At 36.9% G+C, this 60,948-nt stretch overlaps 4 protein-coding genes, 1 long non-coding RNA gene and 1 pseudogene across 7 annotated transcripts; 3 read left to right on the top strand and 3 right to left on the bottom strand.

The window, feature by feature from the left end:
• Positions 1-9,084: 9,084 nt before the first annotated feature.
• LOC143546394 (auxin-responsive protein IAA27-like) lies at positions 9,085-11,436 on the top strand. The gene is made up of 5 exons (XM_077038075.1): positions 9,085-9,649; positions 10,419-10,651; positions 10,725-10,854; positions 10,931-10,992; positions 11,190-11,436. The coding sequence occupies exons 1-5, from the start codon at positions 9,282-9,284 to the stop codon at positions 11,225-11,227; spliced, it is 831 nt and encodes a 276-aa protein (XP_076894190.1). The 5' UTR covers positions 9,085-9,281; the 3' UTR covers positions 11,228-11,436.
• A 750-nt stretch (positions 11,437-12,186) lies between these two features.
• On the bottom strand, positions 12,187-13,382 carry LOC143546364 (uncharacterized). The gene is made up of 3 exons (XM_077038044.1): positions 12,872-13,382; positions 12,604-12,789; positions 12,187-12,515 (listed from the first exon to the last, which is right to left on the bottom strand). Exons 1-3 carry the CDS (start codon positions 13,238-13,240, stop codon positions 12,318-12,320), a joined length of 753 nt encoding a protein of 250 aa, XP_076894159.1. The 5' UTR covers positions 13,241-13,382; the 3' UTR covers positions 12,187-12,317.
• Positions 13,383-17,511: 4,129 nt separating this feature from the next.
• On the bottom strand, positions 17,512-21,182 carry LOC143546393 (uncharacterized). Of its 2 annotated transcripts, XM_077038073.1 has the most exons (5): positions 21,117-21,182; positions 20,885-21,025; positions 18,395-19,305; positions 18,124-18,309; positions 17,512-17,992 (listed from the first exon to the last, which is right to left on the bottom strand). In XM_077038073.1, the coding sequence occupies exons 3-5, from the start codon at positions 19,256-19,258 to the stop codon at positions 17,780-17,782; spliced, it is 1,263 nt and encodes a 420-aa protein (XP_076894188.1). In that variant the 5' UTR covers positions 19,259-19,305; positions 20,885-21,025; positions 21,117-21,182; the 3' UTR covers positions 17,512-17,779. The 2 variants fall into 2 exon arrangements, with proteins under 2 accessions (XP_076894188.1, XP_076894189.1); XM_077038074.1 differs by lacking the exons at positions 20,885-21,025; positions 21,117-21,182 and having other exon boundaries at positions 18,395-19,376.
• Positions 21,183-23,031: 1,849 nt separating this feature from the next.
• Positions 23,032-24,691, top strand: LOC143546362 (uncharacterized). Its single transcript, XR_013137579.1, has 3 exons — positions 23,032-23,103; positions 23,143-23,497; positions 24,161-24,691. It is a non-coding gene; the product is annotated as an uncharacterized LOC143546362 (long non-coding RNA).
• A 19,247-nt stretch (positions 24,692-43,938) lies between these two features.
• On the top strand, positions 43,939-53,695 carry LOC143546392 (tRNase Z TRZ3, mitochondrial-like). 2 transcript variants are annotated; one of them, XM_077038070.1, is made up of 12 exons: positions 43,939-44,337; positions 44,425-44,514; positions 44,882-44,926; positions 45,019-45,073; positions 45,161-45,204; positions 45,289-45,690; positions 48,917-49,176; positions 49,259-49,385; positions 49,475-49,525; positions 50,337-50,740; positions 51,543-52,158; positions 53,068-53,693. In XM_077038070.1, exons 1-12 carry the CDS (start codon positions 43,984-43,986, stop codon positions 53,383-53,385), a joined length of 2,766 nt encoding a protein of 921 aa, XP_076894185.1. In that variant the 5' UTR covers positions 43,939-43,983; the 3' UTR covers positions 53,386-53,693. The 2 variants fall into 2 exon arrangements, with proteins under 2 accessions (XP_076894185.1, XP_076894186.1); XM_077038071.1 differs by lacking the exons at positions 48,917-49,176; positions 49,259-49,385 and having other exon boundaries at positions 53,068-53,695.
• Positions 53,696-55,491: 1,796 nt separating this feature from the next.
• Positions 55,492-56,183, bottom strand: LOC143546361 (dehydration-responsive element-binding protein 3 pseudogene; annotated as a pseudogene).
• Between the last annotated feature and the right edge of the window lie 4,765 nt (positions 56,184-60,948).

The following is a 60,948-nucleotide window of genomic DNA, read 5'->3' as shown; positions in this document are numbered from 1 at the left end:
TCTAGTTTATAATGTGTTATTTGACTTTGTTATTCCTAAGCCACGTTGGGCCGAGGCAGGCGTAGTCTCGAGGGGTAATAAAGTAAAAGAAGTTATTTTGCGTCAGCGTGTTCACCAGCATTCGTTGCTGACGTATTTTCTTACATTTTGCAGGTGAACAAGTTTAGCACTTGGAATGACGAAGTGCTTATATATCCGATAGCCCGGATTTTATTTTGTATAAATGGTGGTTTGTAAACATAAACAATAAATCTTTTGTTAACTTAAACGGGTATTTTATAATCCCGTCTTTATGTATATAAGTTATATTTTCGATCCTTAAAGTTTTATTAGTCTTCCGCAAATAAACGTAACTCTGATTTATTTACAATATTGGTACCAACAATTGGGTCACGCTTCTATGCCCTAGACGGGGGTGTGACAGTTAGGATGGCAAATCCCTCTAACTTCCGTTGGACTTAGACTTGGCATGTAATGGCGTAGTTAAGGACTGTGGGCCTTATACGTGTCATAGATGATAGATGAGAACGTAGTTAAGGAATGTGGACCTTATACGTACTTTAGATAGGAGCCAGCATATGAAAGGACTGCGGACCTTATACGTGTTGTAATTGTATTGTGGTGGTATAGGGGAGGACTTCGAACCTCGTACTTGCTATGAACTAGATTGCAACATAGGGAATGACGGTGGACCTTGTACGTGTTGTTGATGTAGGGTGGTATAGGGAAGAACGGCGAACCTTGCACGTACCATAAATGGTGAGCATATGTATGGACTGCGGACCTTTTACGTGTTCACGATCTTGAGTATAGATATAAACGGCGGACTATGAACATACTCTCAGTGGACTGAGGTAAGTGTAGTATGTATGAATGTATGCATGATAGAAAGGAGCTGGTTAAGTATGGAAATGTATCTTCGGATATGTATGTATGTGTGATATGTGTATGTATTGTATGTTGTCTGATTAACTAGAACTCACTCGGTGTAGCTGACTTTTAGTATGCACGCAGTTGAGCAGATTGAGGCAACTAGCTTGAGTGGGCACATGGTGGGCGAATAAGAGACTGGCATATGAAGACTCAAGATGTTTTAATGTTAATTAACGTTTATTTTGAAGGACCAGAACGTTTATTTAAGACAAGTTATGAATTATTATGTATGTTTTATGAAAGTTTAATATTCCGCGAAAGTTTTATTTAACTCTGATGTTTAGAACTGCGTTTATGAGTAAATCCAACGACCAAATGTAAGGCACCGGGAACGGGGCCCTACAGTTGGGTAGATGGGTCAATTACCATGTTTTGTTCTTTGTACGAAAAGAGTGATTCCTTAGCAATGTGATTTTACACTAAAAACCTGACCGTGTGTTGACTTCTAAAGTTCTAAGCATAGCATAAACCTAGCATAACTAGTGATTTTAACATAACCTTGTAGTTAACGCACGTCATTGTCTCAATGTATGGGTGCGATCTCATTATTTGTGTAGTTCGTATGGCCTTGAACACAATGTTATGCGGTAATTTTATGTATATCAAATATATATATATATATTTCATTAAAATGTAGTGTTTACGTAAACGGACAATGTCACAATAAGATATAAATGGACAATGTCACAATAAGCTGTGTCGTTGACCCTTTTGAATAACAAAACTAAGTCATTTAAAAATAAAATTCATATATCGTAGGGTCATAACACGACTATTCCTGACCCGCTTAGCACGATAACTATGTTTACGTGCATGATAATGGAAAAAATAAGTTCACTTGATAGAAAAGGTTATTTTAGTGATTTTCCTACATTATAAATGAAATCATTAAAAATAAACTATTAGCAAGTCAAACATTTGAATAACCTGTAGAACCATTTAAATGGCAGGAGTGCAGACTGCAGCACTTAAGGCTTTTTTTGTTTCTTGTTGAGTTTTCCATTGAAGGAGGCTGGAGGTACATAAATTTCATGTCATTGGTTTAAAGATTTCTGAAATTGAATGAATTCTCATTTACCAGTGTTTCAAATTAAAAGTTCTTTTGACTTTTAAGTTTTACCAACCAAATTTATGAAGAGATTCCAAATCACTGGATTTCGTAACCCAAAACACCTCTAAATTTGAAGGAAATACATATGATTTTCTTCTCTTTCTAGTTTTCGTTCATTCTAATGAGTGGTGGCTTCAACCGTGTCCATGTGTTTCTGGTTAAATTAATAAATATAAACACAACTTATATATTTATTCATGTCAAATAATCAACCTTGATCATACACACCTAAAATCATATAACCCAAACATAACATGTGTAATATATTTATCTAAATGGGTCAACTAAGTGGCTTGTTGTAAATGAGTTGTTATCAAATTGTAAACGAGGTAATAAGTCATGAACGGGTTGACGAGGGTGTTAAAAGGTCGTAAACATCATGTTAATTAATAATGACATATCTTATAGTATTCACAGTTCATCATCCATCTTCACTTATATAATTGCAATAAAAATCACTACATTTTCTATCTTATTTTCAATTAAAAAAAATTTTCTCTATACATGTATCATTATTTTTACGCATTATTTACTTACAGCCACATAAGAAAATATTAAAAAAATTAATGATGGATAATAGTGTCTTATCAACTTATTAATAATAAAATATTATTTCTCACTCATTCACTCACAATCAATCCATGTTATAAGATAATCCACTCACGTAGACATGGAAGATATATGAACTATGAATGCTCTTGCTTAAACCCGAGGGAAACGCCCCACTACACATGGTGGGACCAAGGAGGAACAAGTCGCGTCGCTTTGTGGGAAGTGCCCCCCCCTAGCGCTCAAAGCGCTCCATGGGGGGTGTTCCCAACGCATGGAAGTTCCAACGATGAGTCTTCAAGCGGGTGCTTCGTATGACATTTGGGTTTGGTCGACCTACTTTGGTAGCCCCGATCTAACAACAACATAATTGTTTTGGAGGAATCGCTCGTTGTAGAGGATTGCATCTCCGCTACCGCACCGATGTTTTGGCCTAACGATAACTACTACCCACACGGATACTATTTGGAAGATGGGATATATCTGGAATATTATATTATTATTAAAACGTTTAGAGACCTGATGGATAGAAATAAAGACTGGTTTAAGAAAGTACAAAAGTCTTCACGAAAGGACATCAAGAGGTGTTTTAGAGTTCTTCGCCAACGTTGACATTACGTGAAAAATTCGTGTCGTGCATGGGCATTGGAAAAACTGAGAGATGTTATGTATACGAATACGATGAGTGGGCAATATGTCAACATTATATATCAGGGAATGTCCAACAAGAAACTTAAGCAATTATGGAGGAGAGCAGAGTCGGCCCTTGGGGTGGCAGGGTGGTCGACGGCCACAGACCCAACACCCCACTAGGCCCAACTTTTTTTCTTTTTTAAATTATGTGTCTTTTTATTAAATATAATATGTATATTTAATATTTAAATCAATTACATAACTACTAAATTGGTCTAGTGACAAAGGGGTATTACTCACAACCGAAAGGTTATGAGTTATTGTCTCATTTTAAACGTGTTTAATCTTATTTTTATGCAAAAATTTTTAGACAACCCAATTATAACAAAGTAAACGTATATAAAAACTAAATTGTTTAAACCCAACAAAATACTCCTTTTACTTAAGGCCTAAAAATAGTTTCGCCTTCGCCCAAAACTTTTTTTGCTTTCTTGGAGCGGGCCCTAGAGGAGAGGGTGCAAAATGCGTATCAAGTGTTCAAGTGAGATGCATAATTCATTTACGGCGAACCGGGTCCAACGTGATTGGTCGGTTCGGTCAATTCGAGACGAATGTGAAAAATGAGATGACGAAGAAGGAGACGAGTTCAACGGAGATGAAGCCAGCAAAGATGTGTTCGAAGAAGGTGAAAACGAAGACGAGTAATTTCTATTAATGTTTTAATTTTAATGTAAAATCTAATTACTTAATAAATTAGGTAATGATTGGATTGAGCTTCATCCACAACACTCATTTTAACCAAAAAAAATCTCTATAATGACCTGACGTCACGTGATACAATACGCTCATATTCTTATAATTTGCGAACATAATATTTAGAAAAATTGGATATTAATAATCTCAACTATCAACTATTGACCAATAATAATCCTAACTAATAATGTGACCGGTAATAATCCCAACTATCAGTTTTATTACCAATAACAATCTCAGTTAAATAAAACAGTTAACTTCGTTAATTATTGATGACATGGCGCATGACGTGGCATGTGACTGTTAAACTGGGTGGTTGTTGTTCAAACTAGGTTGAGCCTGAAACTTCTGGACGGGATGAAAAATATAAATACATATTACTGGGTTAATTTTCTTTGAGAGGATTGAAAGATACAGAACGATTAGAAGAGCCGGTTGTAGAAACGAACTAGGTTAAGTTTCTTTGAGAGGATATCAGAATTTGATCTAGATATTTAATATTTAAAATAAAATGAAAAAGTACACCTCACCCACCAAGTAATCACTATGTCATGCGCCATGTCATCAATAATTAACGAAGTTAAGTGTATTATTTAACTGGGATTGTTACCGGTAATAAAACTGATAGTTGGGATTATTATCAGTCACAATGTTAGTTGGGATTATTATTGACCAATAGTTGATAGTTGGGATTACTAATATCCAATTTTCCAAATATTTATTCAGATGTAAATTGTAAAACCAAGAAAAATATGATATTTATAATTAATTAAGTTGTCTAATGGATCTAGGCCTGAACAAAAAAGACAAAAGTAATCTGATAACTCCTTTATCGTTGGCTGAGATTGATTTCTCCGACCAATTGTTATTAATCCCCGTCGGTCAATAACGCATGATTAGAAGCAGATACCCGCGTGACAATGCAAGATTTAATTTGCACAACTAATCAAATCAAATGTCCATTATATTATATTAATATTTATAATATCATACACAACCACCACTACTGCACCGAATATCTCCAGCTGATTCAACAACTGCCGTTATCCGTCCGATGCCTAATTTTATTTCTGTCAGAAACCAACATCATCTAGTCCATTTCTGGGGTTTTGCGTTTATAAAGTCTCGCTTTTCAAAGAAACATAACAGTAACCAGACATACAGACAGCAATGAATCTATGCGTGTGTGGCTAGTTTGTTCGATCGCTATCCGATTGTATTATAAATAATAATAATAATAATAATAATAATAATAATAATAATAATAATAATTTTGGTTAATCACTGCGTGCGGTTGGAATAGAATCAATTTACTGGTCTGGTCTGGTCTGGTCTGACTAACGTACGCGCTGTTCACGGGCGCAGTAGCAGCAGCAGCTGCGTAAGTTAGTGACTTCTAAAAAGTAATCTTGCCGGTAATCGCCACTGACCTGTCGGTCATATATTGGGAAATGGTGACAAAAACAAATCACTTCACTTATTATTATTATTATTATTATTTTAATTAAATATTTTTAATATATTATTAGTAAATAAATAAATAACGTGTGGATCACAGAGTGCATTTCTTAATCCTTGTAATATATTAATTATTATTTATTTATTAATGTTTTTAATTATAATAAGTACAAGAAAGATTATGATCTTGGTTTGTTGGTGGTAAGAGTACACTTATTGGATGTGCAATTAAATACTCACAATTAATAATGATAATGATGATGATGATATGTACTCATTCAAATCTCTATAATCAATTTATTATGCCTCTCATCATCCCTCGTTTCCTCTTTATTATTGTTTTGAACTTGGTTCCAATAGTTAAAGTTGAAATCTAATCGCAAGTATTGACGATTCAGTTACAACTTACAAGCTAGCGAACGAGACATAAAAGAACCCAGTGGTCTTATATAAGTCCAATAGTTAGAAAACCGTTAAAACCAGTGGAAAATATCAATTCTTTATCCCTCTTCCACTAAAATCGTCTGATTTGCCATTATAACAACAAATTTTGTTTGCAAAGCTGCGCCACACAATGACATGACATCAAGTTAAATAGTTTACATTGTGAGTAAAGAAGTTCGGGTCATAAACGGGGTGTCACGTTGAAAATGTGTCTAATAGGGCTTAACCCGCTTGACTTGTCACCTGCTTATGACATGGATAACAAGTTTCGCTTATCATGTTAAATGGGTTACATGGCCCAATTAAGACCTGTTTTTATCAAAGCGACATAGTCTAATAGTTTATAAATAACTAAATATAAACTTTTATGTCACGTTAAACGTATCATGTCTTGTAACTCATTTATCAAACAAGTTTATCTTGTATTTTACAAATTTATAATTTTAATTAAACTTGTCATGCTCAGATAGTCAGATACACTATCTGGTTAAATGTGTCATGTAATGTGTGACTGGTTAATAAGAAACACAAGAAGTTTAGAAGCTTACATAGTTACAGTACATTATTTCATTGATGTTCCATTAAAGCAACCTTGCAAATTAAGTGCGTTTTAATCCCAAATACTGGACCAGCCTAGAGGCGCTATGGTCTTGAATGTAGTGAAGTGAGTTGTACCACAAATTATTGAATGTAGTGTAGTAAATTTTGACAAGAATTCAATTGTTTTAATAAATATTATTATTTTGATCCGATCCAATTAATTTACAGCTCTTTTTTTGAAAAAAAATCTTACGCGTATTAACTTTGGTAAAGTTTAATTCTGTGCGTGAAAAATATTTGCATCATTAAGTCATTAACATATTAGATATAAACTTCAAAAAAAAAGGAGTTATCCTCACTATATAATATGATTAAAGCTATTTCTCACGGATAGCTTTTTTAATTAGTTACTGGATTTTTTTCTAATAACTTTTGTCGGCTAGCTTTTAAAAGTAATAAAAAGATAGTCATATTATTATTTTTTTTCAACGTTTTGATATAAATTATAATAAAAACGGAGTTGCATTCAAAATAAAGTATATTTTGCCATCGTAAGCGGCTTTCCACGTGCTTAATTATATCAGTAACTTCGGCCGAATGGCTACACAATTCAATTACCCAACAACGATGAAACCTAGATATATAATCTTCTAAGTGTTGAATTAAAGTTATTAAAAGAATTTTGTTCCTCTAAAAGCACTCTTAATTTTCATTAGGTATTTAGGTATTCCAATGTTGTAAATTTCTTTAATGTTATAAACTTTTTAAAAATTATTTGAAATGAGTAAAACGTGTATGCATCGTGTTTTTTTAAAGCATGACTATTTTGTGTGTTAGGCCATCACACTCTCTAATTTGGAGAAAGTTGTTGTCTCACTTTGGCTAGACTGTATTGTCTTAACCGGGCTCACACTAACTTTAAAATTTAGCTTTGACATTCTCCGGAAAACCATACCTCCGATTGTCACTTGACAATCGTAATTACTAAATAAGAGGGAATACTAAATAAGAGGTAGTAGTGTAAAACGTTCACTAAATGATAACATAACTACTCATTTTAAAATTGATCTATAAAATAAATAATCACTAAATAGTAACTAGGATTGATATAGATTTGTAAAAAGATGCCACAATATTAGAACATTTTATTGACTTTTGGAATAAAAAAAAATGTTTCGTAACTTTAACCAGAGACTAGAAAATTTTAATGTTTGTTTAATTTTTCCTTTTAGACATGGTTTAAACTTTAAAAAGGTGTATTTTATGGAGAGAAAAAAAACATCAAATATTCCTTGTTCTTGTATTCTTAGATTCTTTTCAAAAGAGAGATGCTTAATATCTTTAACCTAATTAAATATTTGAAAAAAAAACTTAATCTCATGATTTAGGCAACAACTGTCAAGTGTTAGTCGGCAGTATGGCTTCTCGGAGAACGTTCAAGTCACACTCTGAAGCCAGCGTGAACTCAGTTAAGACAAATATAGTCTGAACAAAGTGATGCATTGGGGCTCTCCAAATTAGAGAGTGCAGTAGGGCCAGCTCCGAGAATTAAAAACTTTTTTTGGGCCGAATGCGAAAAATATTTTGAGCCTTTAAGTAAAATGAGTATTTTGTTGTGTTTAAACAATTTATTTTTTAAATCGGCTTACTTGATTATGATTTGGATTTTGGGTTGTGTAAAAACTTTTGTATAAAATTAGGCTTAAACATGTCTCAAATGAGATTAAAACAAACAACCTTTTGGTTGGGAGTCATACCCCTTTGCCACTAAATCAAGCTAGTTGTTATGTTATTAATTTTATAAACATTAAATATACATATCGTTTTTCATAAAAATACATATAATTTATAAAAAAAAAAGTAAAAAATTTCGTCCCAACCAAAAATACATTTACTAAAAAAACTCCTAAAAAAATTTCTCGTCTAACAGGGTATCGGGCCGGGGACCGTCAACCACCCAACCTCACCTTAAAGTCAGTCATGCAATGCAGTTAGGGCTGTTCAAAACTGATATCCGAACTTTCGAATATCCAAACCTTTCGGATAATGAAAATCACTATCCGAATCCGAAAAGGAAATAAAAAAACGTTGTTTTAATAATAAAAACTATACATCATTTTAAGAATTCAAGTTTTCAAATTCTACAAATCATACATACAACAACCAAATAACAAGTTTATAAATCAAACAAACCAAACATACAACAACCAAATGGTGGTGGTGCTGCTGCCGTGAGGGTGAGAAGGACGATGGTGGTGCTGCGACGGTGGTGTTGGTGCTTCCGTGAGGGTGGGACAGACGATGGTGGTGCTGCGACGGTGGTGTAGGTGCTGCCGTGAGGAGTGAGGACTGAGGGTTAATGTGTGAAAGTGAAAGAGAAGAGGCGCCGCTTGCCTGCTTGTGTTATGTATGTGTTTAGATCTAGGTTTTGTTAGTATGTATAATATAAAATAAAATTTAAAAATATTAAAATTAAAATACCGAATAATTCGGATATCCGAAAAATTTGAAAGCTGCTATTCGAATCCGAATTTTCGGATATCCAGGATACGAATAGTCAAATAATTTGGATTCGAATACAGATAGTTTTGAATACCTCTAATTGCGGTAATATAAATACAAGAAGTTATCCGTCAAATAAAAAAGGAAAAAGGAAAAAGCAACAAGAGCCCCTTGTCTCCTGCATCAAACAACTACAACTACAAACACCCTCCCTCCTTTTCCGCTATACACTTTTCTTTTTTCCATCTTTAATCAAACCTCTGCATACATACATTCATTCCTCATTTCTTCTTATTCTTCAACACTTTCTGAAACTAATAATCATCTCTTATTAACACAATATAATAATAATAATAATATGTCTGTTCCACTTGAACATGACTACATAGGTTTATCAGATGCTTCCAGAAGCTCTGAGTCCTCAAACATCTCATCTGATCAAAATGAACCCAACAATGTTTTTAACCTCAAAGCCACTGAACTCAGTCTTGGGTTGCCTGGTTTTTCCAAGAATGTGGGGGCCACCACCAAGAACTTCATGTTGGGAGCTAAAAGAGGCTTTGCTGATGTGTCTGGTAAATGGGTCTTGAAGGGTGGATCTGAAGCTCAGTTGGGTGTTAATGGTGGTTTTGAGAAAAGTCAAACTTTGACTCCTGATGTTAAGCCTGTTGAAGATAAAAAGAAAGGTTCTGGTAATGAAAATGGCAGTGCTCAGCCTTCTGCAAAGTAAGTGTTCATTTGTTGAATTAGGGTTTTAATTTTATGTTTAAGTGAATGTTTTCTTGTTTCTTGAAAGTGAAATATGCTTAAAGTTATAATCTTGAGCTGATTGGTATCTTTTTTTTTTCTGTAAATGCATGTTTATTGAATTAGGGTTTGATTTTCTGCTCATATGCCTGTTCTCTTGTTTCTTGTTAATTGTTTGTGCTTAAAAACCTAATCTTGGACAGCTTTTACTAAAAAGTTGTGCTCTTGTGCTGTCTTTTTACTATTATTATCCTTTTTTTTTCTGTAATCTAACCTTTAAGAAAACAAGATTTAACTTTCTTGTGTGGAATTTGTGCTGTTTATCTTATGTTTTGACCTTTAATTTATCTTCTAGTTGCATTATTCACTGGATTAGGGTTTAATTTCATGTTTTCTTGTTTCTTGAAAGTTAAATATGATTAAAGGCCTAATCTTGAGCTGATCTGCATATTTTGTTTTTCCTTTGTTTTTCTTTAGATGTATGTGTATTGAAATTGTGTTTGATTTTCTGCTCATATGTCTGTTTTCTTGTTTCTTGTAAATTGTTTATGCTTAAAATCCTAATTTTGGACAACTGTTGCTATAAAGTTTTTATCTTGAGCTGTCTTTTTACTATTATTATCTTTTTTCTACAAGATTTTAGCTTTTTTATGTAGAATTTGTGCTGTTTTGACCTTGTATCTCTCTAAATTTTGTTCAAGATTGTTTGAATTGCATTCAAGAACAGTTCTTTTGGGTTATGCAACAGGGCACAGGTGGTAGGATGGCCACCAATTAGATCTTTCCGTAAGAACACCATGGCCGCTAACTCGTCGAAGAACGCTGATGTGACAGAAGGTAGTTTGGCAGCCGGAGGGTGCCTATTTGTGAAGGTGAGCATGGATGGTGCTCCGTATTTAAGGAAGATTGATCTCAAGACTAACCATAACTATGCAGAACTCTCAAAGGCTCTTGAGAAAATGTTCAGTTGCTTTACGCTTGGTATGTTTGCTTTATTTGATGTATTTATCATTGAAGTTGAGATTGTAATATGTTTGTTGAATTTACAAATTAGGTAATGGAGTTAAAGGGCGTGAAGGGCTTAGTGAAAGTAACTTAAAAGATCTTCTTCATGGCTCTGAATGTGTGCTAACATATGAAGATAAAGATGGTGATTGGATGCTTGTTGGTGATGTTCCTTGGGAGTAAGTTCTTCAAAATTGAAACTAAAACTTTGTAATATTTTGTCTTAATCTAACAATAATGTTGTTGGTTTTGCAGGATGTTTATAGATTCATGCAAAAGATTAAGGATAATGAAAGGCTCTGAAGCAATCGGACTCGGTATGCAAATTGCTTAAAAGTTAAAACTTTCATAATAATATCCTGTTTTCGTTTTCAAGATTATCAAATCCGAGGCTCGTGGGCTAAAATTGTTCCTAACCCACCGTTCTTTTGTTACTAAAACCAAAAAAGTTTTCGACTTTATAATAATCTTGGATGTATAAGTGCATATTGAATTGTGTTTGTTGACTTTGCAGCTCCAAGGTCAACGGAGAAGTGCAAGAACAAAATCTAACATTGTACGAGGCGTTGGACGAACACACACGTAAAGGGTTGTTCATAAACTTGCTTCGATAATTTTGATTTGTAGTTTTGTTTTTGTGTTTTCATGAATGGCAAAATGTTTTTCATAACTGGAAAGAACATCCAGTTGTTTGGTGAAAACCTGTTGTGAACCACTTGATTGACACTTGTTAATGTAAATGGCTTTGTTTTCCTTCATCATTATTAGTTTTTTGACTCTTTTATGTTCATAATACAATGGACTATTGCCCAAGTTTATCCATTTTCAGCAATCACTTTCTGAGTTTCTGTTTAGGGTTCAATGGATACAAAATAGGTGGAGCAACAGAAAGTGACACTTGCAATTATTATCTTTATACTTTTCTTATTATTAACCGGTCAATTTGGATTATATTTTTTTTAATAAGACGAGTTTATAAAAGTAGCAAGTAAAATGTTGTATAAAAAAATTATATAACTGATGGTTGATGGGTTGTAATCAAGTTGTGAACATGTTAAACGAGACAATAGGTTATAACAAGTTGGCTGATGGGTCAACTGTTTAGTCAAACTGGTAGCGGGTCGATATGTTTGATTATTTAAATAAAGATTTAAATGCATTGAATACAGGCTATAAGTCGTTATGTTGGTCCACTGTTTGTCTACTAGTTTCCCCTTTTAAGCAGACCAACATTGAAACGTAGAAGCATTGTTTTCTCATCCAAAGCATATACAGTTATCCTAAAGTACAGCACTGCCAACTTATTTTGTTTTACCCTTTAAATCATTTATAAATTTTTACTATATATCATTACAGAAAACAATTTAACTTCATAATCATCGATACTTTAACGAAATAATTTCCTTCATTATCACTAGCCAAGTCACTCGTGAGCTACTGAAGACTGGCTTGCTAAAATCTTGATTATTCACTAAACAAGCCCGAGCCCAAGTTTCATCTATCGGGTCAAAACTGTCTTTAACAAACTGTCTAAAAATCATTCAAACCGTCTTAAACATCAACTTGTTTTTAAACTTCAAATCAGACCAACTAATATCCCAAACTCTAATTCATCATATCATATAAACGGTTGCCAAAGGACTTAAAAAACAAAGTGAATAACATCGCGTTCAGCAGCCCTCAGATTTTGCTGGGCGTACTCCCTCGCTTCCTGCCTTGCCTCCTCACGAGAATGCTCTATCTGGAACTCCATAACTGAATGACGCCAACATCGTGAAGAAGGCGAGGTGCAGAATCTGCATAACTCGGCGGGTTGTCCGCGTGCTAACCCATGGGACAACTGTCACCAGAAGGAAAAAAAAAAGATTTATGACAGATAATTACCGACTTGGTGAAATAGAGTAGAATTATAAAATACAATGTTATACATGTAGAAAAGATTTCCAAGAATCCGAGAGGCAACGAAGATAGGAAAACTTCGTACAAACCCAAAGCATACAATCAGCGAGATCAACGATACTCCACGAGCTTGAATTCGTTTTTACCACTATAAAATGCATCTTTCTAACTGGTGGAGCAAGAGTTTCCCTAAGCTGTGTGGGAATTATCAGATTCTGCATTCCACGTGAAAATTTAAATTGTAATTCCATACCACAAAACATTATAAATAAATAAAACATGTTTTCAAGAATATACCTTCAGAGAAGTAGTATAAAACTCCAACATCTCAGCATGTTTCAGACATCCCAGCATGTCAACTAATCTTGTAAACCAACTGTCACTACGCCTTTGGTACCGATTGGGATATAGCTCAATACAACCTATGGAAAGACCCGGAAAGTTGGCGTTTAGAAATTCAGGTACTGTAGTGCCATTGTACCTGAACAAAACTAGCTTCGGGGCATCGATATTGAGACCCACCGATTTATTGAATCTTATCAATAATAGTTGCAGGATAGAGTTACTCGAGATGTTAATACATCCACTCTCATCACACCCTGCAAGTGTCAAGATTTTAAGAACCGGGAAATTTACGTTGCAGTTCTTGAATATCGTGGTTTTCATATCAACACCGACCAAATGCAAAACCCTTAATTTTTTGCAGTTAATAAACTCGAGTACGCATGGCTCGATACGCGGTGCATGGAAATGCAAAGTATGAAGATTTGGCGTGTTAAGGTGCACGCTCTTCAAGGTTCCACAGTAGGCCAAGTAGTTCTAACTTCAAATGTGCCAGCTTCAAGTCCCTCATCCCTGGGCACTTTATTAGAGAAAGAGGCTTTAGCGAACGAAAGTTTTCATTTAAAACACTGGGAAATTCTTGCTCATTTAATCTCTGGTTCCTTAGCAAGAGTCGTGTTTGATATTGTGCACTCTGTCGGAGCCATTTTCTTGATAAAAGACGAGCCGCGCCTTTATCTGAAGACGGAAGCAGTGACATCATATGTGTTAAGACATCTTCAGGCATTGTAGAGATGATGTCTTGTGAATCAAGTGCCGCATGCTGGCTTTCCAAATGTATTTCCCAAGGTTTCTTTCCAGCTCTTAGTCGCATTTTGATGCCTTGCAGAAGGTTTCACGATTACAGAGGTTGAATAACCCCTGAACAAGCATACAGAAAGATCCATAAAGCATCAATTTTTCATACACTTGTAGCTGGATTTTGATACCGACAAGATAGATGTATATGCCCTTAAAAAACAGGCACTATTTTGGAAACATGAAATAGAGTTAAACTTGAACTACACTACGATTTCTGTTTTAACCCATGTTTATGTACTTTTTAAGGACAGCTAATTCAATCACAAAATGATATGAAGAAACCAAGCTTACAAAAACCACAGACCAATGTCAATTACCAAGAACATATACAGCTAGCAAGATATAGTATGACAATGGATTTGCTCATAATATGGCAGAAGCACAGATGAATCAATTGCTATTTAACATAAATGCACTATCAGAATATAACGGAATCAATCAAGGGTAGCATAAATCAATTACCAAATGAGACATAAATTGAAAATCAATGATGATTATTCTTACAGGGAAAGAAATTGATTTGTGAGAATCAGCCTTCAGGATGATTTGCTAAAACTCACCGAATGAAACTCAATTCTAGGGTTTAGATAAAAGCTCACCCGATTGCAGCTTCTTCGCTTTACTCGATCTACTTAGAAATCTTCCCTCTAAGCATAACTCTAGTGTTTGATGAAATCACTAATCCCTTCGATTTACCAAAATATTCTCAAACTGAACTCTAGGGTTTCTGATTAATGCGGCGACAATCTAAAGAGTAACGAAACTTTATATGGTACACGGTGACCCGAAATCCACAAAAAAAAAACTCATATGGTACACGAAAACTAGATCCGAAAACCAATCCCGACCCGATTCACAATCACCCTTATAATTTATAATAGCATAGCCGTTAGCTAACTACATTAATGATGGTTATAGTAAATGTTAATAAAACTTATTGTAAATGGCTAAAAATAAAAATCTCCCTAGAAATCAAATAGCGTAAGACATTGCAGAGATTATTTAACAAGCTACATCACGCGTATTTGCCCCCAACATAGTTATTACTTTTACAACTGCAACGAGTGAATGCCTTTCATCTTATAAATTTCCTTTTGTTACTTGATAATAAGATGATATTATTACAGAGATTATTATTTGTCTACATCATGCATCTTTGTCCTATCATACTTTTAACAGCAAAATCAAAAATGTTTTTAACAGTAAAAATTACAAGCTTCCAGTAGAACAATGAAATGTTACCATTGTGGAGGAACCTCGATTGCGAATGGTCGGGCCATAGCAGCTCCCTGCTCTTGGTATAATTATTATTTCTCCTCAGTGATTCAAAATCCTAGGGTTAGTGAAGCATTTAGCGTTTTCATTACTTGTAATCGGTTCGCATAACATAGTGATTAACTGAACTTAAAGTCGGATTCAATTTGAGTTAATGCACTCCAATGTGTATAAACTGAACCAAAATCTGAGTTTATTCATCTTCTTCCATCTATTGCGAGCATACTCACAGGGTTAATCGAACTAAATCACCCTCTGTAACACGATTTGATTTATTGAACAAAAGACGGAGCCCTAATAACACGTTCATCATCAATCCGACTCTAATCCAGGTAACTGTTAAGGGGCTTTTGTTGGAAATCAAGTCGGAAACAATAACCCTCTGTCAATTTCGATTGACATGGCGTTCATCGAATCAATTTCGGTCTGACCGATTCTAGGGTTCTTAGATCAGGGGATGTCGTCTATTTCTGTTTTACTTTAAAATATCTATTTTTAAACTCACTTTTCTAGGATATATAAAAGGTTTGATCATTTTATTAGTTTATGTCTATCTGTGAGGCATGGGGATCCGGGTTAAATCCGTTTGCCCCAATTTTATTTGTATGGAATGAATTAGCTAATGAAATTGATTATTGCTATTCTACTAAAATATTTGATCACTATGTGAGAATAAAATAAATTATTAATTTGTGTTATTTAGTAAGCTAGAAATTGCTGGAATAAAATAAAAATGATACTGAGTGGTGGTGGGTAGCGGTGGCAAAGGGCGAAAGCCGAAAGCGATTGTTGGTGGTGGGTGGTAAGAGGCGGGCGGTGGTGGGTGGCTATGGTAGGTGGTGGTGGTCGTCGTCGTGGCAATGGCGCACGACGAAGGTGGTGGTGGAGGTGATATAGTATGAAAATGGATGAAACTAAAAAAAATAACGGGGGGATGGAATGAATTTGGGTTGTCTTATTTTGGATTGAGTTCGAAAACACCTTATTAGCTTTTTCAAAAAACCAATAAGTTAAATGGTGCTTGGCAATTACAAAAATTCCTTTTATTTTAGTATTTTGAAATAGTTAAAAAACAGTTTTCTAAAAACCCTAAATCATAGCTTTTCAAAATGGCTTTTGAAAAAAACCAGTAAGGTAATAAACACTTTTCAAACTCAATCCCAAACATGCTCAACGGAATGGACATGATAACGGGTGACTTCATTCCATTGACCAATCAAACTTTTTTTTATTCCCTCATAAGGCTATGTGTAGTGGAGGGGCTACAAATTGGAGCAAATTGCGGCACGTGGCGTCCAGTCGGCAAATGGTAGGTTTTGTTTTTGGTGTGTAATGGTGTTGTAGTCCTATATATATATATCACACACCATATTATAATAATAATATATCCCAAACACAATCAGGCGAGAAATAATCCTTGCCCCCCCCACCCTTCTTGCCCCAAAATCGCCTAGGGGGTGGTGTTGGCGCCCGATTTCGCCCAAACAAGTCGCCCACTACACTTGGTCTAATGGTCCATGTATTCTATCAATTAAACTTGTTTTCAATAAATCATGCGTGTTACATGTTAATCTATGCGTGTGTTGTTTTTATTCGTTATTTATGTGGTATTCAATCTTTCAATCAAAGTGTGTATCATTAACTTAACAAGTCAACGGTAACGATTATAGATCTATCTGGGTGACTTTCGTCCGAATTTGACCGGTTTTGGCATTTGGATGATCGAAATCGAATCAGCATAACCTTCGGGTTGTGGAAGCAAGTCACTAGGTTTGATCACACGTGTTATTCAATCATTTGTGTTATTCAGTTTGGATTGCGTTTTTCATATCTATATATATACATACATACAAAACACATGACTTACTCACCAACTATTCGTATAGTTAACTTTATTTTATATATGATGCAGTTACACCAGTCGATTTGCTTTGAAATTCACAATCTATAGAATATAGATTTACTATGGACTTTAGATGATAAAATAAATAAACTTTGTTTATGTTAATGTTTTATTTGAGACAATGTGTATGTGTAAAATGAAATGAGTGTGTTGAATAAGTCATAACTTTTAATAGTGCCTTTAGCAATGAACAATCATTGTTCACACTCCGACGATTTCCGTCTTTGGTTGGGGTGTGACAAATTGACATCCAAGCCTTGACTATAGGGTTCTAGGTTATCAGTCACCACGACCTAGATTATAGTTGATAAGAATAGAAATATGAATCCGGGATGGAGTTATACAATTTGTTGTATATTTTTAAACTCTATAAGCTTTCAACTAATCTTTGTAATTGTATTGCGTGATTTTTTTGTACTGTTGTGTCCTGAATTAAGTTGACATTTTTTTCTTAAAAATAGCTTATTTTGACCTGAATTAAAATGACTATTTTTTGGTCTTCGTTACCCTGCTAGAACAAAAACCAAAATATTCTGTTAAGGGGTTTTTGAAAGCCAATAAGATTCCATTAATTGATTATTTAATGTTATTGGCTTTCAAAAGTTGATGCTATAAATATGAAGATCGGCTTGCTAAAATCTCGACAAGCACGAACTTGAGCTAAAAATAAGATTGCTCACTAAACAAGCCCAATTTTCGTTTATTGAGTCAAAACCGTCTATAAGAAACAGAAATAAAATTATTCAAACCGTCTAGAAATCATGTTAATGAAAAACACCGTTTCAGATCATTCAAAACTCTCACATCTCTACCTGTTTTTAAACTTCAAATCAGACAAAGTAATATCCCAAACTCTCTAATTTATCATATCATTTTAAGAGTTGCTATATGGCATTCAATAGAGCCCAGTCAATATCATCGCGTTCAGCCGTCGTCAGATTTCCTACGAGATAATCCCTCACTTCCTGCCTTGCCTCCTCACGAGAATGCTTTATCGTGAACCCCGTAACTGAATGACGCCAACATCGTGAAGAAGGTGAGGTGCAGAATTTACATAAATCGGCGGGTAGTCCTGATGCTAATTCCCCATAGGACAACTGCCACAAAAAAAAAGTTAATAATAATAATAATAATAATAATAATAATAATAATAATAAAGATTTGTGACAGTAATTATTAATTACTGACTCCGTGGACGAGAGTAGCATTAAAAGATATAATGTTATACCTGTAGAATAGATCCCCAAGAAACCGAGAGGTAAAAAAGATGAGTAACCCGCGGACAAACCCAAAGCATGGAATCAGTAAGATCAACGATACTCCCCGATCTTGAATTCGTTTTTACCACAATACGAAACATCTCTTTAAGTGGTGGAGCAAGAATTTCCCTAAGTGGTGTTGGAATGATCAGATTCTGCATTTCATGTGAAAATTAAATTGTAATTCCATACCGCAAAACATTATAAATAAATAAATAAAACATGTTTTCAAGAACATACCGTCTCAGATGTAGTATAAAACTCCAACGTCTCAGCATGTTTCAGACATCGCAGCATGTCAACTAATCTTGTAAACCAACTGTCACTACGCTTTTGGTACCGATTGGAATATAGCTCAATGTAAGCTATGGAAAGACCCGGAAAGTCGATGTTTTGAAAGTCAGGTACTGTAGTGCCATTGTACCTGAAAGAAACTAGCCTCGGGGCATCGATATTGAGACCCACTGATTTATTGAACCTTATCAATGATAGTTGCAGGATAGAGTTACTCGATATGTTAATACAACCACTCTTATCACACCCTGCAAGTGTCAAGATTTTAAGAACAGGGAAATTTTCGTTGCAGTTCTTGAATATCGTGGTTTTCATATCAACCCCGACCAAATTCAAACCCCTTAGTTTTTTGCAATTCACAAACTCGAGTACGCATGGCCCGATGCGCGGTGCATGGAAATGCAAATTTTGAAGATTCGGCGTGTTCAGGTGCACGCTCTTCAAGGTGCCACAGTAGGCCAAGTAGATAGTTTCTAACTTCAAATGTGCCAGCTTCAAGTTCCTCATCCCTGGGCACTTTTTTAGAGAAAGATGCTTTAGCGAACGAAAGTCTTCATTTAAAACCTTGGGGAATTCTAGCTCACTTAATCTCTGGTTACATAGGAAGAGTCGTGTTTGATATTGTGCACTCTGTTGGAGCCATTTTCTAGATAAAAGACGAGCCACGCCTTTATCTGAAGACGGAAGCAGTGACATCATATGCGTGAAGAAATCTTCAGGCATTGTAGAGATGATGTCTTGTGAATCAAGTGCAGAATGCTGGTCTTCCAAGTGTATTTCCCAAGAACTCTTTCCAGCTCTTAGTCGCATTTTTATGCCTTGCAGAAGGGTTTGTGATTACAGAGGTTGAATATACCCTGTACAAGCATACAGAAAGATCCATAAAGCACCAATTTTTCATACACCTGTAGCTGGATTTTGATACTGACTAGATGTATATGCCCTTAAAAAACAGGCAGTATTTTGGAAACATGAAACAGACGTAAACTTGAACTACACTACGATTTCTGTTTTAACCCATGTTTATGTACTTTTTAAGGTCAGCTAATTCAATCACAAAATGATATGAAGAAACCAAGCTTACAAAAACCACAGACCAATGTCAATTACTAAGAACATATACAGCTAGCAAGATATAATATGACAATGGATTTGCTCATAATATGGCAGAAGCACATATGAATCAATTGTTATTTAACATAAATGCACTATCAGAATATAACGGAATCAATCAAGGGTAGCATAAATCAATTACCAAATGAGACATAAATTGAAAATCTATGATGATTAATCTTACAGGGAAAGAAATTGATTTGGGTGAATCAGCCTTTAGGATGATTTGCTAAAACCCACCGAATGAAAGCTCTTGATCTTGCCCGATCTACTTAAGAAATGCTCCCCTAATCTCAATTTTATGGTTTGATAAAAGATCATCTAAATGCAGCTTCTTCGCTTTACTCAATCTAGCCCAATCAACTTAGAGAACTTTCCCCTAAACTCAATTCTAGGGTTTAGATAAAAGCTCACCCGATTGCAGCTTCTTCGAATTCCCGATCTACTTAGAAATCTTCCCTCTAAGCTTAACTCTAGAGTTTGATGAAATCACTAATCCTTTCGATTTACCAAAATATTTTCAAACCGGACTCTAGGGTTTCTGATAAATGCGGCGACAATCTAAAGAGTAACAAAGCTTTATATGGTACACGGTGACCCGAAAATCCACAAAAAACCTTAAATGGTACACGAAAACTAGATCCGAAAACCAATCCTGACCCGATTCAAAATCACCCTTATAATTAATAGCATAACCGTTAGCTAACTACGTTAAAGATGATCATAATAAATGTTAATAAAACTTATTGTAAATGAGTAAAAATAAAAATCTCCCTAGAAAACAAATAGCATAAGATATTGCAGAGATTATTAAACAAGCTACATGATGCATCTTTGCCCCAACATAGTTACTTTTAAGACAGCAAAATTAAATATCAGTAAATGTACAACTAGTGAATGCTTTTCATCTTATCAATTTCTTTTTGTTCTAAGCAGTTAATGCGGAATAATATCGATATTGGTAATTTTAAAATCGTGTAAAACTCATATATATATATATATATATAGCAATTTAACACTAATAATTCAGTATACTCTCCTACCACTAACAAATTAACATTTTACAACTTGCAAAACACTAACAATCGTAGCAAGTAAAAATTGATAATTAAGACTTAAAACACTGATATCAGAAATATAAATGATATTTTACCATGGAACCGATAACCGAGATATATCGAGTGCATAATTTTGTTACATGATAATAAGATGATATTATTACAGTGATTATTATTAGTCTAAATCATCTATCTTTGTCCTGTCATACTTTTAAGAGTAAAAAAACAAGCTTCCAATAGAAGTAAGATTACAATGAAATGTTACCATGGTTTGATTGCGAATCGCCCGGCCATAGCAGCTCCCTGGTAATTGATCTGCTTTCCTTGTGATTCAGCCTTATTATTATTTATCCTCAGTGATTCAAATTGGGTGTTGTAACTCCTAGGGTTTGTGAATTTAGTGTATCTGTATCATCATATTCATTGATATATGAGTTAAGTTATTATTATTATTATTCAGAAAACTAATGACAATAAGAAAATGAAATCCACTTTACCGTTGTTTCATCTTGCTGCTGCGGCTACCTGAATTCAACAACACGAGCGTTAACGGCAAAACAACGATAAACGGAGCGTTTAACAAATAGTTTTGAGTTTAAGGGGTTACTTATCTGGATTAGTCGAAATAAGAGGGCTATTTGTGTAACCTTTTTAAAAAATATATTCTTTGAGGATGGGCCGGTTTTGAGCTCTAACGGAACCATAGACTGAAATTTCAGTCTTTGAGGATTGTAGCCTAGGGATGGTAGGGTCGGGTTTAGGTATTCTCAAACTCATACCCGGTTATTAAAGTCCATCCCAAACCCGTTAGGTTTTAATCAGGTAATTACCCGTCGGGTTTTCCATCGGGTTTCGGGTTTCCTATCGGGTTTTGATAAAATACCCGTCGTTATATCCGGCTCAAAACCCGCCAGGTTTTGACAAAATATAACTAGTCAATTACAAGGATTGTTACCATAAAGATAAAATACCTTAAATAATTAACATAAACAAGTTTTGACAAATAATATATTTGGAATATAGTGTATATATATAATATAATAAGCCATATCGGGTACATCGGATATATAATCGGGTAAATGAGTTTATGTTATCAGGTAATCGGGTATATTAGAAATCCCAAACCCGTCCCAAGCCCGTGAAAAATTTTAAAACTAATCCCAAACCCGTCCCACACCCTAATGGGTCGGGTATTACCGTCCCATTTATGTCGGGTTTCGGGTTTTTCTATCGGGTTCTGGTTTCATTGTCATCCCTAATTGTAGGTTTTGGTTTGTTCAATTATTTTGGTTTCATGCACAACCCTCAACTTAGGAATAACTGTCACATATTTTTTAAAAAGATTGGATTTTATTCGTTTCACATCAGAAAATTGATTTCACCGGTCATATTCTTCACACTATTGTTTAAACTTGATCTTCCTTTGATTTTTTTCTTTATGAATTTCAAATTTCAATTTGATGTATTAAGATTTTTGATCGAAAGGGGTTGTTAGTTGATTGTAGGGGTGCACATTTTTGATCGAAAGGGGTTACTAGTTGATTGTAGAGGTGTGCAAGAGAACGAACACCGATTCGAACCCAAAAAACTAAAAAAACAAGCCGAAACAAAAACTGACGGTTTGGTTTTATGTTTTTTTAAAACCGAACTAATAGTTCAGCTTTAGTTTTGCATGTAATAAAAATCGAAGAAACCGAACCGAACCGAATTTCTAAAATTTTATTTAAGTAATTTATAAGAATATAATAAATTTGTAACTCAGAATATTTTCGTCAAACGTATCAATTTTTTTCAAGCTCTAATGGTAAAACCGAAAATAAAACAAAAACCCAAACCAAACGGTTTGTTACTATCAATCATCGTTTCCATCAATTGTTACTTTTCGGCAGACATCTGAATATTAAGTTAACATAACACAGATATATGGATATGATCATTATATTTATATTGATTATTGGTACAGATACACTCAATTCACAAACCCTAGGAGTTACAACACCCAATTTGACTCACTGAGGAAAATAATAATAAGGCTGAAACACAAGCCAAGCAGATCATTTACCAGGGAGCTGCTATGGCCTGGCGATTCGCAACCGAGGCTCATCGACAATGGTAACATTTCCTTGTATTCTTGTTCAACTGATGGGAGCTTTGTATTTTTACTGTGATAAACATTCAATGCTATTTTAATTTTGCCCCAATAATATCTGTAATATCTTATTATGATGTACTATAACAAAAAGTAATTTTGCTGTGCTAAAAGTAACAACTATGTTGGGACAAAGATGCATCATGTAGCTCTGCATTATATTATGCTATTTGATTTCTAGGGACATTTTTATTTTTACCCATTTACAATATTAGCATTTAGTTTGATGATCTTTAATTGTAGTTAGCTAACGGCTATGCTATTATTAATTATAAGGGTGATTGTGAATCGGGTCGGGATTGGTTTTCGGATCTAGTTTTTGTGTACCATATAAAGTTTTTTGTGGAATTTCGGGTCACCGTGTACCATATAAGGTTTTTTGTGGATTTTTGGGTCACCGTGTACCATATAAAGTTTCGTTACTCTTTAGATTGTCGCCGCATTTATCAGAAACCCTAGAGTTCGTTTGAGAAAACTTTGGTAAATCAGAGGGATTAGTGTTTTCATCAAATCCTAGAGTTAGGCTTAGAGGGAGGATTTCTAAGTAGATCGAGTAAAGCGAAGAAGCTGCAATCGGGTGAGCCTTTATCTAAACCCTAGAATCAAGTTTAGGGGAAAGTTCTCTAAGTAGATCGGGCTAGATTAAGTAAAGCGAAGAAGCTGCATTTGGATCAGCTTCTATCGGAGCCCTAGAATCGAGTTTAGGGGAGCGTTTTCTAAGCAGATCGGGCAAGCTCAAGAGCTTTCATTCGGTGAGTTTTAGCAAATCATCAAAAAGGCTAATTCACAAAGCAATTTTTTTCCCTGTAAGATCAACCAACATAGCTTATCAGTTTTATGTCTTATTTGGTAATTCGTTAATTGTTTTATGTGATTTCCGTTACCGTTGATTGATTCCATTGCATTCCGGTAGTGTATTTATGTTAAATAGCAATTGGTTCATGTATGCCTCTATATCCTTTTCACTTTTAGTAATTGTATAATTGTATATGTTAGTGGTAATCAGCATTGGTTTCTGAAGGTTGATAAATGAAGTTGTGTATCATTTGAATGAAAACATGATGAAGAATGTAGTCATTTAGTAGTTCTGCTGCGAATGAGGATTGAATTGAGCACTTTTATATGATCTCTTATTGTATGAAGTGTGTTTAGCTAACAATTTTATAAACTAAACAACGGGTTCTGGCTTTTATATGCTCTTATGTTTTGTGCTGTTCATGGTGAGTGATATGTTTTGATTCATTGTATCAAGAATCAAGATACTACCTGGACTTTTAGTTCGTGTTTACATAATACTACCTGTTTTTAAGGGCATGTGCATCTAATTAGTATTAATTCTAGCGATGCGTGTAAGAAAAAAATGGTGCTTAATGGATCTTTCTGTATGCGCAGGTTATATTCAACCTTTGGCATCATAAATCTTTTTGCAAGGCGTCAAGATGGAACTAAGTGCAGTAAAGGGCTCTTGGGAACGATACCTGGATAGCAAACATCCGTTACTTGGTCACCAAGACAGGTTCTCTGCACTGCCTGAAACCATCCTTACCCATCTCATGTCTTTCCTTCCACCACCGGATAAATACCAGCTTAAATTTTTATCAAGAACATGGCGCCGAGTAAGTACTCAAGACCAAAAAAACCTCTGGCTGACCGGGATCACGTTAAACGAGCTGGAATTCCCAAAGATTTTGAATGATGACTTTCACTCGGTTGAGACTCTTTCTCTAAAAGAATGCCCAGGGATGACGAACCTGAGGTTTGATAGTTTCAAGCTGAGTGTTGTTTATTTGAGCCACTGTGGTAACTTGAAGAGCGTGCAACTCAACATGCCAAATCTTAGCAGTTTATATTTCTACGCGCCGCGTAACACACCATGCAAAATCGAGTTTATTAATTGCAAAAAGTTAATCCTTTTGCATTTAGACGGGTAGTTTTTGAAATCATCATCACCTTTGCATTGGTGTACACTGTCTACGCAACCGCATGTGACCCGAAGAAGGGGTCATTGGGCACAATTGCCCCAATTGCAATCGGGTTCGTTGTCGGTGCCAATATCTTGGCTGCAGGCCCATTCTCGGGTGGGTCAATGAACCCAGCTCGATCGTTCGGACCTGCTGTTGCTGCATTTAACTTCTCCGGACACTGGATCTACTGGGTCGGACCTCTCATCGGCGGTGGCTTAGCTGGACTTATTTACCCAAATGTGTTCATTTCCAATGAGCATATTCCCCTCACCAATGACTACTAGATTTCCAAATGCTTTTGTTCTTGTGTTGAGTGGTAAAATAAAAAGAAATGCAATTTATTTGTTTTTCTTTGTTTATTTTAATTTAGTGAGAAATTCATCCAAATTTGTAATCTATCCTTAATGGGCATTGTAAAAATAAAAAGAAATGTAATTTTCTTTGTTTATTAAATTTTTTTGTTTTATTTCCTTAATGGGCCATGTGCAAGTATTTGTTTGGTTAAATGAGGTGGAAGAAACTAGAAAGTGGGCCCACGATATGGTGTACTTTGCTCTGGCATGTTTCGGCCTTTTCGATTGGGTTCAAAGAAAACGGAATATAGTGAGTGGACGGGCCTATCCGGGTCTATCATTGCATGTGATATTGTGATTATTGGCCCTTCTTTTTTATTTTTTATTTTAGTTCTGTTCTGATTGGTAATCATTAGCTTGTAAAAGAATATCTGAAGCATCATTCACTATCCTTTAAACATGTTTAGTCCTAGATGTTTTCTCATTATTAACCTATTTATTTAAAACGGGTCGGTGGTATTTGAGGTGTGACATTGAAGCAAATTTTAGCAAGGCTACATCGTCGACTTTCGAATAGGAAAGTACTCTGTTTTGGATCCATTTAAGTTACAAGAGCTCAAGTTTCGAACTCTATTTCAAATTCTCAAGTTTAGCTCGTGAATAATTTTCCGAGCTTGAATTTCGCTTGAGGCGCAACTCACTTATTATTTATTAATTAATTTATTGTTTCTATAAGAATATAGTTTCTGTATTTAAGTTAATATGTACTATTTAGTTGTTTCTAACATGCTGTTGATGCTATGTATAATATATTAAAATTAATTATGATTATATAAATATATCTTGAACATATTAAATAAAAATATATAAATAATAGGCTTGTTTGGGCTTGTGTGTTGCTTGAGCTCGATAAGTAATGATCGGGCTCGTTTATTAAATAAACTTATTTTAGACTGTAATTCAGACGAAACAAACTTACTTTTTAGAGTCGAGTCTACTGAGGTAAAGTGTCAATTCAAAATTTATGTTTAGCTTGTTGTCCATAACTTCATCCTTAAACAAATTGTAAACCAACAAAAAAGATTATGCAATCATGAGGTGGCAAAAAGACGATTAGAGGTGCACATTTGGTTGTAGCCAAGCTAAAAAAGGCCAATCATAGACTTGTTAACAAGGCCAATCACTACCACATGTATGTATATGAAACTTCAGTCTAAATAATAACTAGCTACCTGTTATTAGTTAAATTATTTTTTTTTGTATGTTGTTGTTGAGCTATCCTTTACAACATTTGTTAAACGAACTTTCAAATTTGTAGCTTTTTCTTATTAGAAAACACCTTTCCAATTAAACTTACAAAATTCATAAATAACTACATGTAAAAGCCGGTTGAAAGGCCAATCCAGCCCTTTCCCAAAATGAAAGATTGGGCTAGTGTGACCAATATTAATACTTTGATAGGACCTGCTTAACGGGGACTAGGCCTCGGGATTGGAGAACCCGTATAAGACTGGTTGTTGTGGAGTATAACAAACCAAAAATTAAATAAAAGGAAGAAGTAAGGAAATGGAAGAAGGAAAATTTCATCCCACATTGGTGAAGGAAAGGAAAGGAGAGGCTTCCACCTTAGTATAAATAGGAGTGTAAGTATCTTGTCTCACATCGTTAGATTATAAAACTAGTGAGTTCTTTATAAGAAATGAAAATTCTATGTTAATGTTCTTATAAGACATATCACGCCCAGTGGTCCAAGCGGATTCGCACCTGAACGCGCACGGGCACGGGCGAAGTGTGACGGGTGCACTTTGCACGCTCGCATCGCTGCGAGCTGCATTAAGGGCCGACTTAGTATTTTTGTTGGGAATTAAGAAAAAAAAATAATTATAATAAAAATAAAAAAAATCCTTCCATTGCGATACGCGACGGGTTTGGACTGCCCATCGCGTACCGCGACGTGGAGGTTACGCAGTGAACACTGTCGAACCCTCGTCTAAGGCCTAGGAGCGTGACCCAACAGTTGGTATCGTAGTTGTAAAGGAATCAGAGTTGCATTTATTTTGCGGAAGATTTGTAAACTTTAAGGATCAAAAATGTAATATTCATATATTCAAAAGACGGGATGATAACACCCGCTTAAGTTACAAAATATTTATGTGTTTAATATTTACAAACCACCATGTTTATATATTAAGTCACAAAAGAAATCTGAGCCATCAGATATATCAATAGCACTTCGACATTCCAAGTGCTAATCATGTTCACCTGCAAAATGTAATAAAATACGTCAGCAACGAATGCTGGTGAACACGCTGACGAAAAAATAACTCTTTAACTTTATTACCCCTCGAGACTACGCCTGTCTCGGCCCAACGTGGCTTAGGAATAACAAAGTCAAATAACACATTATAAACTAGAGCCTCTACACTAGGTCACATCACAAACACCGCAGCGTTTGACTTCTTTTAAGTACCCGCAAATATACACAATAGTCGTACTCCCTGCAGGAGAGCGTCCTACGACCAAGGGTGGTGCGATCATGCCTATACATCGCATAGTACCACCAATGTAAGGATCTAGACATATGTATACCACAGCCTGAGGGCTAGGTTTATACCCATAGTTATAACGGTTTTAGGAACACATAGTCCCTTGTAAATAATTTCATATAACACGTTTGACTCATTTTAAAACAATTTTAAAAGTTTGGGGGCGTATTCACCTTGTCTCTTTAGGATCGGCTTCACTCACCGTCCAAGGGTCTTTCCCTTTTCTTTATCTCGAACCTATAGTTACGAGTATAAATATTTGTTAGTCGGATACACGATCCGGCTTAAGACCTTTAGTCTTATATCTCAATCCTCGATTGAACCTCTAGTTCAATTCTTATTTACTTGAAAACCTCTTGTTTAAAAGTAAATTTATAAACCTTTAGTTTATATTCGAAACCCGACGTTTCTTCTTCTCCAAGAAACGTATTCTTTTTCTTTTATTATTCACGAATACTCATTATTCAATAAATAATAAATTCATAACAAAGAATATATACATATATATATATTTACACACATATATATGTTACCACTATATTCATCAATCAAATTTTCATTCATTTCTTTGTTATGTTTTCTTTTCTTTTCTTTTATCGAGGTATCGAGTATAACCTCTACTTAAAGCCTAAGCCTTGAATATAATATTAAATTATATTGAATTCGATATTACGCCTAACCTTAGTGGCGTACCGAAATTCCTAGGGACTTGAGCAGCACTCCGACGCCGCTTTACTTTGCTCGACACGCTAATCGAGGAACGCCAAACCTTCAACACTTGAGGGTACGATTCTCGAGATTCCTCGCCATTATAGCAACACCTTCTTGACGAATGAGGGTGGAGGGTGGCACGAACTTCGAGGAAACGATGGTACACAAACGAGGGCTCGGGACACGTTTATCGAGGTAGATCGTTAATACGAACTTGGGATTCTAGTGAGATGTTTTAGAGAGAGAAGGAACTGAGTTGTGGGATGCCAAGAGTGAGATCCCGACCTTGCTATTTATAGGTAAAATATGGTGTCCCATCGCGTACCGTGCCCAGACCTTGGGCAAGCCCGTCGCGTACCGCGACGTAGCTTGTCTGAGTCACCCAGTAGGTCTGCCACGTGGCAGCCACCGCTCCACGTGGCGACACTGTTGCCACGTGGTGACACGTGGCAGCAGACAGTGCCACCGTGTGCCACGTGGCACACGTGTCACATTGTGTCAGAAGCCCCATCGCGTTCCGCGATGGGTCTCTTAGATGATCCATCGCGTACCGCGATGGGTTGAAAAATCAGAATTTTCATAATTAACCCTTAACTTTGGAATTTGGCAATTTTAGTCCATAGACTTTGGAAAGTTGATACTTTTGAACTCAAAATTTTCACGGTGTTATCTTGCTCATCCCTAGTGACGGGACATTCAGAATTCGCTCAAATCTCTTTTCTCTTTGAATACACACGTATATAAGTATAAGATAACGGTATAATACCCGAGTATCGTAACGATATCCGATTGAAATAGATATACACGAATCCGAAGCTCTGCCTGTTAAGGTATGACATTGTGCCATCGTGTAAAGTTTCTACTCTCGTGATTATCGTTATGATTATTGGTTTTATACTAATCTAGAGATACTACATTGTGTTTATCCTAGGTGCTTAACACCAGGAGGTGTTCTTTAATATATAAACTTACAAGGTGAGACATTCGAGTTTTTGTATCACTCACATTTGCGTGAGACAACTATTTTTCCGACATTGTCATGATGATTTCAAAACCTATAAAACTCATGACAATGGTCTAAATGTTTTATTAAATATATTTTTAAAAGTATTTTAAATACATTACAGTGATTAAGTCTCTGTAGACTTACGGGATGGTTATTACTGGTATTGTGGGGTTTTGTATACAATGTTTGCCTACTGGGCTATTACACGTTACTTATTGGACAAGTGTTAGCCAATAAGTAATATGACCATAGTCATAGATACGGTCGAGTGACAAGTACCTTTCAGTAATTTGTAAGCAGGCAGATGTAAAAACATCTTAATGCTGTAACTGTAAAAATGTGTCATTTACAAATGAATGTACTCACCAGTATTTCTTGCTGATCAAATATTTTAAACATGTTTCAGGTGACTTGTTAGAGACAAAGGAATGATGCCTGCGGGCTTCCAGCTTAAATAAGTGGCTTGTCACCAGAATAAAGAAACGTGTTTTGTAAATTAGGGTTTAACCCTATAAAACTTATGTTTGTATAAAAAGGGATTAAATTCCCGGTTTATCATAATAATAATCATGGTGTTTTTATAACTCTGATCATTTTTCCTAACTATAGTTCTAATGAAATTTTCCGCTGCAAAATAATTTAATAAATACCGATACCACCAATCAATGTTCACGGCTTCCCTCCCGGGGTATAGGGGTCGGGGGCTGTGACATGGAGAGACTTTAAAGATTAAGTTAAAGTGTCACGTCACGTTAAAACCCCACATCTTTAATACCGTGTTGTGATTTAAAGCTCTTTAAAGTCCAACTCCTTTAGCATTTGGGCCCAATCATGTGGTTGAAGCTTCTCTTTGCCGTCGGATAATGTTTTGAAGCCCCTCAACTCCACCTTGTTGATGCATAAATGTCAGTAGTTCATATGTCTAATGTCTGTAATCGAGTCTGTAATATTGTTTATGTATTTGTTTGTATACAGCGAAGTTGTTGACAAGTTCGCTTAGGCGAACTTGTTAACCAAGCTAAGTTGTTGACAAGTTCGCCTAGGCGAACTTGTTGAACAAGCGAAGTTATGGACAACTTCGCCCGAGGCGAAGTTGTCGTGTATTTATATAGGCTACGGGTTTCTGTTTAGTTGTTGGTTTTTAGAGTTTGAGTTACGTGTAATTCAGTGAGTCGAGTGACGTGAGGTCGAGAGTCTGTAAGTATCACGGTTTGAGTTATTAATATAACGTGAGTTTTGTTCGTATCGTGTTCGTGTGTTCGTGTGATTGTATTCTACGTCCGTAACGATCTACACAGGGATTCCGCACCTGTGTATATCGGGATATCTCGTGTGATCCGTCCGGGGAACCTACAATTGGTATCAGAGCTTTTGCTCGATTGTGTGGTTCGGGATATTCATGCGGGTGTAGAATTCGTCCCATTTCGGGTATTCACGGGACGAGTTTTTGGTGTTTTTGCTCATTCTAGCCTCCTACCAGTGTGTTCAAGCCTTTAAACCGTCAAAAACGTCGTTAAATTCCGATTTTCAGATCTGCAGAAAGTTTAAGTTCGTCAGGCGAAGTTGCTGTTCATCAGGCGAAGTTGCCGTCAGGATACGTAGGGTTTCAGCGAAGATATAAGGAGAAGCGAAGTTATTTACAACTTCGCCTACCTCCTCAACTTCGCCTAACTCAGCGAAGTTCTCATCAACTTCGCCTAGCTCAGCGAAGTTCTCATCAACTTCGCCTACTTTCTAAGTTCGCTTACCCTAAACGAAGTTATTCTCAACTTCGCCTAGTCACGCGAATTTAAGAAGAATCCAGCGAAGTTATTACTTAAGCGAAGTTATCCTTAACTTCGCCTACAGTACTGTTCAGAGAAAATTTCTTAACTTCGCCTTTTCAGAATTTTTCGGGTTTCTTAGTCTTCAAGAAGGATGTCGTCGATCAACATTTCGGAGCTTGTAAAGATGGAAGTTGAAGCGGTGTCAGCTACAAAGGCCCCAAGGTTGCTGAAAGTTTAAGTTTAAATTCCGATTTTCAGATCTGCAGAAAGTTTAAGTTCGTCAGGCGAAGTTGCTGTTCATCAGGCGAAGTTGCCGTCAGGATACGTAGGGTTTCAGCGAAGATATAAGGAGAAGCGAAGTTATTTACAACTTCGCCTACCTCCTCAACTTCGCCTAACTCAGCGAAGTTCTCATCAACTTCGCCTAGCTCAGCGAAGTTCTCATCAACTTCGCCTACTTTCTAAGTTCGCTTACCCTAAACGAAGTTATTCTCAACTTCGCCTAGTCACGCGAATTTAAGAAGAATCCAGCGAAGTTATTACTTAAGCGAAGTTATCCTTAACTTCGCCTACAGTACTGTTCAGAGAAAATTTCTTAACTTCGCCTTTTCAGAATTTTTCGGGTTTCTTAGTCTTCAAGAAGGATGTCGTCGATCAACATTTCGGAGCTTGTAAAGATGGAAGTTGAAGCGGTGTCAGCTACAAAGGCCCCAAGGTTGCTGAAGGGAACCGATTTTGTCGCGTGGAAGGATCGGTTCATACAATACGTTAAGTACCAGGATGCGAAAATGTGGGTATGCATCCAAGATGGATATATTCCACCAATCATGGAGTATGAGGGTCGAGACCAAATCAAGAAATACAGTAAAATGGAAGAGGAGGAGAAAAAGATGTATGAAGCCGAGAGCAAGGCTCATGCTGCAATCACAATGGCTCTTCCACAGGAGATCCTCCATACGTTCAGAAAGTATACATCAGCTAGAGAGCTTTGGGAAGCTCTTGAGAGCAGATTTGAAGGAAATGTAGGTATTCGGGCTTCAAAGATAAAGTTGCTCAAAACTCAATTTTCAGTCTTTAAGTACTTAAAGAACGAATCTCTGGATGACATTATCACTCGATATTATCTTCTAATGACTGAATTAAGTAACTACTCCATTTCATACCGAGAAGAAGAGATTGTGGAAAAACTTCTCGATGCTCTCCCACCAAAATGGGAGATGTATACTGTACTGATGAGGGAAGACAAGGACTTCCCTACTTATGATCTTGAAACCACTGTCAACAAGCTCAGAACTTTTGAGCTTAATATGGTAAGAAAAGAAACATCTATGGATCAGGTTCAAGATCCAGGCATGTACGGTGCTAAAGTAAACTCCAATACAAGTTCAAAGACTGATTCTGCCGCCTACTACTCGAAAGGTGAGTCGGGTGCCAATTCTTCACAGGAGGGGCATGTGTCAGTAAACTCAAATGGGGATGTTTGCTTTGTTGCGGGTGGATCAAGTGGTACTCAACAGACAGCAAGCAAGAGTAGTGGATCTTCAAGTTCCTCAAGCAATAATTACTCTAAGATGCCAATGAGCGTCAAATCTGCTGAAGAGCAGTTTGGCCTCTATGCTTCGTTTATTGCTTCATATGAAAACTATATTCAAGGAAAGGTTGTTGATCCAGCGATGCTGGATGAAGACTATGACCAGATCGATGCTGATGATCTGGAGGAAATGGATTTACAATGGCAGATGGCCATGATAGTGAGGAGAGTGAAGAAGTTTATGAGAAAGACGGGGAGAAAGTTTGTTGGTGGCAGGCCAGGGTTCGACAAGTCTAAGGTGAGGTGCTATGACTGTCAACAAAACGGGCACTTTGCCAAAGAATGCAGAAACGAGCGAGTTGAACGTGGTCAGGGCCGGTCTGCACAGCACACTGGGAGTAGTAAAGAAGTCAATGCCATGCTGTCCAGAGAAGCAGGTGAATACAACTGGAACCTGCATTCGAACGAAACTAATGAGCAGGCAAATATGGCTAAAGTTGAGAATGAAGAACGTGAGAAGATTACCGGAGAAGAGAAAGCTACTGGTAAGGAAAAAGCTTTCATGACAGACAACAAGGATCAACTCTCCGAGGTAAGTTCTAAATCTATTTGTACTAAATGTGAGAATTTGTCTGAGCAACTTGCTACCATAACTGATCAGTATGTTCGTTTAGATGCTGAATTTAAAACTCTTAAAGAAGATCATCACTTTATGAAAGCAAGAGAAAACAGTTATAAAGTTAAAATAAAAGCGTGTGAAAAAGATGTTAAAAGCTTAAAAACAAAACTTGCTGAAAAAATTGAAGTAATTGATCTAAGTTATGAGGTTTTAGAAGAAAAGACTAAACTGATTGCTGAACGAGAAAAGCAGATTGCTGACCACCAGGTGAAAGTGGTGGAACTGAACCGAAAACTTGAATAGTTCAGAAATTCCTCAGCTATTCTTGATCACCTTGTTAGTGATCAAGGTACCTCTACAAAGAGAGGAGGAATTGGTTATCACGAGGTTCCACCACCTTATAACCATAATTACACTTTTAACCCTAGTGTTCAGAAATCTGTTGATTTTGAAGTTCCTCAGACAGTTCCAATCAAGGTTACGAGTAAAGAACCAAGTGTTAGTAGTGGCGAAACGAGTTCGCCTGTTTCAAGTGTGAAAATTTCTGTTACGAGTCCAGTCTCATCGGATTCAGATAAGTTTTCCGAATCGGGTAAGATAAAAGAGAAGGTAGTGTTACCCACTGGTGGAGAAAAGGATAAAACTTATAAAAGAGTACTCCACTCAACCCGTACGTCCCACCTTATGTGAGACGAACGGCCGGTAACACAGCCTCAACATCCAAAACAACCTTTGAAAAGAAAATGGAGTATAGGTGTTGTTTTAGGTGTAATAAGTCAGAACATCTTGTTGCAGATTGCCCTCTGACGCCGAAATTCAGAGGTGTGAGGCCTATTAAAACTGAGCATAAGCCTAACGGTAATTTTAATTCTGCTAAAAATGAAAACCCTTCAAGATTCCGAAATGTAACTAATTCAGGTTTTCACAGAAATAAACCTCAGTTTAACAATGCTAATAACCAAACCGCTAGATATAATACTTTCAATACGCATAGGTTTGGAAGGCCTCACACTCAATTTCCAAGGAGATTTCCTAATAGGACTGACAGGAATTATCCAAATGCTAACTTTGGAAAGCAGAAGTACGGGATGTATAGATCCAAGACCAATTGGTCTTGGGTCCCTAGATTCTAATCCTTTGCTTTATTGTGCAGGAACAGTTGAACAGGGCTGCCCACAGTCTTTGGATTGTAGATAGCGGCTGTTCCCGGCACATGACGGGTAACAAATACTTGTTGCACGACTTAAAACCTGTTCAAGGAGCGAGAGTTAGTTTTGCGGGTGAAAGTGGAGGAAGAATTACTGGAAGAGGAACGGTGTCCAATGGGAAAATGACTCTTGAGAATGTGAACTTTGTAGAAGAGTTGAAGCACAATCTGCTGAGTGTGTCGCAGATTTGTGATAAGGAGTACACTGTTCATTTCACGAAGAATGAGGCGATCGTGTTGAAGCCTGGTTTTCAGATACCAGACGAGTGGATAGTGATGAAAGCTCCACGTGATACAAATACTTATGTGATGGATATGAGGTCTACTGAAATGGCCACGGGAGAATCATGTTTAATGACGAAAGCAAGCGAATCAGAATCCGAACTGTGGCACAGGAGGATGGGGCACATTCATCTTCGGAAGATGAACCACATTGTCAGGAATGGACTTGTGATGGGCGTTCCCTTGAAAAGTTTTAACTTTGAAGACAAATGTATAACATGCAAGAAGGGAAAGCAACACAAGAAATCCCATCTCACCAAGAAGGTCAACTCTATTGCCAGTACTCTAGAACTGCTTCACATGGATCTCTTCGGTCCCGTGAATGTAAAAAGTCTAGGAGGTACTTCTTACTGCTTGGTGATCACTGATGACTACTCGCGATATTCGTGGGTATATTTTCTGAAATCGAAAGATGAGACGGCTCAAATGGTGAAGAATTTGATTACCAAAGTTGAGAACGTCATGAGTAAAACAGTTAAGTTCATCAGAAGTGACAATGGGACGGAGTTTAAGAATTTTGAGATGGAGATCTTCTGTCTTCAGAAAGGAATTGAACACCAATACATCGCTCCGTATACTCCGCAACAGAATGGAGTGGCTGAAAGGAAGAACCGAACTTTAATTGAAGGAGCCAGAACTATGCTGGCAGATTCGAAGCTTCCTGTGATGTTCTGGGCTGAAGCAGTTGCTATGTTCTGAATAGAGTGTTAACCGTTAAGAGACTTGGTAAAACATGTTACGAGCTTATGCATGGAAGGAAACCCAACTTGAGTGGTCTTGAACCATTCGGGTCCCCTTGTTCGATCTTGAAGACAAATTCTAAATTTGGCGAAGTAGCCGATGAAGGAATCTTAGTCGGTTATGTTGTTGGTACTCCCAACAGACGTGTCTTCAATACTTCGACCTGCAAGGTGGAGGTGGTGTGTAACACCGACATCACAAGTTACCAACCGCCAAAACCTAGCAATGGACCTGCTGTGCTTTTCGACTATGTTAAGCTTTTTAAGTCATTTAACGTACCGAATTTGGAAATTTCTGAAGAAGAAGAAAGAGCTGCGACGAAGATGATACTTGATGAGGAAGAAAATCTATTGCAAAGACAGATGATTGATAAATGTCAACCTTCCTCATCAAACACTATCGGTACCCCTGCTGCCTCTGCTGAAGAAGAATTTATCAATCCTTTTCACTCTCAGCATGAAACTACCATTGATGAGATCTCTTCTAATTTGGAAGATAATTTGCATGTCGGTTCTGTTCCGACCACGAGAATCCATAAAGATCATCCTTTGGATAATGTGATTGGTGATGTTTCCTCAGGTGTACAAACGAGAAGTAACTTGAATGAACACACCTGTGTTTATACAAGCATTAAGGAGACAGGAATAATCAATGAATGCCTGTATACCTGCTTTATAAGCCAGATTGAACCGAAGAACTATCAAATGGCTTTAAAAGACAGCTCGTGGGTCGAGGCCATGCAAGAAGAGTTGGCTCAATTCGAGAAGATGGAAGTTTGGACTTTGGTTGAAAAACCAAAGAATGTGCATGCGATAGGCACAAAATGGGTGTTCAAGTGCAAGAGAGATGATAAGGGGATCATTATAAGAAACAAGGCGAGGCTAGTCGTTAAAGGTTTTAATCAACAAGAGGGATTGATTATAACGAAGTGTTCGCTCCTGTCGCCAGGTTGGAAACCATAAGATTGTTTTTAGCGTTTGCTGCTTATGAAAAGATGAAGGTGTTTCAGCTAGATGTGAAGAGTGCGTTTTTGAATGGGAAAGTTGATGAGGTTGTGTATGTTGAGCAACCTCCGGGTTTTCCTGACCCAGACTTTCCAGATCACGTGTACAGGTTGAGCAAGGCGTTGTATGGATTATATCAGGCACCTCGTGCCTGGTATGCAACTTTATCGGATTACTTGCTCGAGAATGGTTTTGAAAGAGGGAAAATTGATAGCACGTTGTTCTTCAAAAGAGATGGAAGCGACTTCCTGCTGGTACAAGTCTACGTGGATGACATTATATTTGCTGCATCAAAAGTCTCCATGTGTCAGGAGTTTGAAGCCGTCATGAAGAAAAGGTTTGAAATGAGTGCTATGGGTGAACTAACTTTCTTTCTAGGACTGCAGGTTGATCAGAAGAAGGACGGGATGTTCATTCATCAGACGAAGTATGTTCATGATGTGCTCAAGCTCTTCAAGATGGAGGACAGTTCTCCATATGATACTCCAATCTGCGTCAATCACAAATTGGGTGCTGAAGTAGACGGTGATGCAGATGTGGACCCAACTCAATATCGGGCAATAATAGGTTCTTTAATGTACTTAACTGCATCTAGGCCTGATATAATGTTTGCTGTTTGTCTTTGTGCACGTTTTCAGGCAAATCCAAAAGAATCTCATTTGAAAGGTGCAAAGAGGATACTGCGGTATCTCAAGGGCAAGCCGAAGCTGGGGTTGTGGTACCCAAGAGGAGGAGACTTGGAGCTGGTCGCTTACACAGATTCTGATTATGGAGGGTGCAATCAGAGTCGGAAGTCAACAACTGGAGGATGTCAGTTTCTTGGTGGCAGATTGGTGTCGTGGCAATGCAAGAAGCAGACTTCAGTCGCAATTTCAACATGTGAGGCAGAATACATGGCAGCATCCAACTGCTGCTCCCAGGTTCTTTGGATACAACAGCAATTGCACGATTATGGTCTGAATTTCACTCATACTCCTATTTTCATAGATAACACTGCTGCTATCTCAGTAACTAACAATCCCGTAAAGCATAGCAAAACTAAACACATTGACATACGTCATCATTTCATACGGGATTGTGCTGAGAAGAAATTGATTGTACTTGAAAAGGTGGATACGCTTGATAATTTCGCTGATTTATATACTAAAGCGTTTGACAAATCCAGATTTCAAAACCTTATTGAACTGAATGGGATGATCAATCCCGAGTAACCATGCTTTCCTTGTTATTAAAAAAAAAAAAAAAAAAAAAAAAAACGTCACTAATCGCTTAAAAATATGTCGGTTACATCAGTTTGAAGGACACGTCTTCGGATATGTTTTGGTCCTCATTTTCTACTTGTAGATTTTGAGGATAGCCATTAACCAGATTACTGATAGTGACCGGGGCGGTTTATGATAAGTTTTTCATTCTTTCGCTTAAAATTAGTCGATCATACTTAGTTAGAAGGACACATACTAGTATGTGGTCAGTCCAGCTGATCCATTGGATCTTCGGGATAGCCGTTTACCTGAAGACCTTGTTTTGGTCGGGGCGATTTATGTTAAAATTTTTTTTTAAAAAAAAAAAGGGAAATGAAATTATTTTTCAAGTCTGTTACTTCGTAAGAAGTTCGTTAGCTATGTTAAACGGAAAATTGATCCAACCTTGGAAAATGATAGATATACTAACTTTGTGTGCTTAACTAGTGAAGTTATTAGGCTTAAAAGGTTTTACGACAGTCATTGTATGTCATGGTAACTTTTTATGGTGCGTAAAAGTAGATGTGATACAAACTAAATTTACTTGATTTTACGTGGAAACTCCTTAAGAGTTTTGCATGTCTTCATATATATCTTTCCGAATGATAGGCAGAAAAGCGATTACCCAGTCATACACGAGCCCATGTGTGTTCTGATTCCCGTGAAGATAGCGTCTCAAGATACTGCAGTGATCCAGATTCGGGACTTGCAGTTAATTTCTATGTTTATCAAATATATATATATATATATATATATATATATATATATATATATATTTGGAGTTATTGAAACATATTAGAGATAACAAAATCAAGACTTCACAATCATTGAGTAAGAGAGAAGAACGGGAACCAGATCAAGAATACTTACAACTTAATCAGACACTATGGGTCGAAGTAAATTCGGGGTGACTTGGGGAAAGCCAAATACGCTTTGAGGATAGATAGGAGGCATCAAAATCTCTGAGTTGTTGCCCACTTAAATTTTAAGGCTTAATCGAACCTAACTCGTATCACAGACACGATGAAAACCACTTTAAGTTATACCTACGTACAACCTGTCTCTATATGTCATAATACAGCTAAACACGGATCTATGTGACAGTCACGTAATTAGTATGATTCCTGTTCGGATCTTTTCTAACACGTAGCAGTCCCTATCGAGACTGAAATTTAATCCCTTATACTTTAAATTTTTTAAGTTTTTGTACTTAGATAGTTTTATGATTTTTTAATTGGTTACTTAGACTTGATCGTGTCGTTTAGTTCTTCAAGGAAAGTTTTATAACTTAATTGAAAAATGTTCAAATTATAAGGTTAAATTTTGTAAATATATAGGCGATGTTGTTGAACAGGCGAAGTTGTGAATAACTTCGCCTAGGCGAAGTTATCCGTAACTTCGCCTGTATAACAGATCCCCTATATAAAGAATTCTTAGAGTCAAACTGTTCATTATATCAGCGAACTTATATCCACAGCGAACTTACTTTTCCGGCGAACTTGTTCTTTCAACCGATTACGTGTTATTTATTCTCGATTTTCACACCGATTCAAGGTTCGAAATGCCATTATATCACATAGTAATGTTCATTCAAGCGTCTAAATGTTTGTTTCGACTGTTTTCGAACCCTCGGACCATCGGTTTTGAAACCGATTTTCATAACTTGTGTTTTTACGTGTTTAACACTATTCTGATCGTCTATATAACCTTAAACCATGTTATTCGGAGTCCTTAATCTTCAAACTTATCATCAAATCTCGGATTTTGAATTTTGAATTATCCTAACTGTCGCCGATTCAGATTCAGGCGAAGTTAGGGTTTAGGCGAAGTTATCCGTAACTTCGCCTGAAGCTTAAGTTCGCCTGAGGCGAAGTTATTCGTAACTTCGCCTGAAGCTTAAGTTCGCCTGAGGCGAAGTTATCCGTAACTTCGCCTGAAATTTAAATTCGCCTGAGGCGATGTTGTGATGAGGCGAAGTTAACATTAACTTCGCCTATATCATTTTAACTTAATATTAATTAGACGAACTTAAAGCTGAAGCGAAGTTGTTCCCAACTTCGCCTCAACTTTAACTTCGCCTATACAGAGTTTATCACAACTTCGCTCATGGTAACCAGCGAACTTGTGTTATTCGTTAACGTTTATCTAACTTGGTTAGTTTGTTGCAGATATGGCTGCGGTAGCTGGTGCTGGAGGTGCAGGAGGAGACGATGGTGATAACAACGTCAATTTTTCCCGGGTCACAATATGTACATCACCCTTGACCCGGAGGCGAGCGGCGTGGACGATTACCGCGAGATCATAACTTTCCTCCTACGCTCGAGGATTTTTCATGCCATCACAAACACTCTGCCGATATCTCTACCAAATATTGAAGACTTCTGGCAGACGGTCGAATACGACTGTCGTGTTGAGCCCCCGGTCATGCGAGCGACTATGAACAATCAACAAGTTCAGTTCAATTCTGAACAGATACGGGTGGCATTACGGTTTGGAGAAGAGACGAGGGACGACCCAACTGAGTTCGTAGCTCCGTTTCGTGATGGAGCGTTTCTCCGAATGGGCTACTCTGGTCCATTAGGTGATACCCAAAGGAGGAAGGGTTTCATTCTAGATCAGTGGCGCTTCCTCATGCATGTTATGATAGTTTGCATGTCTGGGAGGAAGGCGGGCACTGACGGTATGGGTGCGACCATGCAGTCTGCAATGACTGCACTGACTTACAATAAACGCTTCAGTTTCAGTCAGATGGTCTTTTACGAGATTGACAGACAAAGGAGGGCGATGTCTCGGGAGCGGTTCATTATGTACCCACGTTTTATCCAGATGATATTGAACCATGTGGCTCCCAATCTACCTCAGAGACGCCCGATAAGATACGTGGAATCTGTGAGCAAACGTATCTTTGCTTAATGCCGCACTTCGAGTGCGAGGAGCAACCCTGAACGTCGTCCCAGGCATACTCCACTGTTCGGGTTTTTAATCAACCCAGAGTATGTTCCTGCTGGTGGGGACGAGTTCAGAGATCCTCAACCGCGACAGGCAAGAGCAACTCAAGCTCCACCTGCTGTGCCTGTTGTGTCGGCTGCAGAGGATATAGATCTTGACGCTGTTTTCGGAGGTCAAGGTTATTTTGATATGGATCAAGTTGAAGAGGTGCAGGTCTCGGCTGCACAGGGTTCGGGTGTGAGTGTTACTAGAGCAGCTACGTCGATAGCTGACTCATATTTGGATGAGATCATGGATGAGGGGAGACGGTTGATGGTGTCTCGAGAGAGAACTTTTGGGAAGAGAAAGAGAACGGAGGATGATGATGAGTCGGAAGAGGAAGAAGACATACATAAGCTGATAAGACGATCAAGAAGGGAAAGGACAGGTGTTGGTATGGGAGCTGGAGAGACTTCAAGGACTGTACGTTTTGCTCCGGCCGCACTGTCTGATATGTCTATTGTTCCTTCTTCTGTACAGGTTACAAGTACAAGCGATGCGGATGTTCCCGTGGTGGCTACATCATCTGCTGGCACTCCATCCATCACTACTATCCAGATGTCGACTCCGGAGATTGTGTCTCTACCACCTCCAACGCTTACTCAGTCGGTGGTAGCTGCACGATTTGTAGAGTCAACGGTCGTCACTGCTGCAGGGTTATCAGGTATGGTACCACCTGCGGTTACGCCTGCTTCTGATGTCTCGCCTTCGTCTATGTCAGACTCAGAGAGAATAGCTTCACTAGAGCGGATCGTGGCAGAGCAATCAAAGACTATTCAAAGCCTAGTGGAAGCAAATCAACTACAGTCATCCCTCCTGGTTGAGCATGGGAAAATCATAGATGCCTTGAATGAGTTCTTGGCATCTCAGGGGGAGATGAGCTGTAAAGGCGACAAGCTCAGAATGAAGAAGAGAAACGACAGAGACGATGATCCCAATGCATCGAAAGATGCAGGTGGTGAGCTGCCAAGAACTTCTCAAGCTCTTGGTACTTCCACAGCTGAGGGGGAGTCTACCGACGCGGCTGGTGGTGATGATGTGGTGTTAGTGGAGGATGATGTGATTGATGCGTTGAAGGAGCTTGACGATGATATGTTCAGCGATGATGTGTTGTTTGATGAAGATGTGCTGCCGAGTGATGTGATTGAGAAGATCGGTGAGCAGATTGAGATTGAGAGTGAGATTGAGGAAGGGGAGATAGTAGAAGAAGACGTTGAACACGAGATCCCTGATGTTGAGAAAGCCGACATGGGTACTGAGATGGATGAGACTGAGTGGGAGGAGCAGCCTAGGTGGAAGGAAGGCTGTGCTCATTGGTTTATTAAGACCAAGAAGCCTGCTGTTCCAGCCATGTTCAAGAAGAGTTATAACATCAAAGGCTATGCTGAGTCGAAGAAGGGAATTATCTGTTGGATATATGATGAACAGATAAAGTTGTTTGTGGTGAAGCGTTATGATGGTATTCAATACTTCAAAAGAATGTTGAGATCTCTCAATACGTTGCCGGAATGTGAGGTGAAGGATTTGGCCAGGTTGGGCTTGATAAATAGAAGTGACGACAACATGGCAAGAGTGATTGGGAAGATCGTGTGGAAAGAAAGCATAAAAGAAAAGAAGTTTGAATTATTAAAGCCACAGAAGGGAAAGCTCATGGAGGATACAGAAAGGGGAATGAGAGCAGATGGCAAGCCATGGATGGTGATGAAGTACAAACCGATCCGATGCATCAAGGAGGTTCCAATGAAGACTATGCCTCAAGATGTGTTGAAGAATCTAAAATGGTGGTACGTTGATTGCCAGACTGCTGAAGCCGTGATGGAAGACGAAGATGAACAAGAAGTGCTGAGGGTGTATAATCCGATGCATCTTGTTAACTTATCGAAAGCTGATCTGCAAGTGTTGAATGAAAAGAAGATATTCTATATTCCTGCTTGGAAGGATGAAGCAAGGAAATATCAGCGAGTAGTCACGGTGTGTGTTAGAGAAGGAGTGCACGCATGAAGATACAGGATTACGAGACAAGAGCTGAAAGATCAAGATATGAAGCTACTGCCAAGGGGGAGTCTGTTGATGCATAAATGTCAGTAGTTCATATGTCTAATGTCTGTAATCGAGTCTGTAATATTGTTTATGTATTTGTTTGTATACAGCGAAGTTGTTGACAAGTTCGCTTAGGCGAACTTGTTAACCAAGCGAAGTTGTTGACAAGTTCGCCTAGGCGAACTTGTTGAACAAGCGAAGTTATGGACAACTTCGCCTGAGGCGAAGTTATGGACAACTTCGCGTGACGTGTATTTATATAGGCTACGGGTTTCTGTTTAGTTGTTGGTTTTTAGAGTTTGAGTTACGTGTAATTCAGTGAGTCGAGTGACGTGAGGTCGAGAGTCTGTAAGTATCACGGTTTGAGTTATTAATATAACGTGAGTTTTGTTCGTATCGTGTTCGTGTGTTCGTGTGATTGTATTCTACGTCCGTAACGATCTACACAGGGATTCCGCACCTGTGTATATCGGGATATCTCGTGTGATCCGTCCGGGGAACCTACACACCTCCCCAATTTCATGCCCACAAGAAACAAGGGGTCGTCTAACTGTTCTAAACTTGTCATGCATTCATGAGTTTAACTGTGCCCATATTCTAGATTGATATTTTTACTCATCTGTTCAGAAAATAATCATTTTCTGTCTAAGTCAAAATATCATTAAATGATTGCTATTACGTTTATTATTAGGCTCTGTGTAGTGGATGACTACAAAATGGGAGGATTTTTGACACGTGTCCAAAAGAGGCGGTGTTGTAGCCCACATAAATAATATAATGTTATTACACACACAAGCAGGCGATATGTATTTGATCCCCCCTCCCCTCCCTTCAAAAAAATAAAAAAATAATAAAAAATTGCCCATTTGTAGCCCGGGGGCGGTATTGTATCCCCATATCACCTCAAACTCCACATTTATCGTCCCACTACACATATTGTTACTTTGTTAGAGGTCCCTACGTGTGTGGCTATAATGTTATCCCACTCCTGGTTATTTACCAAATCACCTGTTAAATATGTGCATATGAATTTAGATTCATTGAAGCTAACCAAGAGGAAAAATATAAAAATACATTAACGCTAGAAGGAGGGCTTGAACCTCCGACCTTGTGGTTAACAGCCAGACGCTCTAACCAACTGAGGCATTCCAGCTTTTGTTTTATACTGATCTTCTTCATTTTTAATTAGAAGAGCAGGCCATGTTAATGTGGCCGAAAGCATAGTTTAATCTGGTCATCTGGGCTGTGGCTAAAACCCTATTCTAGGGTTCCGGCAATGATGCCCCAAATCACTACTAACCTCCGCACACTCTTTCCTAATCGATTATCCTTTCTCTCTTCCTTAAACCCAAATCCAATTTCCAAATTCAACACCAGAATAATAATACCCTTCAATCATAACCACCCTCTATTCACTTGCAGCTCGTCAGTCAACCCACGAAGACACAATTCAAGATCTTTCACTTCCAATCGTAAACCCATGAAGACTGATGATGACAATAAGAAAGTTGGTCTTGGTGGTGGGTTTAATAAGAAGCGTGCAGAGGGTAAAGATAAGAGTAGTAGACCCAAAGACCTCAAGTTGAAAGTCAGAAGACTTAATCCTGTTAATACCATTTCTTATCTTCAGGTATTAGTATATGTATCACTTCTTCATTTTGTTGGTGAATGGTGATTTGTAATTGAAAAAGGTTTAATTTTTATTAATTTTATGTAGATTTTGGGAACAGGGATGGATACTCAAGACACTTCGCCATCGGTTTTGTTGTTCTTTGATAAGCAGAGGTTTATATTCAATGCCGGAGAAGTAAGCACTTTGATGTATTTTTTATTAACTTTATGAATTGGTTAATTTGGTTGGGGTGTCAATTCTTTGAACAAGACAATGTTTTTGTTCATGTCAAAAAAGTCAACTCGTAAATATGTTAATCGGGTTGGTGGGTTGTAAAAAATGGGTTAAACGGGATAGTGGATTGACCTGTTTAACTAAACGGAGGTCAATACGAACACGGCCCGTTTATTCGAACAGGACATCCCAAACCAACTCTCTTTTCAGATGGGACGTTGTGTTCGTCCCTAGTTGAATGTTTAGGTGATTGGGAGATTTAATTGAACTAAGTTAATATACTTATATCTGATTATTAATTATCGCAAAATATTTGTGATTTGTTCAGGGTCTGCAACGATTTTGTACAGAACATAAGATAAAGTTGTCAAAGGTAAAATTATCATCACAAAGATTCACATTTATAATTTCGTATAATAATGAGAATATATGACAATATGAAAATGACTCGATTTTATGTTTTAGATTGATCACATATTTCTTTCACGTGTCTGCTCTGAAACCGCTGGTGGATTACCTGGTATGTGTGTTTTTCTTGATCTTGCGTATTCAAATGTATTTCAGTTATAAATTTTTGATATGAAATTTGTGAAATTTTGATTTTCAGGTCTTTTATTAACATTGGCGGGCACTGGTGAAGAAGGGATGTCTGTAAGTATTCGAAACATGATAGCTTGAATTATTAGTTTCTAAATGCCATGTTAGATTAATAGTGAGTTTGGTTGATATATGAAGGTAAACGTATGGGGGCCCTCGGATTTTAAATATTTAGTTGATGCAATGAAATCTTTCATTCCAAATGCAGCCATGGTTCACACGCGATGCTTCGGCCCGTCATCAAAATTCGATGGGGTTTTATTAAATAATAATCCTGAAAAAGTGAATGATCAAATTAAACTAGTTGATGATGAAGTTGTCAAAATATCAGCTGTTTTGTTGCGACCCGAAACCGGTGTGGTCAAAGATGAGTCGGCAACAAAGTCAAGTGATATTTCTGTTTTGTATATTTGTGAGTTGCCCGAGATTAGGGGTAAGTTTGACCCGGAAAAGGCCAGAGCACTTGGGTTAAGGCCCGGGCCTAAATATCGTGAGCTACAAGAAGGAATATCTGTGAAATCGGATTTAAAAGATATCATGGTATGTGTATCATTTTTCATTTTTTCTTTATTCATAGATCATAATAGGGGTGGCAGTTTCAACCTGTTTACTTAAACGGGTCAAATCAGAAAAAAAATGGTTAAAATGGCAATGGGCCAAACATGTTGAGAGTTACACAGTCACTTTTCCATGCGTACATTCTCCCAAATTGTTTTATTTAAAGATTCATATTCTTATTTACTTATTTTAATAATTTTATATTTGCAATCGTAAATGACTTATTAGTTAATTAGAGAAATGGGTTGAAAAATATACGAAAGAGGGGAACAAGTCAAATGGGTTGAAAGTGTTGGGTTCGTAGGCCTTGTTGGCCCGGTTTATTATATGAAGTCAAAAGAGGAGACGGGTGTGGGCGGTCGGGCCCAAGCCCGGCCCGGTTTAGATTTCTTGCATAATAATTTACTAACCCTAGTTCAGTCTCTATATAAACAACATTATGTACTTGTAATATTTGTCACTCAATAAAGATATACCTAGTTGCCACCCGTGGACGTAGGTCAGTTTAGACCGAACCACGTTAAATCCTCGTGTTCGTTTATTGCTTTCGTGTGTGTGTTCAGTTTTGTGTGTGCGTTTAATCCTAACAAGTGGTATCTGGAGCTTAGGTTTGTTTCACACGAAGAACTCGTTGAACCGTTTCTTACGCCGTCGCGTCACCGCTAGCAGTCGCTAGGGTTCCGCCGTCGCCGTCGTTATTTCTTATTGCCGCAGTAGCGCCGCTAGAAGAAATCGCCGAAGATCGTTATTATCAGGTTCTGTTATTATTTTCTGAAAGCAATATTATCATCCACCATCGTGTGCCGTTGCAGAAGAAGACCCTTTTTTTTGGCAGTTTGGCCTTTTATATTTTATTTGGGGGTCGAGATTCTATTTTGCAAAGTACGAGTCAAGAATAGTTGAATCAAGATCCTATTTTTCGTTGAAGAACAGTTTTAAGTCAGAAGAAGCGTTAAAGAAACGGAGAACCAGTGCCAACCGCGTTTGTCAGGTTTTATCGTTTCAGTTTAAAGTTTCAGTTTCTGATTTTCAGTTCGTATTTCCGCTGCGTATAAATAGGTTGATTTTTTAACAGAGTTCAGTAGAACAGTCGTTAAGTTCAGGCCCGTGCCATTGCTGTGTCTATCTCTGTTTTTATCCAATTTTTCGTTTTAGTCATTGTTATGGCAGAAGACGGAAAGGTTTCGATACAAAAGTTTGACGGACAGAAGTTTGGTTGGTGGAAGATGCAGATTGAGGCACTACTTTGTCAGAAAGACTTGGATGTAGTGTTTGAGGATGAAAAACCAGAAAAGTTGTCAGAAGCAGATTGGAAGAAGTTAGACAAGAAAGCTAGGGCGTGTATTACATTGTCGTTGTCGGAAGATGTGGCGTTTAACGTCATGAAAGAAACCACAGCCCGTGGTATGATGGACGCACTATCCAACATGTATGAGAAGCCTTCGGCAGCGAATAAGGTCTATCTTATCAGAGAGCTAGTGACAACTCGAATGAAAGAGGGTGGGTCAGTTACAACTCATATCAATAATCTTAATTCGATCTTGTCCCGCTTAGTGTCAGTTGACATTAAGTTTGATGATGAAGTTCAAGGCCTCTTGTTATTATCCTCTTTGCCCGACAGTTGGTCGCAAACAGTGACTGCAGTTTGTAGTTCGTCTACAAATATTACTTTCGATGGGATTCGAGATCTGATTCTGGGAGAAGATTCAAGACGCAGAAGTTCAGGTGAATCATCAGGCAATATGCTAGTCACAGAAGGTAGAGGTAGGGGAAAACAGCGAGGCAGTGGGAGCAGGAAGAGGAGTCAGTCTAAGACTCGTAAGGATATTGAATGTTGGGGTTGTAAAGAGAAAGGACACTTCAGGAATCAGTGTCCGAATGGTAAGAAAGAGGTGAACGTTACAGAAGACGACACAGATGACGGGGTCAGTAGTGATGAGGCTTTGGTTTGTAGTGTTGAGAGTAGCGTTGATGCTTGGGTGATGGATTCTGGTGCATCGTTTCATGCCACTCACTGTAGTGAAACGATGAAGAATCTTAAATTTGGGGATTTTGGAAAGGTTCGACTAGCGAATGATGATATTTTAGAGGTTACGGGTATGGGAGACGTTGATTTGATAACTTCAGCCGGTACTTCTTGGACTTTGAAAGACGTGAGGGTTATTCCAAGTTTGAAGAAACGTTTGATTTCAGTTGGGCAGTTGGATGACCAAGGGCACGATGTTAAGTTAGGGAATGGGCAGTGGAAAGTAGTCAAAGGGAATCTCGTGATTGCTCGTGGCAAGAAAATGGGTTCGTTGTATATGGTCGATATGTCACCGAAAGGAGTGGATCCAGTTTTGGTGAAAGACAAAATCCGGTTCACAGAATCTCGTGGGCAGAAGAAGGTTCGTTTTGCAAGTAACAAACCCAGAGCCAAAGTGAAGATTCAGGATGAACGAGCTAGGAAGGTTAAATCAGTTGGGGGACATCGTGACAGTGGGAGCACAGGTCGTGTTTCAGTTACAGTTCCAGGTCGACAGTGGATTAAGAAAACCAGTATTCCAGCTGTAAAAGTCTCTCCAATGAATTACTTGCTGAATATGGAGAGTGTTTGTTCTCAGGTTATCTCAGGATCCGGTAGTTCGTTACAGTGGGAGCCGGTAGGGACAGAGAACGGGTCAGGGGCAGTTTCAGCCATGACTGACGTGTTGGAGCTCCGAGGAGCTTCAACGGGCCTTCAGGTTAATTGATGAGAAGGCGGTGGCAACTAGAAGAAGTTTAATGTTCAGATTACAGAAGTACAATCAGGAGTGCAGACGAGAGTACTCAAGGCCTCCGAGTGGGAGATTGTTGGGTTCGTAGGCCTTGTTGGCCCGGTTTATTATATGAAGTCAAAAGAGGAGACGGGTGTGGGCGGTCGGGCCCAAGCCCGGCCCGGTTTAGATTTCTTGCATAATAATTTACTAACCCTAGTTCAGTCTCTATATAAACAACATTATGTACTTGTAATATTTGTCACTCAATAAAGAAATACCTAGTTGCCACCCGTGGACGTAGGTCAGTTTAGACCGAACCACGTTAAATCCTCGTGTTCGTTTATTGCTTTCGTGTCGTGTTCAGTTTCGTGTGTGCGTTTAATCCTAACAGAAAGTTACCAAAAGTCTGTAGTTATGTAAAGACTTTGTATTTTAATATTCTAACAATATTTTATTGCAACGATAATTAGATTCATCCCGATGATGTACTCGGACCTTCAGTGCCCGGGCCGATTGTTCTCCTTGTAGATTGCCCTACACGCTCTCATTTTGAAGAAATTTTATCTTCGCGTTCTCTTGAGAATTATTATTCGGATACCAAAGAGGAAAAACACAAAATTGTCAATTGTGTAATTCATCTAAGTCCATCATTAGTTGTAAACTCTAGTGACTATCAAAAGTGGATGTCAAGATTTGGCGGGGCCCAGCATATTATAGCAGGACATCAAATGTAAGTCTATATCAGCCAAGGTTTTATTTTTATGAACAATAAATTATTAATTTTATAAAATTAATCTGTGTTACTTTTTCAGGAAGAATATTGAGATACCAATTTTGCAATCTAGTGCAAGAGTTGCAGCTCGGTTAAATTATTTATGCCCTCAGTTTTTTCCAGCTCCGGGCTTTTGGTCTCTTCAGCAACCAAATTGTTCAAATGCTGTAATTTTTTAGTCTATAACATCTTTAGGTACATGAGTAGCAAATAATTGGAATATATTTACTTATAATCTATAGTTTTATGCCTGCAGAGTTATAATTCAAACCTTTGCAAGACTGTTTCTGCTGAAAATCTTCTCAAGGTACATTTTTAATGATTTACATATAAATTTGGGCCAAAATAGCACAAAATGGAAACAACGTTCCGTCTTTTTTTTTCTGATTTTAGCAACCAACTTTATAAATATGTGCAAAATAAACACCAGTTTACATCTTGGTTATGAATTAGGAACCAGTTTACATTTTTTTTGTGAGTAAATTACACGGATGGTCCTTGTGGTATGTCTAAATTTTGGTTTTGGTCCCCAACTTTGAGAAATTACAAGTTTAGACCGATAGTTTGAACAACGTAACATTAATAGTCCCTGGAGTGGGTGGACATTAAATATTGGTCTAAACCTGTAATTTCTCCAAGTTGGAGACCAAAAGCGGAATCTGAACATACCACAAGGACCTTTCATGTGATTTACTATTATGCTAACAAGATTCTTTTGTTGATTTTTCTGAAATTATTGACACGACTTCTTATATTTTTTCGTTTTAGTGTGTGTATATGCATGCGATATCTGGTATGTTATTTAAAATTGTGTATATAACTATATATAATTGTTTTAAAGACAGATTATTTTTTCCAAACTGTAAATATTAATTGCTTTTTTGTGTCACCTCAGCAATTTACAGGTAAAATCAGTTAAAAGTATTGTTAGTTGCTAAACTCAGTAATCAATTATAAGTAGGCTTCTATTTTATGCCTAGTTTATAGTTGGTTACTTAAAGCTGGAGAAAGTGTAAAGTTTGTTTCTATAATTTTTTTTTTCTAAATTTCATTCTTTTATTTTGTAGTTCTTGACCACTTATCTAAACAACCCTATATTTTTCTATTTGTTAAAACAGTTTCATTTGCGTCCTTATGCACAACTTGGATTAGACAAATCTGGTATACCAATTAAAGCTGGCCCCAATGAAATCATTAATGATCTAATTTCAGAACTTCCCGAAATTTCTGATGCTGCTAAGCAAGTTTCTGAGCTTTGGGAATGTGAAGATGATGCAGGGGACGGGGTAACGGTTGTTGAAGGTGACAAGAACATAAATGAAGAACCTTGGATAAATCAAAACATTGTTTCTAGATGTTTGGAAAATATTACAAGAGAAGATGTCGAAATTGTGCTTTTAGGAACGGGTTCATCTCAACCGTCCAAGTACCGGAATGTTAGTTCTATCTTCATCAATCTTTTCTCTAAAGGCAGTTTGTTACTAGATTGCGGCGAAGGAACACTTGGTCAGCTAAAACGAAGGTAATAATATGTTTACAATAGTATTGATTTGTAAACACAATTAATCTACTATAGTTACCAGAGTTACAAAAAGGACAAAGCTCTGTATACGGGCCAACAAAATCGGCCTAGCGAGCCATATGAGCTCGAGTAGGATGGAGCTTGGCCCGTGAGTAGTTTTGCAAGCTCAAGCTAGGCTCGTACGCTATTTATTAGTTTTTTATATGCATTTAAGTATATTTTTTTATATGACGTAATATATATTATCTACTTATATTTTTATCGTAAATTCATACTTAATAATAGTTATTATATATTAAATTTATTAAATAAATGTTATATAAATAATAGGCTCCTTTAGGCTCATGTGTCGAGCTCGTTTATAAAACAAGATTATTTTTAGGTGCGGGCTCTTTTAAGCTCGGCTTGATTTGAGCTTTTAGCCTTTTAGTGAGCTGATCTCGTGCTGGACTCATTTACTGTTTATTAGTTAATTCATATGCACTTAAAAATATTTTAATTGTCGTTTATATATTTAACATGATATATATTATTTAATTTAAGTCTGTACATAATTACATATTAGTATATTAAATAAAAATTATCAGTATTCGGCTCATTTAGGCCCGCGAGTCAACTCAAGCTCGATACGTGAACCTCAGGCTTTGGCCTGTTTATTAAACAAGTTTATTATTAGGCTCGAGTTGGTTTAAGCTCGGCTCGTTTCGAGCTTTTAGCGAGCCAATTTCGAGTATCTCACAACCGGCTTGGCTCGTGTACACCTCTACTAATATCTGATTTAACCAACATTTCCATGTAACAGATTCGGTATCCAGGGCGCAGACAATGCCGTCAAAGGCTTAAAATGCATTTGGATTTCACATATCCACGCGGATCACCACACGGGTTTAGCAAGAATACTTACTCTAAGACGTGACTTGCTGAAGGGGCTACCTCATGAACCCTTAATCGTCATTGGGCCTAGACAACTCAAAAGATTCCTAGACGCGTATGAACGACTCGAAGATTTAGACATGCAGTTTCTTGATTGTAGACATACAACACAAGATTCTTTAGCCTTATTTGAATCAAACTACGATAACCAATTAAACGAAAACAAAATTGAAAATACTTTGTTTTCTAAAGGTAGTCAAATGCAGAGCCATTGGAAAAAGGGGATTACCTCGGTAGATAGTAGCGTATCGTATCCGATTATCAAAAATTTGAAAAACGTGATCGGTGTAGCGGGTTTAGAGAATGTTATTAGTTTTCCTGTTGTGCATTGTCCTCAAGCTTTTGGGGTGGTTTTGAAGGGGATGGATAGAGTTGATAAAAGCGGGGAAATAATACCCGGTTGGAAGATTGTTTATTCGGGTGATACTCGACCGTGCCCTGAGTTAGTGGAAGCTTCTAGAGGAGCAACGGTTTTGATACACGAGGTAGATAAATTTAATTGTTTTTTTTTTCATTTTTTACGGGTTTTGAATAACAAATTATTTTTTACACTAGACTTTATTTCTAGCAAAATGGTTTTGCATGATTAAGTACCTGAATCTCGTTAAACGACTTTTTCTGTAAAGATTTATAAGTTAAGGGATTAAATCATGCAAAAATAAAATTCAGAGCCATGTTTTTAATGTTTGCAGAGATAAACGACCAAAAATAAGACCTTTGCGGAAAAGAGTTGTGAAATGGAATTAAAAGTCTCTCAGTTTAGGTATTTTAAAACGGGTAAATAAATTATTTTATTTTACATTTAGACAATCATTTTTGTTGGCAAAATCATAATATGTTTATTTTAAAACTGGGGGTGTAAATGAGCTGATCCTATCCGAACCGAACCCGAGTTTGTTTAACTTACGAGATCTTGAGCTTGGCTCGTTTCAAACTGTATTTCTAAAGCTCGAGCTCACCTCGTGAGTAGTTTTTCAACTCGACCTCTGCTCATTTATTATATATAAATTAATCTCTATACATTTATGATAATATATACATGCATTGATAGTTATAGTTTTTATATCTAAAACTATATATATTATTTCGGTATTTTACCATAATTTGTATATAATAGTACCTATTATATAACACCCAAGCCAAACTCTGAAGCCTGGTTAAGACAACATAGTTTGGCCAGAGTGGGGCAACGGGGCTTTCCATTTTGGAGAGTGCGATGGCCTAAACAAAGAAAGTCGTCGTTCTAAAAAAATATATAACAATAATTAATATATTAAATAAAGTTTATATAAATAAAGGTTCAGGAGCTCGTACTCGTTTATTAAACAAGCTTACCACCGGCAAGTGTTTATTTTTATTATGATGATAATAATTTTATTAAGTGGCTATTTTAGGCAACTTTTGAGGATGCTTTAGTGGAAGAAGCAATAGCAAGAAACCACAGTACAACAGCAGAAGCCATTGAAATGGGGAACTCTGCGGGAGCGTATCGAATCGTTCTTACGCATTTCAGTCAAAGATACCCGAAGATCCCGGTTTTTGATGAAAGTTACATGCATAAAACATGCATTGCTTTCGATATGATGAGCATTAACTTTGCAGATTTACATGTGCTTCCGAGAGTGCTTCCGTACCTTAAACTACTGTTTAAAAATGAAATGATTGTCGACGAATCTGATGACGTGGAAGATGCTGTTACTATAGCAGCCTGAACATCATTTATTTAAGTCTGTTTTTCTTATTAATCACATTCTTGATAATGGTTTTTTATGTACAGATATAGAACCAGTACAATTTGGTATGCTTCAATGTTATTATTAGAGGTGGTTGATGAATTGAATTTTGTAGTATATGTTTGGTAAAAGAGTATCTAGTATCTGTGTAGTCACTTGCTATTGAACAGAGGGTACAACATTTAATTCTGATGGATTTAGTCATATTAAAAACGTTGTCACTTAGCAGAAATATTGTGAGGCATTTGTACTTGTCATTTAGGTCAATCAATACATTATACCTTCAACATTGAAAATGTTGGGTGTTTTATCCTGTAGTGGTTTGGTTTGAGAAAATTACTTATTAACCCTAGTTAGATGAATGATTAAGTAACGGTTATGTGCGTTTTTGAAGGGTTTTAAGTTTTGATTTGTGTGTGTGTGTGTGTGTGTGTTATTAAGGTTCAAAATTGTATAACTACACATCGATCATCGGTTTTGTTTCTGTCTGGTTTGATTTTCAGAGTTTGAACTGATCATGGTTTCTACCGGAAGCTAGGGTCATCGACAGAATGCTCATGTTAATCTTAGATTACTAGTTATTGTTGGTTGTTGCATAAGGATTTCTATCGCAGTTACTGTTGACGACCAGTAACGTAGGTTGTTGCTCGGTTACTACTTACGAGTCACTTTCTTTCTAAGGCAGTTAGCATACTGCATAGTGAATACCAATAGCTTAGCTTCTGCTGATGGGGAGTAACATCTCGGATACTGCCTATGGACAAGTATTAAGCAATTAAATTGATATTAAGGACGTTTAAAAAAGTTTAACTCAAACGTTAGCGCGCAGCAGTTCGAATGGAAATTGATTTTGCTTTTGTTTTGAGCATAAAGCTAAGGTTTCTACCTTAGTTGTCTTTTTGCTCAAAAGACCTCCTGAACATTTTGAGAGACTTATGCTCTCGAATAGAGAACATCTCGAATTAACCAAAACTCACCAAACGTTTTTTCGGCAACAACAGGCGTACTCTTATTCAATGAATATCAGGCTCACTAGTCATCTTCGACAATACGACTGCTTCAACTGCTGTATCCTGGGAGATGGATGCATTCTCAAAGAACACAAAGTTTGTTGTAAAGGAAAATGTCAGAAGGGAGGTTTCATCAATTTTGTTTCTATACATTTTTTGTATTTAAACTACATTATTATTCTAAGTAATTCCTTATATGTTACAAATGTTCTTCTTTGATACTTGTACGTGTACCGCATAATATTACTTATACTTAATATTTTAATTATGAGCCGATCGGCTCGGTTCAATATATATCAGCTCAGTTTGGAAATGAGTCGATCGGCTTGGTTTAGTTTGAAACCAAGCCAAATCAAAGCCTCGCTCGGTTCGGTTTGATTTCTTTTGCTCGAATTGAGTTTTGTTTATACTATCATACTTCCTTCACCTTTTTTGTTATTCGGATATTATCAATACTATATCATTTTGATATATTTTTATATTAATTCTCTATTTTTACTATTTATTTCTATGTCATATGTAACAATCGATGTTTCTATTTTTCTTCCATGACATATATGTTTCCGGAGGTCTTCCTGGAAGGAATCTCTTTATCCTTAATGATACATGTTTCTCTACATCTCATTCTCCCCATACTATACAAATAACCTTGCTATTGGTGAGATTTTTACATGGACATGATTGTTGTTTGATATATAAAAATATACATTTTTTTTAAGTTTTCAACTATTCATTTCAAAGTTCCATTGTATTGTTTTATGTATGTTATCTTGTTAACTATATTGAGTATTAGACATTTTAGAGTTGGAAGTTCAGACATTTTAGAGTTAGGAGTCTTGAATTAATGATATTTTGGGGGTTTGGCTCGGTTTCAAACCAAACCAATTAAGTATAAGCAAGTCTGTGTTCGATCGATTCATGAACAGCCACCTGTATGCATGTATAAATGTGTATGTATCTATATATGTGTATGCATGCATCTGTGTAGTGTATGAATGCAATGTATATGTAGTGACATATATAGCGTGAGAGATAATTTCATCAAAATTAAGTTCACATGCTCACAATCAATTTGTATTAAAACAAACACATCCCAAAATATCATCTCATTACAAACTAATACTCCTTCACAATAATCAAATAATCCGTCATCCGATCCGACAACTAGCCAGAAAAACTATCAATGTGATCCGCCACCACCCACGACGGGTACATCCACCCATCCACCATCGCCACCACCACTTGTTTCGACGACGGCGACTCAAACCACCCATCCAAATCAGGCAACTCAATGATCTCACCCAACTCATGCAACACAAACTCATCATTTGATGGCTGAGGGTTCACCAAACTACTCTCATGCATGGCGGCTGCTTTCGCAGCTGCTTCTTGCACGTCACGTGGCGACCGAGAAGCCGGACGCGGCAACGTGTCTTTGAGCTGTGGGAAATTAAGAATAGCCGAACTGCCTTTGATGGATAATGACGCCACGTCATGAGCTCTGGCTGCCATCTCTGGTGTGGGGAAACTGCCTAGCCAAATGCGGGTTTTTTGACGAGGTTGGCGGATCTCGGATACCCATTTGCCCCATCTGCGAAGGCGGACTCCGCGGTACACAGGTTGCTTGTTGTTCATGGTATCTGGATGTGGTCTCTTGTTAATGTTCTTGCAAGACCGGGGTTGTAAAGGTGGTGATGAATCCGGTTGGGTCGATACGACAGTGGTGGTGGTGGTGGAAGAGAGATTGTTGGTTTTGGTATCGGACATATTGATGGAATGATGGTTATGTTATGACCGTTTAGGAGGCTTATGCCAACGTTATATATATATGTAGTAGCATGTTCTGGCTTGTAACATGATTGTACTTATAAATATTAATGGGAAAATGTGAAAGTATTTAACGGTAAAAGTTAAAAATATGTCAATTTAACCAGCTTTGTCTTTTTAATGTTCACCTCCTAACATTTCACAATCATTACTTACCGGAATTTTAAACCAATCAGATTTTCACTTATTCAAAAATTTCGATGGAAGCCAAAAAAAATTGTGTCATAAGTGATAAGACGACATAATTCTCGTCGGAAGCAAAAAAGTAAATTTAGAAACACATTGGTTATAAAACTAGAAACACCGAAACATCAATTTCTTAAGTTGTTGGACATATATGCAACATCACCTTCTTCGGTTTTGATCTACGTACAACTCGAACTCGATCCTTTGTATCCACCCAAGACCACTAACATCACCTTCTTGATTTCGACTTGCGGCCAAACAGCTTGAGTTATAAACAAGCTGAGTTATAATCAAGTTTTAGAGAATTATAAGCCGAACTTACTCATAAATTTTATAAACTAAGTTGACTCTTACCCGGCTCGAGCTCTGCTAAAAATCACCCTAGCTAATTAGTTGTTGCAAAGCATAATGATGCACATATATACATTTGCCAGTTATGCAATTTAAGGTAGGTATTATAATTTTAATTACAATTGTACAAGACATAAGCCTTTAATAATATTGATTTACATATATAGCTAATAGGTTGCCAGAATTGACATCTGGATTTTCCAAGAATTATTCATGAAGCATCATATCAAGCCAATAAAACATTGATGATCAAAAACTTTTAATCATTTGTATATAAATTTATAGCTATCCAATTTTGAAAGCAATTTATCATACATGATGGTTAACAAGTATATATTTTACCAGTAATGGAGCACAAAAGTTCTTTCGTTCATTGATAATTTTTTATAGATAATTCATCACATGATAAAGGCATTTACAATTTGTGATCTAATACATCTGAATTATGCAAACTATATAACATGTGAGATGTATTATTATATATGACTTTGTTAATTAAATTTGTAATTAACTTTGTTGTTTTTTGTAATTTGCTTTACTGATCTTTTTATGGAATTGTATGATGAAGGATCCATTTAACTAAAAAAAAGGATTCAGTTACAACAGAGAGGCAGGTAAGCGGGCAACATGCTGCGCCGCCACCCTCTTTTGAATGACAAAACCGATCCTACTGAAAACATAGTTATCATTCTTCGGCGTCGTTGAGTTACTGTGCACGACCCACTGAACTCTTTTTAAAAACGTATCAGCATCGGGAGCGAGAGACCCAAATGTATCAAAAGCAAAAGGGATTAAAAATTGAGCGAGTCGAACCTTAACCAGCGTGAAGTTAAACTTGTGTCTATACAAAATTATTTGAGTTGAGTTGTACATGACGCTTTAACTCAAGCATGACCTAAAATATGACCATCGCCCAAGTATGCCTTTGTTGAAGCTCCCCACAAGAGTTTACCAAAATTTTAGAATATACACGCCTTAGTTAAATTAAAAAAAAAACATTTTACTAGTAAGTAATTATGAAAAGTATTGGTTAATAAACTGCTAACTTTCAGCTACATTTTCTATCAATAAAAGAATCAAATCTTATTATTTCTTGTAGTAAAAGTTGTTATTTCGTTGTTGTTTATTATAGGGCAATCAATTGTCTCGATGTCACCATCGATGGAGATGGCCTAAACAAAATCAAGACCAGCTATATTTCATAGTAGCTTTTATTCGCCCTAAATTTAGGATCTGATTGGAGTGGGACATGATGTACGAGAACAACTGGTGAGTTAAGGTTTCTGTCGGCTTGTGCCATGATGCTTTGGAACTAGGAAGAATCGTATAAATTATTAACTTAGTATATATTATCGAGAAATATTACGAAATTACTAGGTGTACGTGTAGTGTGCTATACATGCATATGCATAAAACAAACACGGTTATAGTTACAAGTTTTGAAAATCCAAATAAAAACTCATACATATTCCTAACGGGTACCGAGTGCTCGTAATACCGTTACCTATACCCGAAAGTACATGTAAATCAGTAAATCTTGGTACTCATACCGAATAGACAAGTACAAGTACAGATACCGGTATGAATAATTTATTCATGAAAAAATATTCATCCCTACTTCATGATACACATACTAAATTACTAATCAATTTTTATGTTTTAGTATATATTGAACATAAAATCATGAAGCATTCTCCTAGGTGAATCAATGCCCTAAAAAATCATCCTTAAAACAACTTACACGTATAAATCATCTTTATCCAAGTTCTATATAAACTTTTTACTTATTAGACATTTTATATACCCTTATTAAAACAAGATATATATCTCACATTGTTTATCATAATTATACGATCTGCTACATCGTTAATTCGTTGCTGCAAATCTGTCGATGCAGGATTAGGGTCTATAGAGAATAAGGTCCACTAGCCTTGCATATCTCTTGCATTTAAGTAAGAAAAGTACACATGCATCTATATTCTAAGAACATTTTGAAAGATTAATAATAGTAAAATGAATTTAATACATGCATTTACATTAACACGATGCTCAAATCTTATGACACGATCCTAATATTGTTAGTCAGTTCTTTACATCCGTCTCAAGAACGTATTGATAAATAAGTAGTGACACACGGCTTTTGGATAACTACTGAACTTGTATTAAGAAAATATTACTCAAAAAACTTAATATGTAAACTTTCTCTCGTGGTTCTTATGAAACCCTAACTCGGTATCATCTGTTTAATGCTTACATAACTTGGCTGACATGTAATATTAATAATTCCTAATTTGGTCGTTAAGAAACCCTATACCATATTTAAACGTCAACTTATTAGGAAATTATTTCGCTTTTTAAACTTATGGATCTCACAGCTAACTTGCTACGAAAAATAATCTAGCCCCAAACCAACTTGTTTGTGGACCGGGAATTATTCCCAACTCCGTCTTTCATAATCACTACAAAACAAATAAGTATCAAGGGTAATCATATCCAATCTGTCGCTTAATTAAAGAGGCTGTCGACAGATGTCCACCGGTAAACGATGGTCAAAAAAACCGTACGTATCTCATTTGCAAAATATCACTAGTGCGTATTATCGAGGGATCACCCATAAATTACTACTTTCCTCTTATTTGGCCTATTAGAAATCTTTTTTTGAAAGTATTCATTTTTATAAATAAGTTGGAATAAGAAGATTTCAAAAAGAGTTCAATTGCCAATAAGTAAGATCATTATCTAGTTGCCATTCACGTGTATATAGATCATGGGTCCCTTGGTGCGTACCAACAAAAACTGATATGCTACTCCCTTGTTTCGATTGGTGTTTGTCATTATTCAATGGGGGCACATGTCCTTTTGAACCAACTCAATTTTGATCGTCCATTTTCATGTTTTTATGAAACATGTTTTTCGTCTTTGAAATAAGAGTCAGACATCTGGTTTAAATGCAACAGCAACTACACCATCATCCACATCTACATAGTTCATTGTATCAATCTTTCGATGCAACATAGTAAATAAAATCATTTATGTTTCAGTAGGATCGGATTTACCATTCATAAAGAGGTGGCGACGCAACTTGTTGTCCGCTTATCCATCTCTCTATTGTAATTGAATCCTTTTATTTAATATATGAAGATGATTTTTGTTGCTAGGAAGGTTGTGCTAAAGGCAGAAGCAGGAAAAATTGTTAAGCACGAGAAGGCGTGTGCTGAGAATCAACATGTCTTCATTCCTTTTGCTTTTGATACATTTGGGTCCCTTGCCCCCAAGGCTGCTACGTTTTTAAAAAGAGTTCAGCGGGTCGTGCACAGTAACTCAATGACGCCGAAGAACGATAACTTTATTTTCAGTAGGATCGGTTTTGTCATTCAAAAAGGGGTGGCGGCGCAACTTGTTACCCGCTTACCTGCCTCTATATTATAATTAGATCCTTTTTATCATATGAATATAATAAATTAAAAAAATAAAAATTTGTTTGAACATAATATATTAATTATTAAAATGATACGTAAACAGAATGTCTATTATATAGATTATGATGTTTGTGGAAATTTGTAAATTATCTTTCATTTGGTCTTGTCTAAAAGTCTTTCCCACTTTAAAAGTCTTTATCTCAACATGACATAATATTCGAGTTACTATAATAACCCCATTTCACTTCGTCTTAGGCGATATACGACGATTTACAATTCTGTCGTGTGTCAATCATCCTATTTCCACACCGACGTTGCAGGTGTATCATGGGACATGGGTGATTTAAACCCTTCAAATAATTAATTGCTTTGAAACTCCCATAATATCCCTAAACTTAAAAAATATTAATGTAATTTCTTACACTTAAAAATAATCATCAAATCCGGATAACCCTTAAACTGCTTATAACATCTAATTATTTGTGAAATAACATTTTTATCATCAAACAATAATTTTCACGGGTTATGGGTCTCAACAAATTCGGACAGCCCTACAATGGATTATTCATCTCATTTTTTTTATGAAATAACACCGTATAATTATAAAACAATATTTTGCGGGTCATGGGTCTCACCAAACCCGAATATCATTTTAAACGAGTTATAACATCTCATTTATTTGTGAGTCATTTCATCATCAAATCCTAATTTAATTTCTCTCCCTACATATTATCTGTCATCATTTCTAT

Source organism: Bidens hawaiensis, unplaced genomic scaffold (assembly GCF_021521415.1).
Source record: "Bidens hawaiensis isolate Kalapana, Puna unplaced genomic scaffold, B.hawaiensis_p1.1 tig00014335_1, whole genome shotgun sequence".
NCBI classification, from domain to species: Eukaryota; Viridiplantae; Streptophyta; class Magnoliopsida; order Asterales; family Asteraceae; genus Bidens; species Bidens hawaiensis.
Note: the sequence above shows the minus strand (reverse complement) of the source record. Positions and strands in the feature narration are given on the sequence as shown.

Coding starts and splice junctions, on each gene's coding strand:
- LOC143546394 (XM_077038075.1), top strand. CDS start 9,282: ATGTCTGTTCCACTTGAACATGACTACATAGGTTTATCAGATGCTTCC. Junction 10,652..10,724: donor GTTCAGTTGCTTTACGCTTG/GTATGTTTGCTT, acceptor TTTACAAATTAG/GTAATGGAGTTAAAGGGCGT. Junction 10,993..11,189: donor CTCTGAAGCAATCGGACTCG/GTATGCAAATTG, acceptor TTGACTTTGCAG/CTCCAAGGTCAACGGAGAAG.
- LOC143546364 (XM_077038044.1), bottom strand. CDS start 13,240: ATGAAAACCACGATATTCAAGAACTGCAACGTAAATTTCCCGGTTCTT. Junction 12,790..12,871: donor TTTATACTACTTCTCTGAAG/GTATATTCTTGA, acceptor CGTGGAATGCAG/AATCTGATAATTCCCACACA. Junction 12,516..12,603: donor CTTGGAAATCTTTTCTACAT/GTATAACATTGT, acceptor TTCTGGTGACAG/TTGTCCCATGGGTTAGCACG.
- LOC143546393 (XM_077038073.1), bottom strand. CDS start 19,258: ATGCGACTAAGAGCTGGAAAGAGTTCTTGGGAAATACACTTGGAAGAC. Junction 18,310..18,394: donor TTTATACTACATCTGAGACG/GTATGTTCTTGA, acceptor CATGAAATGCAG/AATCTGATCATTCCAACACC. Junction 17,993..18,123: donor CTTGGGGATCTATTCTACAG/GTATAACATTAT, acceptor TTTTTGTGGCAG/TTGTCCTATGGGGAATTAGC.
- LOC143546392 (XM_077038070.1), top strand. CDS start 43,984: ATGATGCCCCAAATCACTACTAACCTCCGCACACTCTTTCCTAATCGA. Junction 45,205..45,288: donor CTGGTGAAGAAGGGATGTCT/GTAAGTATTCGA, acceptor TGATATATGAAG/GTAAACGTATGGGGGCCCTC. Junction 49,526..50,336: donor CTGCTGAAAATCTTCTCAAG/GTACATTTTTAA, acceptor TTGTTAAAACAG/TTTCATTTGCGTCCTTATGC.